Below are 72089 nucleotides of genomic sequence, written 5' to 3'. Positions count from 1 at the left end.
GATTCATATTGTCCTCATGAAAAAGAATCAATACCCCAATTTTTGTCTTCCCAAGTGTTCATTTGTCCAATTTTTTGAGCCGAGTCCAAACCCAGTTTATTACTTTCTGACGTGTTTGCTTGCAGATAAATCCGAGAAGGCAACTTTGACGGTCAATATCTTTTGACCTGGAATTCTTCATGAGACGAGATTCGGCAAGGTAAAAGTATGTAGAGCAGAGAATTAGCGGGTCAATTTTCAAAGTTCAGTTATCAGTTCGAGTTAGTTTTTAAAAGCCAATCAGCGGACCTCTTGGCATTAAATTGGCAATTTGTAGATCAATGGTAAAATGGTTTTCAGTTGATTAATCGGTGATCAAACTTGTTTCTAATAAGTGCCAAATGGGTTCAATGAGTCAATTTTGCAATTCATGTGTCCGAAAATGAAATTTTTTTTAGCCGGACCCACTTTGGGGTCCGACTAATTGCTTCAGACTGATTGGATGCCTCGAGTTTCTAAAGCCACCTTAAGTTTTAAAAGTGAAAAGGGTGGTAACAGTCTTGCTTTTCTTTATCCAAATGTTAATGACCTCAAACATTCTGCTCAAGAAAGGTTACCTAGAGGATCTGTTGTAATGCCTCTAAAGGGTTTTGGCAAACACAATTATAATAACTGGAAAAGTCGGTCTCTTTATATGGTGGGCCTCTGGAGTTCTTGTTTATTGTTGAAAGCATTGATGATCCAAAATATCCTATTGTGTTACAATTGATTTCAAATTTTAAGAATCAGGTCGATGCAAAAGTTGTGGTAGTTGGACTATCAATAACATGCAATTGAAAAATACATAATCAACTGGCAGGAAAGCACATATGAAAAACACCCAAGCCAATAGACAAATGGAGTTTGATGCTATCAGAGTTTCCAAAATTTGCAATAACCCACACGATTTCTAAAGGAAATGCTGAGTAGGAGCCGTTGATTATCAGGTGATAAAGCTTAGTCAACATGTAAGGATGAATAGTCGTTCATAGTGAAGTCAGAGGCATCATATGAAACAAAGAACACCCATGAAAAGCCTCTGTAAGAGTTCCAAAGCAACGAACAAAGAAATCAGAGAATCCCATGTTTAAGAGAGAGCTCTCACGCCAATCTGGAAGCCGTCCATGTTTTAAAAACAAGAGGAGGCCGCACAAAAATAAATAAATAATTTTCCACATATGGTAGTAGACCACTGCCGTGTGACAAAGAATAGGAAGGATGCCATGGGGAGCTTGATGTCCATAGAGAGCAAAGAAAATGTGTAGCCCTCCATGCATCTAGTATAAAAGGCAGCATCAAAAAAAAAAAACCAACGCCTTGCAAACAAAAGTCATAGCCTTCCACTACAAAGAACAACGCTAGAGCATAAGTAATTAAAAGGAACAGATGCAAAGGACGTTCCCACTAGTCGAAGGGAGATTAACACATGAAAAAACAAGAAGATCATCAAATCTAAAGCTGTGATAGGAGCACTTGACATGTCTAAGAGGAAAGACATCCGCAGCCAGCTAAGAGGGAGCTTGTGTATTGTCATAGGCAAGTAAAAGAACCTGCGTATACATAAAAAGAGGTTATGAAACTCACGTTCAACTAATCACAAGCCAAGCCATGCATTCTACGTAGGATATGAATAGCTCCTATGTAAGAAAATGAACTCACACTCAATGCACACCAAGAGATGTCATAGCTAAACAAAGGGAAGTTTTCAAGGGAGCCTCACGCATTGAAATGAAAACTTCCATCTTCTGAAGCTGCAGTCAACATAGAATGAACCAGCTGGGGTATCAAAGTTTCTAACATAACTTGTAGGGAAAATGGAGGAGAGAAACTATAGACTCCCAGGCAGAGTTTCATATGAAAGAGAATTCAGTACATAGCACACAACAGAAGAAAGCGGCAATCAGTGGAGGAAAATGTATAAAAAAGGAGTTTTCAGTGAACTATGGAGTAGTATGAAAAGAAGAGGCATCATTTTTAATCTGGCAAATATAAAAATGATCCCACGCCCAACTTAAAGCCATAAAAATCCATGCGAAATAGAAGCAGAGCAAGCAAAGGACTTAGGGTGTTAATCCCATATTGTCTGTGTAGAAGTAGTTTGTAATCATTAAATACACGAGGGCAGTATGTACAGTAAATGTCTTCAAAGACACGCTTCTTTGTGGAATCCGATAGATGCGTGGAGGGGTCCGAGGTCAACAAGCTTTGACTCGCCCAAGCTTAGAACATGCGTATTATAGAAAAAAAAGTTGCAAAGGCCTCTGATGTTACGCTTACTGCGTGTGGGCTTAAGACAATTTTCAAAGCTCTCCAATCATACGTGAAGACCCCGCAAGCCCGAGCAGTAAATTTTAAACATTTCTGAGGATACGCTCAGGGCATGAGAGCGTAAAGTGTCGTAGGAACGTGAAGGTAAAATTAAAGGCTTACGTTCCTACATGAGTTGAGGATCCCGTATGGATGTAAATCAAATTTTGAGCTTCTTCGAATTTACGTGATTGGTCGTGAGAATGTAAAGGCATTTAAAGCCCGTATGTGCGTAAAAGAAGTTTTAGGTGCTCGCGATGCTACGGGGGTATATGGGATATTAATAAAATATTAATATCTCCATTGAAGACGTATGAATGTAAATTCAAATGAATGGGGCTTTCGGTGCTACCAGAAGGAAATAAGATTAATTAATTAATTAATTATAAATATCTCAAAAGGTCATAGCCAATCAACATTTGCCACATGGCGACAACAGATTGAAGCAGACAGGATATTGAAAGTGAAATGAAATTTCAAGGAGAATCAACACATAAGATGGAAAATTTAAATGTATTTAAATTTTTATATAGTTTAGACTATATACTTTGTAAATTTTTCATTTTAAATGGTTTGATTCAATCATGGGAATCAGATTTTCAAATTGCCATATCAGGGGCATTTTTTATCAGAAACAAGCAGTGCAACATACCGTTGGAACCGAGAGAACGTAAATTTTTTGAATTTAGGATAAAATTTTGCACAGGTCTTCACTGGTTCAGTCTGTAAGCAGTTTTGTGAAATTTGAGGCACTCTCAATGCAGTGAACATATTTGATCATAAAGTATCAAAGGTGGTTGCAGGGCAGTTTTGAAGGCCTAGTAAGGTCTGAATATGAAGGAAATCAGTTCCAATATATTTCGTTGGCTTTTAAAGAGTCATTTTTAAAACTGATTTTCATTTTTACCGTGAGTAAAATATCAAGAATCAAATCAGAAATGTGTTCAATCATAGTTTTAGATATTTGTTGCTTTTAGAGCCATAACTGAAAGGGATTTGATTCATCATTGGAGGGAAAATATCTGAAAGTTGTTTTGAATCTGTTGAGAGGGTTTCTAGGTGGACAGATGTCAGTTGCAGATTCAGATCCGGGAATTAACTCTTTCCTATATCTACTTTTCTTTTCCTCATTGTATTGGTTCCAGTTTCTAGGAAGAAAAAGTTCATTGCTGTGATATCATTAGGGACTCCAGTTTTTGCACTGTGAGACCATTGGTTCCAGTATTTTGACATGTTTCCATGACTGTGACACCATTTTCTTCAGCAATTTTCTTCTTGTATGAACAACAGTAGGAAGATAAATACAGATAGTTCAAATCTGTTAGGTTGTTTTCATGTCTTTCATTTCATGCATATGATTGTATATTTTCAAGGAAATAATGCAAAGAGTAGCAGATGATTTAGTTTCAGTTGAATCTTGTCTCCATTCTCATTGAATTTCAATGTTTCACGATCTTTGAACAAAGAGTTTAGGTCGTAGTTGCAGTCCCCTAAGCCTGTATGTTGTTTCATTGTTGCTGATAGTTCAAAGAATTGTGTAAATGCTTCATAGAAATCAACAGGGTTGCAAATTTATTGAGGAGGATATTAGGTAAGAACGAGATTTTAAACTGAACATAGATGTCTATTTACAAGTTAAATAGATAGATCTATATCTAAAGATACACACATGTCTCAGATATTCATATGTATGTTTGTGATCCATGAATTTGCCCAATGGACTAGGCACTGATCAGCTACAGGGTCATTATTTTCTCACTGCTGCATATCTGAGGGTTGTTGAAATCAACATCAAAAATCAAACGCTTTTCCCCTTTCATGTTGAAGAGCTATCATAGAATGCCCTCACTCAGCTTATGAGATTCATAGATTTGCATCTAGCTATCGTAGGTTTGTGTTATTTCATGAGTTATCAGGAGAAATAAGGGTTTTATCTACTTCATAATAGATTTAGTGTATGCTTTGACAACTGGTACCATATAAGGAATCTATAGGTTCACCCACCTAGGTTTTGCAAAGCCTGAAGTGCAGAAGGAGCATAGCCTTATAGTTGGCCTGGTGTCTAAATGGATGTGTTGATAATGGGAGTTAGCTACCCCTAGATGCATTTTGTTCTCATTAGGGTAATTTGAAATGGGTAACATTTTCAAACACCAACACATCACATGATTCTTTGATATATTTATAGCACTTGTATTATCACAATAAATTATCATAGGTTCAGTGATTTCTTTATTCATACCTTTGAGTAGCTATTTTATCCATACAATGTTTGTACAATTTACTGCAACAACAACATATTCAACTTCAATAGTAGATTGAGAGATGCAGTTTTGTTTCTTGCTAGTCTATGTAACCAACCTTTTGCCTAAGAAAAATGCTCCTCTACTAGTGCTCTTTCTGCCATCAATATTTCTAGCCCAATCAGCATTAGTGTAGGCTCTCAATTCAAATTTCTTATTTTTCTTATAGTATAGACCATATTATTCCATTCCTTTCAAATATCTCATTATTCTCTTAATTACCATCAAATGATTCTCTCTGGGATTAGCAAAGAATCTTGCAACTATACCAACTAATGATGCAATATTAGGTTTTCTTTGTACTACATATTGAAATTTTCCAATCATAGACTTATATAATGTTCGATTCACCTAAGCTAAATCATCATTTTTTGACAATTTATGGCCTATTACCATAGGTGTGCTTACTAGTTTGGAATCCTCCAATCCAAAAGTTTTCAATATCTCCTTAACATACTTTGACTGAGTGATGTATATACCATATTTGATATGATGTACTTGCAAACCCACAAAGAACTTGATCTCTCCAAACATAGACATCTCAAATTCTTCCTTCATTTCATTTGCAAAAGCCTCACATAAAGTATCTTAACCTCCAAATATGATATCATCAAAAAAAATTTAGATAGTAAAATACCTTTTCCTTTCTCTATCTTTTAATATAGATTGTTGTTATCATTAGCCCTCTCAAATCCAATCTTCACAAGATAATTATGAAGCTTCTCATACCATGCTCTTGGTGCTTGCTTCAAACCATATAAATCTTTGTGTAATCTACATACCATGTTCTTGTTGTTAGCATCAACAAATCCTTCTAGTTTTTCTATAAAACCTCTTCCTCTAATATACCATTCAGAAATGCAGACTTAACATCCATTTGGTACACTTTGAAACATTTGTATGTAGAGTAAGCAAGTAGAGTTCTTACTCCTTCCAATCTTGCAATAGGGGAAAATGTTTCTCTATAGTCAATCCCTTCTTCTTGTGCATATCCTTTACAAACTAATCTCACCTTGTAACTTGTGACTTCACCATTTTCATCTAACTTGTTTCTGTATACCCACTTGGTACCAATCACATTTTTGTCTTCTGGTCTAGGAACTAGACTCCAATTTTATTCATCTCAATTTGTTCAATCTCTTCTTTTGTGGCTTTACTCTAGTCCACATCTTCTAAGGCATATTTCATTGTTTTAGGTTCTTGCATGCTTTGCAATCATGTATCATTTCTCAACTTGTTCCTTGTCATTGGTCTAGCATCTTTATCTCCAATGATTTGTGTAGTAGGGTGATGTCCCTTGACATACTTACACAATCTTGCTTCTGATTTGGTTTCTTCTCTTGGTCTCTCAACTTCTGAATCAATATGTACATCTTTATCAGGTAGTGCATCATCTCTTTCATGTACACTAACCTCAGAATTAGAATGTGCCTCAACTTCATTTTATAACTCAGCACCTGAATGCAACTCGACAGTCACTTAAACTTGCTATTGGTTTGTAACTTGATTTACAACATCTTCATCTGTAGGCATACCTTCATAAAAGTATAAAAATGATTTGTACTCTTATGGTTCCTTCATAGGTTCAACCTCATATACTTTTGTATATTCACCAAATTTCACATTTGCACTTTCCACAACTTTGCTAGTGTTAGTATTTAAACACTTATAAGCTTTACTTCTTGTGAAATAACTAAAGAATATACCTTCATTTTTTGCATCTAATTTACCATTGCTGAAATCTTTGAGAATATAACAGTTGCTTCCAAATACCTTAAAATATTACATTGGCTGAGTATCCATACTATAGTTCAAAAGGCATTGAATGAGTACCTTTCTTGACTTGTACATGATTTAAGGTATAGATGGTTGTACTTATAGCTTCTCTCCAATATTTCAAAGAAACATTTTTCTCCATCATGAGTGTCCTAGTATAGTCCATTACAGATCTATTCCTCCTTTCAGCAATTCCATTTTGTGGAGGGGTCTTAGGAGTAGATGTTTGTCTTTTGATTCCTCTGTCAGTACAAAACATCTCAAACTCATTTAATGTAAATTCTCCTCCTCTATTAGATCTCAAACATTTCAAACTTTTACCTATTTCCTTCTCAACTCTTTCTAAGTACCACTTAAACATTTGGAAAGCATCAGATTTCTATTTTAGAAACATAATTTTCATCATTCTAGAATAATCATCACAACATAGCATAATATACTTATCTCCTTTTTAGCTTTGCACTTCAGTTGGTCCACACAAGTTAGTATGAAAAATCTCTAGTATCCCTTTAGAGGTATGAGTCTTACTCTTAAAACTTGACTTTCTCATTTTGTCTAACTGACATTGTTTACAAATTATATTATCAGGCTTCTTCAACTTAGGTAAACCTTTGACTCTTCTCATGTTACTGATACTAACCAAGTTATCAAATTTAACATGACATAACCTCTTGTGCCATAGCCACACATCATCAAATTCTACAATTAAAAAAGTAGCATGCTCTATATCAAGATAGAATAGATTACCTGTAGTTTGATCACCTTTTCCAATTAGTTTTCCATCATTATCATATATCTTAGCAATCTTGTTTCCAAACTCAACCTTACAACCTAAATTATTTAGTTATGACACACTTTGTTCAGTTGTGACACACTCAAAAAATTATAGTTTAGTCCTTCAACATAATAAGCATTTTCACATAAAATATTTTCTATGAGTTTGATAGAACCTTTTCATTTTATCAGACATGGTGCATCATTACCAAACCTTACATTGTTTCTATCATAATAATTCAAGGTAATGAACTTAGTTTTATCTCCAGTCATGTGATGTGAACACTCATTGTCAATGATCCATCTTCCATTCTTGTTTACACAAGACACCAATGTAGTTGCCTCATCTTCATCAGATTTATCCTTCATTGCAACATACACCATTTCATCATCATGATCGTCAGATCCATCTTTAGTTTCCTCTTCAACAATGTAGCAAGATTTCTTGTCTTTGTCTTTTTAATCTTTTTTGTCTTCATCTCTTCTACTTTTTTACTTGTCCCCACCTCTATAATTCTTCTTCTCTGGAAAACTAGCAAAAATATGACCAACCTCATTGCAATTGAAACACATGATAGGTAACTTACCTTTAAACTTGCATTTACCTTTGTGAAATCTCCTTGAAAGTAGTGCTTCAAGTTGACCTACATCTTCCTCATCTATTTTACTATCACTGGACACATATTTTACCCTTTTCTTCTTCTTCTCATTAGGTTCTTTCAATGACATCTTAGCTTTAAAGGTAGATTCTACATTGTCAGGTTTGTAATTATCAAAATAAGATAGCTCAAAATTAGTGAGCCTACCTACCAGACCTTCAAGAGTCAGATCATTACCTGGCATACATCTTAGTTCTTGTATTATAGAAACTCTAATAGCATAGATGGGCAACATTGTTCTCAAAAATTTTCTTAGTATAGTATCATCATCTATTTTACCAGTAGCTCCTCTTATTACATTAACAACATCTTTTATCTTAGAGCAATATTGAGCAATATTCTCACCTTCTTGCATTCTCATTTCATTGAACTTACCTCTAAGACTTTTAGCTTTGGCTCTTAGAACAATTTTTTCACCTCTATAGATAGTGTGTAGAGCATCCCACATTTTATTTGCACTATCACAACCCTTGATATCATCAAACTTAGCATAACTTAGGGCAAAGGAAATCTCCAACATTAAATGGTTGTGATCTTTCTTCTTTTTTAGATCTTTGGTAGTTGGGACTCCAACATGATTAACATGCTCAATAGCAATGGTAGATTGTTTATGATCTCCAAGTCCTCCAAGGTGTAGCTTCATTAGGCTTTTCCATGTAGGAAAGTTATCTCTATTGAGCTTGGGTACCTCTCTTTTTGACATCTTGATCTTTTTGCTTCTAGTACCTTCAAAGTAGTCGTCTTTAAGCAAATGGTTCTGATACCAATTTTTGGAATTCCCTAGAATAACTAAGAGTGGAATTTTTGGATATGGGCTTAGTGAACCCATATCCATAAAAAAATTTCATCATGCATGCATCCATTAGATTATGAAATCACTTAAACTTGTAGGTTACTATCAAATCACTTTTACAAAAATGTAAACATGAAATGTAATAGATTCAATAACACATTTGACACAATGATGCAATGTGGAAACCCAATTTCAGAAAAAGCATCAGTAACATGCTACTCATTCTAACTCTTCTGAAGTGATGCCCTATGAAAGGTCAACCCTATTGAAGGTTACAATGCACACTATTAAATGTGACTCGAATAAAAGATTTCAATCACCCTATTAGGAGTGAGCCTTTTTAGAGGACTTTAGATCATTCACTTTGAATATCACCCAATTAAAAGATTTACAAATGACTGTTAGGTCAACCTTAATCAAAATGATTTATTCTAGAATGATATAATGATTAGAAAGTAGCAATAAGGCTTGATTTGATAACAACTTACAACACACTTGCAAATTACAGATCTCTATTTCAGCCCCCCATTCCACTTGGCTTTCACACACTTCAACTCTAACAACTTGTTCACCCTTCAAGCATATATACCCTTAAGCCTTCTTGCTTTGCTTACTAATGTAGACACTTCTCTTAGGTCACTAAATGAAGCAATACCCTAGACTCCTTTTCTTCCTTAGGTTCTCGCACTTGACCACCTTTGCTTCTAACCAACCATCTCTATAAATAGAGAATTAAGATATTTTTCTATTCATTCTCCTTCATCCATTTTAGGGTTAGGTTAGATTAGGTAGGATTCAATGAATCTATCCTTCTCATCATTTCATCCCCTTCTAGAAACTTCTCCTTTAATCCTCTTGGAATTCACCTCAAAATAGTTTATCTTGAATTATGTGCAACTAGCTCATCAAACTTATCTTCCACATAGTTCACACAATCTAAGAAATCAAAGTTGTTAGCTCAAATTCATCAAATTCTTGATCTTTCTCATAATGCTGACACTTGGCATTAACTAGATTTTGATGCTCAACACATACTATGTTACTCGACATCCTCTATCAAAACACTCGACATGAACTAAAGTTTACAGGTGCTCAACATCACCTAAACTCTACTCAGCTTACATTGTTTCACTCAGGTTGTACTAAAATTGACTTTGCTCTACTCTAACTAATTTTCTACTTGGCTTACACTAACTTTTCTCGACATGTACTATGTAGATTGTTAAGCTTGGTAGACAAAATTTGTTTAACTTATTCTTCTAAACTTAATTAGTGTAACCATCCTTTGCAACCTTAAGTAGGTTATCAATGCATTATGATATCACTATCTTAACTAATCCTTGTACTCCTTTTCCATATCATAACTCAACATTTCCTCTAGGTGTTATTGTTACCTCATTTGATCAAATTCTCTTCATCAATCAAACAAATGATAGTACTTAAATCATGTAAGCAATTATCTTACCAGCAAGTAGCAGGTTTGACATCAGTGACAAAACAATGATTGAAACACATATTCATATTTATATCAATCTATTTTCAATAGGTAATCTAGTGATACTTTAGGTCTACGACATGTCTAGCATTCTTCATCTACTTAGGTTCCTAATCAAAGAGTAGAGAGAAAAGAAAGACAAAATCCAAAGGCAAGCCTACTTGTCATCATTGTGGTAAACTTGTACATACTACTAACATTTTTAGAATCTAGAATGGTATGCAAAATCCTAAACCTAAGTTTATTGGTAATTATTTTAATTGCAAGAAAAAAGGACACCAAACACATGAATGGAGAACAAAGAAAAGTGATCCACGTACTACACCTAGATTCAAAGGACATTGTTACAACTGTCATAAATATGGACATAGAGATCATTAATGTAGATCGAAAGAAAAAACTAATTGGACATCTAAAAAGAAAACACATGCACCTAAGTAAGGTAAATCTTACAATTGGGATTACAACACATGGTATAATAGTCATTATTGTGGAGAGTATGGGTATATTCCATAGAATTGCATTAAGACACATTTCAGAGGTAACTACAAGAAATGGTTGAATGAAAACCCAGTTTCTTTTAGTTGTCCTAAGGTTGGACATGTGAGTACAAAATGCAGGACTCAAGCACCAACACTAAAAAATGAAAGCAATAAAGGAAAAGGGAAAGCTGAGATGAACAAAACATGGAAAGAGATAGTAGAAGCTGGAGGTAGTGGAGAAAGAAAAGTTGAGATCACCCAATCCATTGGATCAGGTGATTACACCATATCCAACTAAGAAAAAAGGTATCTGAGGGACTATATATTTAAATGTAATATCATACATTAGTTCCTAACAAAGAAAATGATTAAAAGTCCATATTAGCATGAACCAAGATGCACTTGGACAAATCTGAGAGAAGTATTAGGAAGTGGAATATGTTTCACTATTAAGTGTCAAGTATCAGTAATATATTTTGTATTGATTGAGTATTGCAATATAGACTGAGAGCTTACATCAATCGAGCTGATTTATTGGCTGAGAAAATTGGTATAGACCAAGCAAGGTGATAGGGACCAAGTATTTAAATGAAAGAAGTGCAAACACAACTTGTGAAGGTTGAGACAACTATTATACACCCACTAGAGTACAAATGTATTTATTGCAGACCTAAATGGATAGATTGAAGGTATACATCAAATTTTGATATTCATTTTCATTTAAGTGACTGAATCATAGTGTACCATTAGTAATTTGAAAGATCATAATAAGTTAAGTTTTCTATCCCAAGTTGAGTTATTTTCAAAGTTATTTGATGCAAATTTGTTTGAACCCTAATTTGGAGATGACATTATTTGCATTTGCGAAGGAAATGCTGAAGGAGAGAAATGCACAAATTATGAGGAATGATCAGTGTCCCCCACCAAATTTCAAAGAACATTCAAATATTGCATTGACTAGTGATGAATTTGATGCCTTGTCATCAATTCCACAAAGTAAATTGATGGTTCATGATGTACAATCATGTTATATGTGTAATGTGGGAGAAATTGGATACTACAAACCTTGCGCAACATATGAAAATTTGTGTGATAATGAAGTGTTGAAGGATGAACATAAGATAGTTTTCAAGAAAGGGCTGACCCATGCCCTAGCCTTTTTGAAGGTTTTCAAAGTTGAATGGATAAAGATCATGTTGAGTCATGTACATGATTTGAAGATATGGTTAGAAGGTGGACCAATTAAGACTAACAAGGCTAGCATACACCAAGTTACTAGTTATCCTACTTTAGATATACCTAAGTCAATTAGGTATATAGCAACATGTATATCAAGAACAAATGAGTGACTTGATAAGTCAATTAGGAGACCATTTTTATTTATTTTATGAATTAGCCTTTCCTATTAAGTAAATATTAAAGATACATATCCACAAAAAAGGGGCCAAGAGATACAAGATTACTCTATGAGTTAACTTGGTACATAGCTAGATAAGACAATTATTCATTAGACAAAATTAACAAAATAAATAAAGCCTTGAGGCTGCAAGAGAAACACTAGCCAAGGGAGGATCTTTATCATTAGAACCCCAAAACTCTTTAGGGTTGGTGGTTGGATCAAGGGGAGCCCAACCATCAACATAGGCAGCAATATCATCAGGGTCTGTTTCTCCCTCAGGCCTGGGTAGAGAGATAGCTAAATCTAGCCAAGGGAAAGCCCATTTGGTGTCTCTATGTGTAGAAGGCTAGCTCGCATAAGGGGTAGTAGGAGGAGCCACTAGGGACCAAACCAAACCCCAACCTTTGTGGAGGTGAGGTTGAGTGGTGGCGACCACCAAAATTACCACTAGGAGAGTAGCGATGAGGCTGCAACTTAGGAGTATGCGAGCAATGCCCTGAACTATTCTGGCCCCTTTGATGATGTGAGGAGGAGTATTCTCACCAGATAAAGTATCCAATGACACCCAAGAAAGCATACAAGGAGCATTTCCCCAATGAGCTAAAAGATCCTACAGGTGAGAAACCTCCAACATGATCATACCTATCTGTACTTGAATCTACACCATGACATTATTACAGATACATGCTTTAGAGTACATAGCAACATGTATATCAAGAAAGATACGAGAGAATAAAACAACATTGTGGTTTTTCCAAATAGTACTTAAAAGGATGCTTGGGAAAATCACCCATCACAACCATATGCCATATAAAGGCCTTTGGGTGGAAAGGCTTAAAAAAATGATGGATCTAGAGCCAATTATTTTGGGCTCACTTGTAGAACAAAAAAATATGCAGGAAACTTTTTGGCTATTGATAAAAATGACATCTTAGGTTTAGGACTCCTAGATTTTAGAGCCAAGGGTCCAATGGAAACCCTTGGAAAAGGATATACTAGGAAAAGTGAGATATTTTTGGCACTGTGATGGTTTTCCAAACAATAGAAAATCTAAGATTCCAAGTCTTGTGAGTGGACTGCAAATGCCAATGTTGGTTGAGAGTATCAACCATCAGAAGGTGGGGAACCAACCATTGACAGCCCAACTTGGGTTTGTAATTGGTCATAGGAGTGATAGGATACCACTTCCAATCTTTCCACCATGGGCAAGATGAGTGAATACCAAGCTTGTGCAATAGATGGGAAGGCACCATAGAAATTTGAAGATCAACTATCTATCAATCTAGATAGATAAGCTTGAATTACACTTTTAGGTCCACCCATGAGCGAAGGCTCATAGTAACCTTGGATAAGAAATATTTGGGTGGCTTGACTCTTGATTCCCCTTTGAAATAAGCATAGTGTGCTAGCTCCTTGAATTTTAGCTAGTGCAAAATCTTGAACAACAAATAAGGGAGACCACCACAGATTTTATTAGTTCATAGAGAGCCCATCTCTGAACCCATTGCCTACCTAGCAAAGTCATGGCTTGATGGATTACCAAGATTTCCAAATGCTTTTAGCAACAAAGGTGCCACAATAGTTTGGTGGTCACGCAAAGGGTTTGAAAGGAAATCCCCTTCGAGGAAGGCTAGTTAACTAGAAATCCTGAAGAAATGCAATGCTGTAACAAGATTTTCTAGGCCTCATTGCTAGTAAGAGCCCAAATGACCCACTTAGCATAGAGGGAAATCCCTTATTTGTGAGTGGAAAGTAGTCCAAGACCACCAGAGTCTTTAGGTAAGCAACAGAAGTCCTAGGAAACTCTATGAAAGCCGTGATGCACATCAATAGAGGCCTAGAGGAAATCCATTAGGAGGCATTCAAGCTTTAGGTATGATGCATTGGAAGGGGCCCAACATGAGGAATAGTAAACATGCATAGTAGCCAACACTTTTGCACAAATCTAAAATTTTTTTGTAAGTGAGAGAGGCTTGCTGATCCAATAGTCCAATTTCTTCTCAATACGTGCTAGGACAAAATTCCACAGTTACATGGAGGAAGCTTGAAAATAAAAGGAATGTCCAAAAACTTAAATATTTCACCATGTTGAACCCATTTCCACCTATAATGCTGTAGCCATTAATGGCTTGGCAAAAAGGATTGTCTATAATAAAGGGTCTTGTGCCATTGAATAGTAGACCTAGAGGAAAGGATAAAAGTATCTAAGCATTTAAGGCATTGGAAATATTATCTTCATCCTCCAGAAGGGTGAGAAAGGAGTCATCAACAAAATGACCATTCACAAGCTATGTAGTGGAATCCAGAAGAGCTATGCCACACACTAGACCCTAAGAGATGATGCTGGCAAGAAGATAGCCAAACCCTTCATCTGCCAACACATAAAGAAAAGGCACTAAAGGAAAACCTTGATGGATAGATCTGTAGAGATCAAAAATTTCAGATTGCCAGTCATTTATGGTAATACAAGAAGAGGCATCACCAAAGAGCATCTGAACTAATTATAGAAAGACTAGGCCAAACCCTAGTGCTTAAAGCATGACTAGAATGAAAGGTAATTCAATCTAGTCATAAGCTTTGGAAAAATTAATATTAAGAAACAAGGCCTATGATTTGGATTGGTGAGCCCACTCCATACCTTCCCAAACAATAATAATATTGTCTAGAATATATCTAGATTTAATGAAACTAGTTTGTTTAGGACTAACAATCTATCGAAGTAGATACTAGATTTTAAGGGAGAGATCCTTGTCAATAATCTTGTAAGAAATATTCAACAATGTGATGGGCCTCTAGTTGTAGATGTCCTCGGGGTTACTGAGTTTAGGTATGAATTTGATATTACCCTTATTAATAATGCTGCCTAGGGAATAAGAATTGCATGCTTCTTGATACACCTAATGCAGACCAGGGCCAATATCATCCCATAGATTTTGTAAAATTCACATGGGAAACCATCACAACCAGGGGCCTTATCATCAACCATTGAGATAAAAGCTTCCTTGAGGTCAATAAGTGTGAGATTTTTCTACAAAAGGCATATTGCTCTTGAGCAAGCCTATTAGAAGTAGCAACAAGGTAGGCTTGTAATGCTTGGTCATGCACTACAGAGGGTCCCTAAGTAGTGAAGACCTTCTCATAATGGCACACAAAAGCCTAAAGGATGTTAGCAAGGTCAGAAAAAACCTATTTGTCTTCCCATATGCATTTGAAGACTATCACAGAACAATGAGCCCCCACAACATTGAAAAATTCCTTGGAAGCCTGATCGCCAACCTCTAGCCAATGGAGATAAGCTTTGATCTAAGCTTTTGTAGCAACATAGCTATCTGTAATTTGTTTTTGGTGTTGAAGATTGGCAAGCTGAACCTAAAGATCCATATCAAATAGATTCATGATGAGGGCTTTTGAGGGTGTACGTAGATATTTAGTAGTGGCTTCATAAGATAATTTTTGGTATATGACCAGCCATCTATCGTAAATGTGAAGAAATCGTGCAGTACAAAGAATGATGTCATTCCACCATTGAATCCACCCAACAGGGGTGTGGGGTCGAGGCTCAAGATTCCAAACTCAAAGAATGTGGGCAACAGTGGGAAAATGGGACAACAAGGAGGTATTGAAATAAAATTGGGGTTTTTTACAAGGATGAGGCTGATCTATATACTAGGTGATAGAAAAGAGGATGGGGTAATGATTTGACAAGGTCACATCTAGTAGAGGAGTGACAAGTAGAGCATGCTTGTGTAAAAAATCAAAAAAGAATTGAGTTGAAAGCATAGCCCTATCCAATCTCTTTAAAACTCTATCCGACCCAACTCAAAATTTGGACCACGTATGCCAAAACTAACCAGATTGGTGGTGGTTAACATTAGATTAAAAAGGCCCAACTTGTTTCACATGTAAAACTAGGCTTCTCTTTCACCAACTGCCCATCAAAAAGGAAGACACCCTTCCTTTAGTATCTAGCTCAACCATATTAAAATCCCCACAAAATTCCCAAGTCACAGGTGGCAAGTGATCTACTAACCAACACCATAGGTGTGAATATTCAACAACATAATTGGGGCCATAAATGTTGATAATGCCAAAAGAATGATTCTGAAAAGACAAAAAAATTCAAACAATCCTCTGCATGGAGTCAGAGCCATGTGAAATAATAGATAAAATTAAATGAGGAGAGAGATGAGTAATAACGCCACCTTGTCCAACCTCATACTAGGAAGAAAATAAGGCATTGTCTGGCCAAATAACATGATACGGGGATTGGTGGATGATTGCATTACAACAATGGAAAATCCCTAATCTTGTGTTCTGCAGACTAAAACTGATAGAAACTATTTGGGAGGTTTAGGTAAATCACCTTCTGAGTGAAGGTGGTACCACCTATCTATATTTCCACTAATTCTTTAAGGTCCTTGGAGAGGTTGACCTTAACACAAACTCTACACTGCGGCCGAGCATTGAAAAACTTGTTTGGCTCAAGGAAAATAACCTTGCTGATAGTTTGCACAACGTCTTGAAGAGAAGACCAGCATGGGATAAGAATCCTAGGGAACTCCACCCATATGGGAACCTTAAGCTCGTGGTCATTGAAAACAACAAAATTGGGTGACCAATGCTAAAAAACCAAAAGAGAGGACCTGATAGTCTAGGAGTCTTGAATAAAAACATGCTCAGCTTAGCTAGGATTGCCAAACCAAAAAAGGAGAAAGCCTTTGGAAAGGCTTTGAACACCATCAAGGTAGACATCTTAAGATGTTTAGACCTTCGAAACCCATTCCTACAACATGCTTTTAGAAGGAGTGTGACCCACAAAATACCCAATTAGGGTTTGTCGTTCTAGCCAAGTGCATGCACTATCAAATTCCTTGACATTCAAAATAATATCAAGAGAGGAATCACCTCATAAAACACCTTGGGTATGAACTTGCACTAGAATTTTTTCGGTAGAGACATTCTCCCCAGTAGCAACAACTCTAGCGACAACATCAACTATTGGTATGGAGAAGGCTGAGACTATTAAAAGAAAAAAATTCTTATAGTAAATGTGGTATGATAGGTATCAAAAAAATGAGGATTTAGATGGAAGCCATACAAACCCTAGTAGAGAAAATTTTCAATCTTTCCACTCAATCGTTAGGAGATAATTTTGAAGTTGTGATGGATAATTATTTTGAGGAATTCAAGAACAAGATGAAGAAACAAATGAGAATACGTAAGTTAGTTTTAGACAATTATTTTGATGATATATGATTCATGGTAGTTACAAATTGTATATATGCATAGGTAGTATTATCGAGGATTACATGGCTAAGGATGATGCAATATGAAGTGAATGTTGATGAAGTGACAACAACAACAATTACACTACTATTTGAAGAAATTGATGCAAATGTCTACCCATTTGACACAACTAAGGGTAGAATGACATTAGAAATAAAAGTACCCAAGACATATAAGAAAATGAAGAAGAATCCTGAGGGTAAATTTGGTGAAGGTCAACTTTAGATCACTAAAAGAAAAGGTGAGGATGAGAAATCCAAAGATGAAAATGAAGTTGAACTTGAGTCATCTAAGGTCAAAGAGCTAGTTGTTACTGAACCCAAGAAAACTAAGCAAAAGAAAGTATTAATTGTTGAATCAAATCTGAAAGAGGATCTAAAGAAGGTTGTAAAAAAGGCTATTACTATTGGAAATACAATAGGGAAAGTAAACTCTAAGGGTGGGGTGTGAATCAACACTTCAAACTTTTAACCATAAAATCATTCACTTCACGTCCATCTCATAATTCAATAAGAAAACTAAAATACCAAATCAAGCATATACAACCATAACATGAAAGTAAAACATTCAACACATGCATGACAAAAGATATTTGGTTACCCAGAAACCCTCCAAGGAGAAGGTAAAACTAGGGTGGGAATGACACCCACAAATGTTCACTACTATAGTAATAAAGTGTATTTAATGAAGGTTACAATGTTTTAATCATGAAACATGATCTACCCTGTGAAAGGTCTGCCCTGTTAAAGGTTTACAAAAACTATTAGGTCTCACCTTGTTAAGGATTTCTACACCCTATTAGAAGTGTGCTTGATTAAAGGACTTCAACTTATAATGAAGTAAGCACCCTAGTAAAGGATTTGCAATAGCTTGCTAAGACTACTTTGTTAAAAGATTTAACTGATTAATCTATTAGAATGTCTCAAAAATGATCCTTCAGTTAGCACTATGTTTCTTGATGACAAATCACCTCTTTATTGAAGTTTACTTAATCCTTTTTGATTAGATTTATCTTTGTTGTTTTCTAATTCCTTTCCTCTATTCTCCTATAACTGATTCTGCAATGTATCTCAATTCACAACTCCTTAGTCACCATGAAAGATTTGTTTGTGCATGCAAACTTTCTCTATTTTCTCCTTCCACACACAAAAAATGTTTAGGGTTTGTCCTCCTTTAGAAGACCTAGGTGACTTAGGGTAAGGTATGAATCAATTATTGTAATTCATCCATCTAGTCGCTTAAACCTTCCATTTTTCTAATTGGATGCATGTATTGCATAGGGATTCACAATATAGATTCGTTCTTATCATCTAAGATCATAAAACAATCCTTAAGTCAGCTCCAAAATGGTTTACATAGAAGCTTGTGCCAATACAAACAAATATGTCAAAACTTTATAACTTGGCATCTGAAGTCCCCAATGCTCGAAATCAACTACAGCTTCAATGCTATAACTTGGCCTCTGAATGATTTGACATCTATTGATCACTCAATATTTGAATAAATCAGCACATACTATTTGCTCGAAACTTAAGTGGCTCGACACTTACTAGTTACTTGACACTTGACTTACTCGGCATATACTATTGCTTGACACTTGAGTGACTTAGCATTCATTGTCTAACATGTTATGCTTGACATGCATTACTTGTTCGATGTGAACTAAATACATAACTTATAGATGACTAAAGTTTATAGACACTCATTTGTCAAAACCAATATGAGATTAACAATCTCCCCCTTTGACATGAGTCACAAAAACACTTGGTCATGCATGAATGATCTTCACTTACGAGCATAACTTAGATATCCAATATCTCTGTTTAGCTTATATAAAAAATTTCAAAATTTTGCAAAAACATGTCTTACCCATCATACCTCAAAATTCAATAACTCCCCCTGAGTTAATTGTGATGTTCTGTATCTAAACCAAAATCATTCCTCTAGTTGAGTAGATGTGCATAAGTTGAACTGTATACTCTATCTCTGTCATTGACTCCCTCAAAAATATTATCTTCTCCATTGTCTCTTATGTCTCCCCTTTCTTATTTCATCCCTTTCCTTATTTCTCCCCCTATTTGAGACTTATGTCAAAGGGTTATACACTTATAGTGTGTTTATCCAAAAATGTTGTATGGATCTCAAGCATAATATTCAAAGTAACATCCCAATTATCACAAGCTACCTCCAATGATTTGATTTGGATGGACAACTCAACAAAAAGGTGTACTAAGCCTTCATGAGTAGAAAGATGCAGATCTTTCTTCATGAGTGTTTCAGCAAAGGCTAGTTCCTTGTGCAATATCTCCATATATGGAGTCAACATAGAGTGGATGTTGATAAGTTTAGCCTTAATGTTTGCTTCATCTACATGTAAAACTGTTAACTAACTTTGGGAGTTCAAGAGATTCCTGAAATGTTTCTCACTTTGGGCTAAGATTTGGTAAAGTTATGCTAGTTGAGTACATATGACTCTCCAAATTTATTATGTGGCTCCTAATTTCCTATGTGAAGAGTGTGGGATTGCACAGTTTGGTGTACAATGAGAAAATGTTCTCTAGTACCTTCTTCAAATGGTTAATTTTGGTTTCTAACTCAACTTGAGATAGTGCAATAGCACTTGATATCTTTTCATTGACATTATTCTAAAACTTTCTTTTAGACCATTCAAGTAACTTCACATTTGAATCTAGGTCTACATCATTTACCTTCTCAACTAGGCTAGTTAACTGCTCTACAATCAGCTTGGTTTCTTTTGGTGTTGGTAGACTAAATGCACCAAGAAAAATTTCCTTGATACCTAACAAAGCTTTCTTTTGCCTGTGCTCCTGTCTAAGTAGTTCTTGGTTTTTCTTCTTTGCAAGAGCATCCTGTAGCATGCTTAGCTATTCAATAGTGATAGCTGCAAAGTAAAACTTTGGCAACACAATCACTTCATCCAAGTTCACATCAACAATTTATGTAACTTTATCTACCTTGGATGTGCTTAGACTTGGCCTTGATGATTTTAGGGGTATATCTTCTATACTTGGCCTATGAAGAGCTTGACTAAGAGGAGTAGCAGTTCCTAGTAAAGTCACCAGCGTTTGTATTACTAGTTGACCCTCAAGATTTGTAGTCAAATCTATCTCTTTAGTCCTATCCTTTTCTTTCTCTATAGTCTTAGTTGCATCTTGATCTTATGCTTTAGGTGTAGGAGTATCTATCTAACCTGTTGGAACTTGTGTTGTATCCTATGAATCTGTAGCAACTTTTGGTACTGGCACATTGTGTACCAATTTTCTGATATGGGTCATGATGACTCTTTCTTTTGATACTATTGGTGTGAATAAGTATTTAATATTTACACTTTACTTAAGTTTACTTAGGTTAATGCATTATTTTATTATTTATTTATGTGAGACACTTAGAAGTTTGTGTATTCTCATAAGTTGTCATGCTGACAACATAGAAGTACACAACTCTAATTCAACACATGGTGTCTACAACACTAGAGTTTGCATCATTCATTGAGTTGTCATGTAGACAACACAGTTATTCACACTCCCATTTTAGGACATGTTGTCTACAACATTAAATTGCGTGCTACACCATTGTAGGCTTATCCTCACATCACTGCCCTTACCCCCGTGCTTAATGGAGGATAACCCATATCTAGTGGACATGTGTTTGGTTGTATGATTTATCATGTTGCTGACTTCTATGCATTCTAGAAGCTCTACAGAGGCCTTTATATACAAGCACTCCTAGTGTACTTTCACATGGAACATTGAATGAATATATCATCATTCTAATCATACTCTCTTTGGTTTACTATTGTGCTTGTGTTTGAGTTCCTTGGTCTTGGGTGAATTCTACCCTAAGGAAAATTCATACATGGTATCAAAGCTCAAGGAGATTCTCTTCACACAACCATTCAAGACCATTCATGCTTCATCACCTCGAATTGAATTGGAGAATCTGAAGAAATTTGGAGCATCTAGAGCCAAATCTGACCTCGCCATTATGTCCATAATGTCAATTTAGTAAAGATCGACTATAAATTAATCTATGTTGGGCTAAAGTTGATTGTGAGGCAAATTTTTTTTGCAAATCGGCACTCGAAGGCACCAATTTGTGAATCGGGTATGGTCAATTTCAGAGCTATTTAATTATATTTTTAGATTTGATAATTCTCTACTTTTTCAAATTTTTTTTCCCAGTTGGGCTAGTAGAGAATTTTTTTTGTAGAATCGGGTAGTGACACCTTGGCCCTGTAATTTGGGAGAATATTCCTTAATTTGATAGGTCTTATATTTTTAGTGGGCATCTACATCTATCTCTAGTGGCATCACCGACCTTTACTAAATCCGATGATCAACATCAAAATTTGACGGGTTCACGAAACATCAACCACTAGACAACACAAGGCACGACAAGCCCCCGACATGATTTCTTATTAGTCTTTCTCATGGCCTTTACCTTATAAAGTTTGGAGGCCTCTTGCTTGATCAACGTGGGACTAAATTTTTAGTCCCACCAGCCCACAAAACAAAATCGGCGATGAAATCAACTTTTTGGCCCTTGTTGATCTCTCAGCGCTAACCACACAGACACTGTGTAGCCCCTCACTATAAACACAATTTTGGTGCACTATAAACTAGTCTGACACCTGAGAAAGACATCGTTGGTGGCATACAATGTTTCCCAACCTGTGTGAAGATAGTGCATTTTTTCAGCCTCCACGTGTACACCATAGTCCATAAAATCCTAAAATAGCTCTACATTGCATACCCACCACGCAGAGTTTTTCACCTAGGCCATGCATCATTTGCAGACACAACCACATGGCTTGACGATATAGTCAACTAGTCACTGTACATCCCTGACAACTCATCTACTCTTGCCCACATCATCAGTGTCCACATCAGCTACACTTAGCCGCCTACATGGACATCCACATAAGCTTGCATAGTCAGCTCTATATGCCATGATAGTTGGACATGTCATCCTAGTCCATATAAGGTGACATCATCATGACATAATGCTGATGTCATCACAAGGTTGACATTTTCTGATGTCATCATTTTCTGAGCTTAAATTTGATTATCGTTTGACCATCATTTAGGGGCAAATTTGAACTATTGTAATAGCTATATGAGCATCAAATTTAACCTTGTCATTTGCTGATGCAACCCCTCTCCAGATTGATTTTTGATTTTGTAGTATGAATTTGGGAGGCCATATCTCAATCATTCAAACTCCAAATCAGGTGCATTTTTTTTGAAATTGGGTAGAATTTCTTAGAATTTTTAGTAATACAACTCTTTTCTGGTTTTGGTGCATGGATTTGTCAAAAATTGCATCTTTTGGTGATTGTACCTATCCAATCCTGCATTTTGCAAATTCAAATGCTCTGTACGGGCTCATTTAAACACAAAAATAGGTTTTGGTTATTTAAAAGTGCATTATTTTTTGTCCACTTTCCAAATCTACAATTAGATTATAGGGTTGTGTGGAAAAAAGTGTCAATTTTAGAATTAGGTCCTTTTCTACATTGTAATCCTTTGATATATCTTCAGAATTGTTGTATATCTGAGATACATTGTAATGTTCTAGTTTTAAACTCCATAAGGAGGTTGTAAAAAGAAAAATTAGGAGTCCACTAAGGCCAGAATTGGCAAGTAGCCATTGTAATCGCACTACATATAAAGTGCCAAAAGCATCTTTTTTTTGAGGGTGTTCTTGGTTTTGTGTTCCTCTTTTTCTATATTTTTCTTTCATTTTATGCATCATGGGACATTTTAATTTTCCAAAATTAACTCCACATAACTATGCTACATGGTCTGTTAAAATGTGGTGTCACTTAATGCATAAAGGAGTTTCTCAATATGTAGAAGGTACCCTTCCTAAACCAATAGGTGATCAAGTATCTGCCAATGTAATCATTGATTGGAAAACTATGGATAAGAAAGCCTTAGGTGATATTTGTTTGGGGGTTGATGAAAAGATCATGTATTAGATTCAAAAGTCTCGTACATCCAAAGAAGCTTGCGATACCCTCCAAAACCTATATGGTAAAGTGTCTGAAGAGGATATTTTCAAAATTGAAGATGAGCTTGTCTCCTTAGATCCAAAGACATTTGATTCCATACAAGATTTTATCATAAAGGTGAATGAATTAAGAACAAAACTAAATTATTGTGGGAGTCCTATTAAAGATAATAGATTGATCTATCTCATTCATAACAAGCTGCCATCTGAGTACTCCACATTTGTTTCTACTTATGACACCTCAATGACTACATTAGGGTCTACCTATCAAAAAGTTTCTTTTGATGATTATGTTGATCTGTTGGATAAAGAAGAAAATAAGTTGAAATTAATGGGGATTCTCAATTCACCTAAGTCTAAGACATTGGTGGCCAATAATGAGGGTTCTCAAAATTCAACTGGTCAATCTTCAAATAAAGGAAAGGGTAAGAATAAGAAGTGGAAGAATAAATCAAAGGATGCATAAAAGACAACAACACAATCAAATCAACAAGGCAAGTCTTCTTTGAATCAAATAAGAAGGGAGACAATAATAAGGACAAGAAAAAGTGTGCTTATTAAAAGAAATTGGGTCATGAAGAACATGAGTGTTATCATAAAAAGATTGATGAGTTGACCTCTATCATGAAGAAACATAATGTTCCATTTCCTAATTCTTACGAGGAGAAAGGATCTTCTTCAGATTCAAAGACCAAAGGACAAACACTCATGGCAAATACAAATTCTTCAACGGAATGGATCCTTGACTCTAATGCCTCATATCCTATGGGTTCTTCAAAAGGATATTTTTCTTCATTGAAGTAGTCAAAAGTATCGCACATCTTTGTGGGAGATACAAAAATGGAAGTTGAAGGAAAGGGAAATGTGGAAATGGAAAATGGAGAGTTCAAAGATGTTCTCTATGTTCCTAACCTAAGTTCAAATATCCTCTCAATTTTCCAAATCACTCACCTTGGAGATGGTCATAAAGTTGAGTTCCTTCCTGACTTAGTAAAGGTGCACAGTCTAAAAGATGATTCCTTGGTTGCAGTGGGAAAGTTAATCATGACAAGAGGTTTTATTCTTTCTCCCACTCTGTGCCCAAGTCTCCTTCACAAGCCTAGTTGACACAATCAAATTCACACATCCAATTATGGCATGAGCAGTTTGGTCATCTTGCCTTCTACTATCGTCAACAACTTTGCTTAGAAAAAATGACCAAAGGTCTACCTTCAATCAACTTTTTCACAGGTGAATGTTCAATAGGTTTAGTGGATATGCATCTAGAGGAGAAGTTACATAAAAGGAAGGCTTCAAGAGCACTAGTTGTTCTTTAGTTGGTTCACATGGTACTAGTAGGTCCTTTTGCAGTGACATCAGCTAGCTAGGGTCACTACATACTTACTTTCATTGATGACTTTGCAAGGTACACTTGGGTCTACTTTCTTCATAACAAGAATGAAGTTTTGGACAAATTTTTAGCCTTCAAGACTCATTTTGAATAGAAATCAAGGAAAGCCATCAAATTTCTAAGGATGGACAATGAAAGTAGATATGTGAACAAAAGACTTAAAGACTTTTGCAAACTTGAGGGTATTGATCTTCAAAATCTACCAGCATTCAGTCCACACAAGAAAGATGTTGCAACATTGAGGATTTGATCTCTTAAGTCCATGGTAAGTTGCATGATACAAGCCAAGTCTCTAGATCCATCACTTGAAGTTGAAGCAATCACCAGTGCCAATCACATACTTAATAGGTCTCCTCATCTTGCCTTAGATAAAAATACTCCTTTTGGGGTATGGTGTGGCAGAAAACTAGTTGTGACACACTTTAGAGTCTTTAGCTGTCCAGCATGGGCAAACATATCTTTCAAGGGATGCAAGGCACAATCACCTTGGCCTTGTAATTTCATCAGATATGAAGATGGTGTGAAGGCATATAGACTTCTAGATCCTGAGACACATGAGATCTTTGTGGAGAAGGATGTACACTTTGAGGAAAGTTCACCTAGCTTATCCTCTAATCCTCTCTACACATCATACATCTTGGAAACTAATAGTGGCACCAACAATAGTGCTTTAATAGATTCAGATATCTGGGGTTCTATTGATATTTGCAACGAGAGGTCATGGAATTAGTATAGTCCACATGCATATATCATCACAGTGATAGATCCAACAAAGTAGGGTACACCCAATCTTCCAACTCCATGATTAGAGGATTCATACATAGTAGATTTGGGGGACATCATTGATGATATACATCTTCTCTTTGATGGAGAAGATCCTTCTGTAGTTGTTGCGAGGGCTCACTTTGATCCTCATGTCCATTCTCTACATGATCAATCTTTATAGGTTGATGTGATTGTGGATACTTATGTACATCAGTTGTAGGTCTCTTTATTAGTCGAGGAGACAATATGTTCTTTGGGACAGGTTCTACATTCTTCCTTTGCAAGGATAGTTGAGTAGGTTTTAGAGACATCAATGATCATTGGGATTCTTTCCACACACAATGAAAGAATCTCATTTGTACCTATGGTATTGTTTCTTCCAAAAGGGAGGAACACTATTCTACAGTCTTGGATCAACTTCTACATCAAGGCTGCTATCACTGATCGACACCCTTCATTTGGGGGTGGGGAGACTAACTTGTCTCTCTTCTTCTTCTCTCTTGTGGGGGGGACCTTTTCCTCTTTTGGGATAGTGTTCTTCTCACATTTCTCTATTGTATATACTTGATGTATGTCATAATGGGGGGGTCTTGATTACTCCATCCATCCATGCATCTAGTTTTTTCATCTCTCTTTTTGGGGGAGGGTTATTCCCATGATGTTTTCCCTCTTTCTCCACTTTATGAGAGATTTCATTTCATTATGTACATGGGTACCTAACATGGCCCAGGAACCATTATGCATTTCATCCTAGTTCTTGTGAACTTAAGTGCATTCCCCTAAGTTGCACTTAAGGGGGGGGGGGGTGTTGGTGTAAATAAGTATTTACTATTTATACTTTACTTAAGTTTACTTAGGTTAATGCATTATTTTATTATTTATTTAGGTGAGACACTTAGGAGTTTGTGTATTCTCATGAGCTATCATGTTGACATTATAGAAGTACACAACTCTAATTCAGCACATGGTGTCTAAAACACTAGAGTTTGCATCATTCACTAAGTTGTCATGTAGACAACATAGTTATTCACACTCCCATTTTAGCACATGTTGTCTACAACATTAAATTTCATGCTACACCATTGTAGGATTATCCTCACATCATTGCACTTACTCCCATACTTAATGGAGGATAACCCATATCTGGTGGACATGTACTTGGTTGTATGCCTTATCATGTTGTTAACTTTTATGCATTCTAGAAGCTCTCCATATGCCTTTATATATAGGAACTCCTAGTGTACTTTCACATGGAATATTGAATGAATATATTGTCATTCTGATCATACTCTCTTTGGTCTACTGTTGTGCTTGTGTTTGATTTCCTTGGTCTTGGGTGAATTCTGCACTAAGGAAAATTCTTATAGATACACTACAAGGGGTAATACAAGTTATATCAAGGTGAATTGAGGAGGGGTGGTAAATTTTTATTGAGTTTGAATTTCCTCCCTTGTAGATGCCTTGTCTACCTTTTCAATCTCATCAACACTTACCAATATAGGATGTTCACATAGTTTTTCCTAGGTAGTGGATTCTACCAATATCTTCTTCAAGTCTTCCTCTATAAGGGGGTTGATGTTATGAGTGATAGTATTAGAAAAATCCTTAATCTTTATAGTATTAGTATCTATAATCAACTCATGTTGAGGACTGACACTTGACATTAGTGTATCTTGTACACTTTGTTATGTTTGCTACTCATCCTCAGCTATAGCTTGTGTATCTTCATGTGTATTAGTGCCTTCCTTTTGTGCAATTGTCTTAGTGTCCACTGTAGTAATCTCATTTACTTGTTGGTGTTCATCTTTGTCCTCACCTACCTCTATTACCTAGGGTGCTATCAAACCATATAATTATTTCCAAATTTATGTGGTCTTCTTTGCAGCATCCTCAATATCATTTTGTAGAATGCTAAATGCTCTATATTTTGGTGCAAATTTCATTGCATGCTTCTTTATTGCCTTTTTCATTGTTACACTATCCAATTTTGGCATCACTTGTGCAAGTGTAGTCTCTTTAATTTGTCTTTTTGTATTGGGACTATATTGCCATTTTTTCTCAACTCTATCATATAGATCTTTTGGTAATGAGTTGGCAATCTTAATTGGAGTCTGTTTGAATGTTTCCATTATGACATATATCAACTCCTCTACTTGGTTCATCTCAAATTTTCCAAGTTTACCAAACTCAATATGTGTGAGACTAGATAAATCAACATTATTCCTTATTTTTTCACACATATTGGCTAAATATAAAGAGGAACTATGACTTACCACTTTGAATTGGCTGTTGTCATCAGATTCAATCCTCTCTTCATCAGATTCAGCTGAAGCAATATACTTTTTCCTTAGTCTCTTCTTAGACTCTGCTTCATTGGTAGTTGATCTAACCCTCTTTTCTTTTGGCTTATCTACTTCTTGAGCCTTCTTGGTAGTAGCTCTTATGTTGGCTCAAGTTAATTGAACTGTAGGCTTAGGTTTTACAACCTTCCTTGGTTTGCTGATTGTTGGGGTTTTTTCTTTCCTCTTCTTTGTCTCAGGTGCTTCACTAGCTTCTTCTTCCTCAACACCTTCTTCAATTTCTACATCTTCTACTTGGTCTTTACCTTGACCTTTAGTTAAGGCCAATGGTTCTTGGGCAGTAACATCTTCTTCTTTGTTTTCTTTTGCCCCTTCACCAAATTTCTCTTTGAGTTTCTTGACAATTTTATTCTTCTTGTGACTAAGGTAGTCTTTAAATCCATTGTTATCTTAGATTTAGACAAATCATAATTCCCAAAGGTAGTAGCCTTGGTATCTACATCTTCTGCAAGTAATGTCATGATTACTACAAAGGCCTCATCCACATTAATCTCATAGCCTAGTGGCCTTAGCCACCTTACCCTTGGAATTGCAGCCTAAACCTATGTAAAATAGTGTCAAATAGAAAAAAAAACATCATTGAAATGTTTCTCTACTAGTGAAACTAGTATCCTTAGTCTTTTCTTCATTGTCTGCTTAAAATCTTCAAAGTAGCTCATTATTAGAGGCTCAAAATTTAGATCAATTTGCATTGCAATGGATCTATTTATCTTCCATCCAACTTTACCAAATGTGGGGAATGCATTTTGTACATAAAAGAACATACATACAAGAATTGAACCAAATTTGCATTGATCACTCTTGGTTTTCCTTATTGTTCCCAAATTTTCTATCAATTGTTGCAACTGCAACTCGACAAGGTCATATGTATGAGCCTTCTTCACTATCTTGTAGCCCATCTTAACAAAAATACATGGTACACTATTGAGCCTGCTAGATTGATAGAATTTTTGTGATATAATCCTTATTGAAAAAGAAATTAGGGGATCTAAGATAGTGTCAATTTTCATCCCTTTTTTATTCCTTATTGCCTTTGTATTCTTCTCAATAACTTCCCTAGCTTCACTCATGGTTTTAGGTCAGTCAAGGGTTGGATAACCTGTCACTTTGTGTAAAATATTCTTGGTGATCTTCACTAGTCCATTTTCCAACCATATCGAAACTATCATGAGTTCTTCTTAGAACTATCTTTATCCATTCAGTTTTGAAAATGTTGGGGAAATCTAGGGCACAGTTTAACCCTTTTGTCTCTACAATTTTGAATTCATCTTTCAATGTTCCATTTTCACATAATTTCCCTTAGTTTTCCTTAATCTCCATGTCACCTATGCTACCCACCTTTAATGTGTAGTAACATCTCACATCTTAAATCATCAAAACTTGAAGTGGTATCATTGATAATGCACCAAATAGATCTTGCTTGTAAGCAATATCAGGAATGGCTCTAAATTTTGGTTGATTTATCTCATTTCTAATCAATTGCACATTCAAAACTTCCTTCCCCTCTTTAACCTTAGTTTCTAAAGAAATAGATGTTGAGCAACTGTTGAATCCTATTTACAAATGCTTGGAATGATCTCTTCAATTCACCTTCAACTCTCTGTGCTCTCCTTCAAATTTGAATGATTTCAAATGAGTAGAAATTGATCATATAGACCTTAAAACCTTGCATTTAATGCTTAATGCTTACATATTTGTAAGCTTGGCTTCAATAGAGATTTTGACTCACTTGGCTTACATGAAGTTCCCTATATGCTGGCAACTACTATGAGCTCAGCCAACACTATCACTAATGATAGCTCGACATGAACTAACATTTCACTTAGCGGCTAAAGTGAAACTCTTCATGCTCGACAATAACATGAAAACTATCACAACTCAAAGATTTATTCTAGGTTATAACCAACACTTTGCATCTTACTTTATGCATATATAATATTTTTAGAACACAATCCTTGGAACTGATGTATAGTATACCTTTTTAAACATCAGTCCTAACATATCTCTTGATTACTTAATTGGAAGTGGTGTGATCACCTAACCCATGAAGTGACCTCATCTAAGCTTGATGTGATGCAATCTTCCTTTCTCTTCCATGTCTTGTTCATCTCTTCTCTGACATTCTCAAGATCTTCCTTTTCCTTTGTTGAACTCCCTGCTCAGTGCCTTTGACCTTGTTGGAAAATACCTACTTATGTGACTTGAAAAATGAGACAAGACTATCCAAGGATTGAGATTGAAAGTACTGAAGACCTCAGTAACAATGGTTTTTGACATGAGTATTGAGCAACAAGGCAAGACAATAATTGTGTTTCCATAATTCACCCATGTCACAGATGTTAAACCAATTGAGAGCAAGGTAGAAGATGAGAAAGAGATGAAAAAGAAAATAAAACCCAAAGAAAAAGAGGCTATCTAAGCTCTTATACAACTGTTGAGTTCCATACCTACAAATATCTTAACTGTTACACCTGTCCAATAGGTTAAATCAACTCAATAGGAGAAGTCACCTACATTGAGTGCAAAGGGAAAACAACTTTAGATATCACTACCTAGTGATAGTGCCTCTCGATCTTAGATAAAGGCACAACAAGATGATACATCAAAGGAAACATTAAGTTTAGATGAGGTAATCACATTACCTATGTATGACCTAAACAACAAGACATTGAAATAGATGGAAGAATTGCAAGCCTTGCTATGTTGCAAGACAAAGCAAGAAACATTCATAAGATAACACAAAAAGAAACAAGTATTGCATAATATAAAATATATTTTTGTTGATGCATTTGAGATTTCTAATGTTAATCATTTTCAACATCCAATTTTGGATTAGTTAGTATATATAGCTGATAAAGTTTAGACAAAGGATATAGAGACCAATGATAAATTGATGACATGGTTTGAGATGAGTTTTGAGCACAAAGTTTTGCAGAAAGTTTTAACAAAACTTCCAATTAGGAAAGTTGAGATTTCTAACCTTACCACTCATTTGGAATGAATTTTGAAGGTAATTCATTCTTTATACATGAAGCTTTATGATGTTGAGTTCTTCCCATTGGAGAATCAATGATCTATTGATATGATATAGGTAGATATGAAGGCATGCCCACTTTCATTTAGTAAGAATACAAGTTCAAGCTCATCTTCATATAATAAGTTGACATTTGATCAACAAGGTTTAGCCAAGTTAATGGCTAGAGACAATGACATGTGAAATAAATTGATTTCTATTCAATTGATGCTACTACCCCACTTAGAGATAATTATGAGGGAATTATCTATAGCTCATAATTTAACAAAGAAATATACAGATCTTTCCACAACAGAGAGGTTAATTGATCTAACTACTTAGATAGAGATTCATATTCAAGTCGTGGAATCAACAAGAGCCAGATGGAACAAAGCATGTGAAGAAATTTTAGCATGTCATCAAACATTTGTGGATAAATACAAGCTAACTTCTAAAAACCCCAAACCATAAGTGACAAAAATAAGGGAGAAATATATTCATGACCTACATTGAATGGGGGAAATATTTAAACAAGGTAGATGACACAAAGGGAGAGATAGAAAATAGATGAATCAACATAAGAGTGTATAGACATGTATACATTATATAGCAGAGATTAAGTTTTGAAGTCAAAGTTATAGTCTCAGGGGGGCATTATTTTTGAATGGAAAGCTAAGTCATGACAAAGTGTTTTTTCCATTAATGTCAAAGGGGGAGATTGTTGATCTCTAAGCCTAAGTTTCCTATTAGTGTCTAACACTTAGTCATTTCCAAGGTAGTGTTGGATAGTCATCACTGGGATCGAGCCATCTCAAGAAGGTCGAGCTATAGAGGACTTGTTTATATTTTAGCTTATGTCAAGCAAATCAAAGGTTGTTGAGCACCCCAATAGAGATCAAGTCAACATACAAGCTGAGTAACATAGAAGAGACTAAGAATTTGTAAATTTAGTTAATGTTAAATGAGTCAGTATATGTCATGCGTATACAAGCCAAGTGACAACATGAATGTTAGTTATGACCAAGCATCAAAAAATTCAAGTGCCAAGTAAACTAGTTTTGACATATGAGTTTGTAATTGCACAAACACTCATGTAAATCATTTTTATCTGATTTATACATGATATTTAAAGATTGTAGAGGCAATTATGAAGAATATTACATGTTTTTTCAAAAGGCATTAATCCCAAGAGAATAAAATCAACCAATTAGAAAATTAGAAGGATAAAATGGCAAAAGGATGAAATGTGGATCATTGATCATAATATAGATATTTCTACGATTACCTATTTAAGAAGGGTTGGACCTAAGATCAAAATGGATTATGATAAAAATGTGTAATGGTGAAGTGTGAAGGAATGAACAAGCTAAGAATAGAGTGAAGGAAGACTAAGTTTTAAAGGAGATCAAATAGAGCAACAAGAGCAGTGAAGGACATAACAAAGATATTAGATAAGGAGATCAGATTGAGATTTTGAAGAGAGGAGATCCATAATTTTTTTTTTGAGAAAACTAAAGAATAAGGTATTGAATCAATTTTAACAGACTGATTTAGGGAAAATCCCTTAACGAAGAAGTTCAAACAAACCTTATTTAAATACCCTAATAGATTCCTTACTTTATTGTAAGTGTAAAATATTTTAATAGGGTATGACCTAATAGTCTTATACGGTGGTATTAGAGAAGAGCCCTCACAGGGTAGATCATTAGATATAATCAAATTATAGACCTAACATGGAAACTTTGTTGTTGCAATAGTAAAGATTTATGGGTTTCATCACCACCCTAGTTTTACTTTCAACTTGAAGTGTTTCTGGGTTACCAAAATCATTGTGTTATGAGTTTATGTTCTCATGGATGTTATGCCTAGATAGATTTCATTTTGACATTAGATTTTTATGATTATATGATATGAAATCTAAGAAATTAGATAGATTAGGTGTGAATACAATAAATTACTTTATCAGTGAAAAGTTTTATAGATCCTGATATACCCCTCTTCTTAGTATTGTGTTTCCCATTAATATCTCTAACAATTGGTATCAGAGCCTAGTTCTCTTGAATGAAGTCTAATAGCTTAAGAGCACAAGATCTTGAAATAGAGGAATAAAAAATGGGAAAAATAATTGAGAACCAGATGATTGAAATCTAGATCATACTATAGCAACTTGAAGGAGCAAAAGATGAGTTAAGGATATCCTTAAAGAAAAGGAAAGATATGGCAATTTAACAGAATGACAAACTTTACAAGGAAGTTGATACACAAGCATTTCTTAACAATGGGATTACTAATGATAGTGATGCAACAATTGTAGATCTACTAGATAAGAATAACATTTTGAACAAAGAAGTCAAAGAACTCAAGAGTTAACAAGATATTCAATCAGTGAGATTATGTGAAGAGACTAAACAAAAGAAGAAAGATGAAGGCAAGATCATGGATGAAGAAGACAAAAGAAAAATTGCTACTAGACTTGAGGACAGATCATTTGATGTGTAGAAGCTAACAAGCAATCAATTGGATATGATGAATTGGTTATTTCTTGCAAATCAGGAGTTGAACAGAAAGGACACGAAGATCAAAAATTTGAGATTACAGAATGATCATTTAAGGAATGAGTTGAGATTGAGAAAGAACTTTTGGAAAGAATGAACAAACCTAGTGAAGCTATTAGATACTTTGAAAAACTAATGAGATCACCAAGTTCGTCCAGTGATACTTTTGGTCTAGGATATGTCAAGCATTCTTCATCTATTGATGAAGGAGAGTCATCAAAGAGTGGAGAGAAAAGAAATGAAAAAATCCAAAGTAAGGCCTAATTTTCATCATTGTGGTAAAATTGGACATACTGCTAACATTTGTAGAAGTAAGAATGGTATGCAAAACCTAAAAGGTAAATTTACTAGCAACTATTTTAATTACAAGAAACAAAAGTGATCCAAGCACATGAATGGAGGACAAAGAAAAGTGATCCACCTACTACACCTAGATTTAGAGGATATTGTTACAACTTTTAGAAATATGGACATAGAGGTCATTAATGTAGATTGAAAGAAAAAGCTAATTGGACATCTAAAAAGAAAAAACATGCACCCAAGAAAGGTAACTCTTACAATTTTGATTATAGCACATGGTATAATTGTCATTACTGTAGAGAGTATGGGCACATTCTAGAGAATTGCATTAAGACACATTTAAGAGGTAATTACAAGAAATGGTTGAATAGAAACCTAGTTTGTTTTAGTTGTCTTAAGGTTGGACATGTGAGTAAAAATTGCAAGACCTGAGAACCAACACAAAATTGTGAAAGCAATATGGGAAAAGGGAAAGTTGAGATGAAAAAAATATGGAAAGAGATAGTAGAAGCTAGATGTAGTAGAGAAAGAAAAGATGAGATCACCCAATCCAATGGATTAGGTGATCATACCACATCTAACTAAGCAAAAAGGTATGTGAGGGATTGTATATTTAAATATAATATTATACACTTGTTCCTAAAAAGAAAATTGATTAAAAGTCCATATCAACATTAATCAAGATGCACTAGGACAAATCTAAGAGAAGTATTGGGCAATGGAATATGTTTCACTATCAAGTGTCAAGCATTAGTAATATAGTCTACATTGACCAAGCATTTCAATATAGACTAAGAGCTTACATCGACTGAGCTGATGTATTGGCTGAGCGAATTGGTATAGACTAAGCAAGGTCATAGTGACTGAGTATTTAAATGAAAGAATCATGAACACAACTTGTGAAGGTCGAGACATCTATTGTACACCCACTAGAGAAAAAATGAATTTATTGTGGATCAAAATGGACATATTGAAGGTATATATCAAATTTTGATATTCATTTTCATTTTACCAAGTGATTTTCAGTGCAAAAGTGATTGAAAAGAGATTTCAACAATATAGCAAGAAAAACACAATGTGTAATTAACAATTTGAAGGATAACTGTAAGTTAATTTTTATATGCCAAGTTAAGTTGTTTTCAAAGTTATTTTAAGTAAATTTGTTTGAACCCTAGTTCAGAGATGACATCATCTACATCTGCAAAGGAAATGCTAAAGGAGAGAAATCTATAGATTGTGAGGAATGATTAGTGTCCCCCACCAAATTTCAAAGAACATTCAAATATTGCATTGACTGGTGATGAATTTGGTTCCCTATCATTAATTACACTGAGGGTATTGATGGTTCATGATGTATGATCATGTTATATGTGTAAAGTGGGAGAAATTGGAGACTACAAACCTTGTGTATCATATGAAAAATTGTGTCAATAATGGACTATTGAAGGATGAACATAAGATAATTGTCAAGAAAGGGATGACATGCGTCCTAGCCTTTCCAAAGGTTTTCAAATTTGAATGGATAGAGATCATGTTTAGCTATGTACATGATATGAAGATATGATTAAAAGGTGGACCAATTAACATTAACAAGGCTAGCATACACTGAGTTACTAGTTATCCTACTTAAGATAGACCTAAGTCAATAAGAAGTGTTGTAAGGGATGTTGTTGAGAGACAAATGAAGGAAAAATTGAATGGTCATGGCATGTCAATCGATGGGATTGATGACCTTGTCATAGATTTTGTACTATGTGTGACTGCATACAAGTTCTATTAGTCAAGCCAACTAAATAGTGTGCCTTACATTGCAGTGGACCTTAGATATAAAATTGAAAAGATGGATCATTGTTATGATCTTGCTAAGATGCAACTAAAAAAATTGTTAGAGAATCTTGGAGCTATAAGGAAAGCCAAGAATACATCATGAAATTTTGGTTACCTACCTGCTCGTATATTTTTCTATATACATAATTCATTCCCTACAGTAGGAACAGTTTCATGGGATAGAAGTAGAACAATTATTGAGTAGATAAGTGACTTGATAAGTCAATTAGGAGAAAATTTTGAAGTTGTGATGGATAATTATTTTGAGGAATTCAAGAACAATATGAAGAACCAAATGATGATACCTAAGTCAATTGTAGACAATTATTTTGATGATATATGCTTCATGGTAGATACAAACTTTATATATGCACAGAAAGTACTACGGAGGGTTGCATGGATAAGGCTCATGCAATATGAAGTGAATGTTGATGAAGACAACAACATTAACTACACTGCTATTTGAAGAAATTAATGTGAATACCAAACCATTCGACACATATGACACAACCAAGGGGAGAATGACATTATAAACAAAAGTACCCAAGACATATAAGAAAAATGAAGAAGAATCTTGAGGGTAAACTTGGTGAAGGTCAACTTCAGATCACTGAAGAAAAAGGTAAGGATGAGGAATTCAAAGATGAAGCTAAATCTGAAGCTGAGTCATATAAGGGAAAAAAGATCGATGTTGTCAAGCCCATGGCAACTAAGAAAAATCAAGTACTAATTATTGATCCAACTATGAAAGAGGATCTAAAGAAGGTTGTTACAATACTTGAGCTAGAGCTGAAAATAAGAGTAATTACAAGGTCAAAGGTAGCTTAGTCCCCAACTTGAAAGGAGAAAGGAAGCCCATCAAAGAGGAAGCCGAACAAGACACTAGAGAGAAACCTACCTAAGAGGCTAAGGAGAAATTTGGTCATGACACATGAGGAGGAAGATGATGAAGAAACAAAGTCTGATGATTTGAGGAAACTTTAGATTGTACCCAGACCATCTCCAACAACTATTGACCAAGTATATGAGACAATGAAAGAGTCAGCTAGTATAGAAGCATTAATGACAATCAATATTGATTCTTTAAATAAAGAATACCAAGAGACGCTTGAAAAGCTATGATTCATATGATGATACAATTCAAATCTACACCTATAGAGTTCGGTCAAGGCATTCAAGGAAATTTGTATAATAAAGTTGATGCTAAGTGGAAGTGGATAGTAGCAACTAAAAGATAGATTAGGGAGACCACTTTAGCACAAAAAAAGGTAGATTTAGGGAAGACACATATGATTATAGTGTAATTTCTACCCCTAGTTGACTTTTCATATTAGATTGCTAGATTCTTTTAGGTAAATTTTATGATTAGCTGTACTTGATTACTGAATTTGATTTAGACATTATTTCATACTCAATTGATATATTTGATGAGCTACTTGATACTCAATTATTTTATGTGTTTATGTTTATCCTTTTAATGATGACATTTTGTATGATGTTTATAGTGATTTTAGTTATTTCATGATGATAGTTAGATGAATGATTTATATGCAGTTTCTATGGATACTTACCCTATACTTGCATGTGTATGGTATACCTATATGTTTTACTTCATGTATGATGTTTTTGATGTGGTTAAGGGAGGCATTCGTAGTCATCTGCTAATCAGGATCTACATAATGCACCACTCCCTGCCATTGCCTATTTAGTTTAGATTATATGTGTTTGTACATGCTCTAATTTTATGCAGATTGCATGTATCAGGCATCGACTTCCCTAAACTACTAGGATGAGCATTTCTTATCATAGTATCTCAATCGTAAAAGAGGGGAGATAATTCTTGAGTCCAAATCCTAACCTAAAGCCAATTTTCCTAGAAAGCATGAATTCATGATTTTGACCCTTGAGTTTGATTTAGTACTCTGTTTCGTAAATTGGATTTTCGTATTTGGTTTTATGGCTTTGTTATGATTTTTAGCTATAATTAAATCAAATCAAAAGAATAATTTAATGAAAATTTTATAAAGAAGAATCTATATTTAATTATATTTAATTAATTGAGAAACTAATTAAATAAAAAAATTAAATTTAAAGATTTAATTAAAGTTCTAATTTTAGGTGTAATTATATTTATTTAATTTAATAATAATTTATTTAGCAGTTAAATTTTTATAATAAACTCTAAATAACATTATTAGTTAAATTAATAAATATTATATTAAAGACGTCTTGTAATTTAATAAGAGAGAAAGGAATTTTTTTAATAAGTTTATTTTAATTAAAATGCAAAAGCTTACACATGAAATTAAAATATAATAAAATAATAAAGGAAAAAGGTTTCACGTGATTGCAAAATCGAAGCCCTAATTTGGGAAAAGCTCTTTATTAGGAAATTAGAGCTCATTTCTCCACACACAAGTTTGGAGGAGCCACTTTTTGAGAAGAGGGTTTCTGAAAGAAAAAAGATTTGCTTGCGAGCTCTGTACATTCAATATTTTAGCATCAGATCCAAGTATGATCTTGTGGGTTTTGTGCAGTAGTTTTTGTTCTTTGATTTCTTTGTCTTCTCCATTTCTAAATGAAATTGTTTTCATAATTTAAATTGGGTTGAAACCCTTGTTTGTGAATCTATTGTTCTTTGTTTTTGAAAATGTTTGTGAATGAATTTCATCTTTTTGAAACCCTTATTTGTTAATTTGAGGTTTCATATTTGGATTGTTAAAAAAATTGGGTTATGGGTTAGAAAAGAAAACCCAGAATTATTAAATTATTTTGGTTGTTTATCATGGGTTTCTATATTAGATCTATATGGGAGATTTAAAAAAATAAATATATAAATATAATTATCACATTAATTACTGTGATAATTATAAATTTATAAACTAAATTAAAATTGAAATTTGGTAGGGATCTAAAATTTGTTTTGATTAAAAAAAGATTTCTTATGTTTTTATTGGGAGGTAGGGACACCACCCCCACTTCCCCCCCCACCTCTTTCTTCCACCTCCTGCACAACTGTGAGAGTGTTGCCAATGGCCTTAAAGGCCTGCCATATGACAAACTTTGCTATTGTAGTAGAAGATACTACCATAGGTAGTACTCTGCTATTGTGTTAGCAGAGCTACCACGACGACAAAACAAACCATGGGCTTCAAAAAAGGTAAGTTTTGTTTAATTTAGATTTTTTAATTAGTATTTTAAAATATATCAAATTTTAAAATATTTTTTTATAATGTTTAATATTAATTATTTAAGTTATTAGAGTATATAATAATTGTTTTTGATTAAGAAAATTAGCAAGATGGTGCTGGCTCATGGTACAAACAACTCACACTAGATACTACTAAATATAATTAATAGCACCTAATGCCAAATCCAGGATCAACAAGGATCTACAATATACTTACCTCTGTCAAAGACAAAGGTCTGAGAATGACACATCTTGGGACAAGTCCCCATACAAGCTAAGAAACATAACCAAAAATAAGAACCAAGGACTTGGATGAGCCCTTTAAAACTTCCAGCGTACATCCAATCACAAGAAGACAAGAACTAGGAAGAATGAGGTCCTTTCATCACCCTAAAAATTGAACAACTAAACAAGGCAACAACCTACCTATCCTTTCTTCTCTGTTAGAACCGAAGATCCATAACCATCTTGGCTCCTTTCTCAGGCAAACACTTTCAAAGATCTTCCACCACACAACAGTCTCCTTTCCCACCTTAATAATGAAAGGGTCTCCCACAGTAGAAATAGGGGGAGAGAAGATCAAAACCTTGAGGTTAGGAAGGTGGAGCCACCAACCCCCCAACCTATCACAAGCAACAACCTTGAAAATGTCCCCCTCCATAGGAGTCTCCAACAACTCACACTAGATCTCCACCTCAACAAGAGATAGCTTCACCTCCATAGAAGCCAGGCAAGAAGGAGTAGCAAAAAAAGTCCAAGTCGACCACCTCTATAACAAAATTTTACTCATAATGAGAGGATAATGGAGAGACCTCCCAACAAGGAACCAAACATCAAGGTTAGGAAGATAGAACCACCAACCCCCCAACCTATCAAAAGTAGCAACCTTGAGAATGTCCCCCACAGTGGGAGTCTCCTCCACAACTAGCAACTCAAACTAGATCTCCACCTCAATAGGAGATAGCTTCACCTCCATAGAAGCCATGCGAGAAGGAATGGAGACAAACATCCAAGCCCACCACCTTTGTAACAACATTTTACTCATAATGAGAAGACAATGAACAACCTTCCCAACAAAGAACCAACCACCCACTAGTAGGGGAACCCAAACTTGATCAACTGGCATAAAGGCACAATAACCTAATGCTTGAAACTAGTAGTACCCAAGATAGACAAGCCGCATGAGCCTCCACAACCCAAGATTGCCCCAAAGGTAGCAACCCATCATACCTTCCAGCATAGGGAGGGGGTGAGGAACCATCCCAACCCAGTCTTTACCAGCATAAAAGTGAGGAGTACTATGCAGATAGCTAAACTCCCCACCAGAGCTTGGGAAGACACAGGATCCAAAAGACTTGATCCAAAAAATATTGTTCCAAGGTAAGATGAACCAGGGAGAATGAGATTCTTGGAACAAGCTTTGAAATCTAATACCCCCACCCTTGCCCATGTTACCATCACAACCAGCTATGAATCTGGGGGAAAACCTCTCTCCCCATAGCCGTAGAAGAGCAGAACCAACCTTGACAAAAATCAGACAACAACCCTCAAAATAAGGCTACCCCCAACCAAGAGTGACACCCTGGAGGAACCCATCAACACTATCACCAGCAGGAATGGTACCAAAGACCAAACCCTAATCTCTACACATCCTTCTCAAACAATGAAGGCCACAACCAACACGAGTTCTAACCCAATGGAAAAAAATCCCAGCTGAATTGTACCACACAAGATCAAGATGATATGTCTAAAAAACCCCTGCCTTCAAACCAACAAATGGAGAGCACTGGGACAAAAAGATAGCTGGATCCAATAGGGAAAAGTCCACCAAAAGCTTGTAAAAACAAACACCCTCACTGCCAAGCACATCATCATCCTCATCATTATCATTATCTTCCCCCTCACCAATCTCAGACACCCCTGTAACACTCCTCCATCTACAGAAAACCCTCAGTTTAAAATCTCCAGACCTGCTCCCTCTCCCACTCATTGCGTGCCCTATATTGGGACTAATGTTAATATTTGTAATTTTTGTCTGAGTCTAAACCTAAGGTATAGTATATAATAATTGTTATTGATAATAAATAAATGAATATTATTTATTAGAGATTATTAATAATTATTAATAATAATTTAATAATTAGTATTAGATTTTAATAAATTTTTAATTGAAGATTTTCATAAATTGAATTACATTTAACATATATATATATTACTTTTAATAAAAAATAGATTTTTCTTAGATGAGTCAGTTATAAATGAAAATGATTTTTAATACTAGGGAATATTTATTACATCATTTGATAATTTGAAAACTTTAGTAGTTCTAATACTTTGGTAATGAACATTGAAATTCTAGTTGTATATCAAATCTTTGTGTTTGGAAAACCTAACGAACTATGAAAACATTTGTTAAAGTTATGATGTGATCTATGTTGTATTTCATGTTGGGGTTTAGGTTTGACAATTCAGGTTGTTTACCAGAGGCTTGGGAGGTTTAGCTCTATGATGATGTTATGGTTAGTTTTTGGTCATGATTTTTAATACCCAACCATGGTGATGTGTCACGTGTTTTCTATGATGAGATTTGATCTATTGTTTGTTAATGTTTTCCAGTTTCTTGTATAGAACTGAGGCAAATGGTGTTTTTTTTTTTAATGTAACCCTTGAGTTTTCGATCAGTTATTTTTTGGATGCTTTTAAGTTGCTTGTATAAGACTGAGGTGATTATTGTGATTTGTCTTCTGATGCTTTCTAGTTGCTTGCATAGGACTAAGGTGAATGTTATGATTTGTCTTTAGGTGCTTTCTAGTTGCTTGAAAAGGACTGGGTGATTACTATGTTTTATCTATAGGTTCTTTCCAACCACTTATAAAGGGCCGAGGTGAAAATTGTGATTCTTTGATTTATACTTTTATGAGCCTAGGGTAGATAATCTATGTGTACATTGGGAAGTGGCTTGCAGTGGAGGCCGAAGCCCTAAGTGGTTTCCTGGGTAACCCATTGGAAATTTTTTTAATAAGTGATAAAATTTCATTAAGAGGTTTAAAATGAACTAATAAGAATCAATATTTTTCCTTGCCCATGCCTTGAGTGCTAGTATAGGCTAGGATAGGAGTAGAGAGGATGCTTGGTTGCAACTTTGCTTCATTAGTATGCCTTGTCTGTATGAGAGAATACTGGTGCCACATAGAGACACTAGGGAGTTGGAGTCTAGAGAGGTTGCTAGGGTAACCTTAGAGTTAGCTTATGTGATGACACTTGCCCATTTACATAGTTGATTTCCTGCATGTCTTTGTTGCCTCTGGGATTAGATGATACTTGTGTCTTGGTACCTTTTGGGATAGATTGCTATTAGGATTTCCTTGACCTAGATGTTGGTTATGACTTGTTATTTATTATTTTTTTGGGACTTGAGACTATCTCCTCAGCATGGTGGGAGTGGACTATTTAGGTTTCATGAGGTCAGGTGGTAGTACATTTTTCTTATACCATTGAGATCTGACAACTAGATGTGCTTGTGCAATTGTACCTTTCTTTCTGATCTTGTATTTCTATTGGTTGATTATACTCTGTTGTATGCATTTGATTATCAGAGATCTTATGAGATGATGTATTATATCCATGATGTTTATTCTTTGAGCTTTTCATACCTTGTGACTTGTACAATGGAGAATTAAACATCTTGATTCTTGCCAAGTGGCATCTTATATAATTGTATATTTTTTAGGTGGATATATACTTGTAGTTTTCTTTGATGGTGGATTTGTTATATATTGGATTTAGCATTTAATTAAACTTAAATGTGATTCAATGTCATGGAACCTTGAAGAGATGTAATCTATTTTATGATGGTTTTTATATATGTGAGTTAATGCTTCTGCTATATTTTATCTCTTGTTGTTATTATCTTTCAAAAAAAAAATGCTTGACAAACTTAGTGAAACTTTAGGTTAATTTATTTTGGGTTCCTTGGTGGGGTGTTACATATAGCCCTAAAATATCTCATGAAGAGATTTATGTCTAAGGAGATGGTTTATAAAATTTTGATGAATAAAGCTCATGAAGTTGAGAAAGAGATCATAAGTATATGTTAGGAAGCATTTGGACTGCTTATTCATTGGCTGACAAAGAGGATGAAGAAGAAGAAGAGAGGGGAGAAGAAGTCAAGGAAGATGAGGATGATACAACAGAAGTTGCTAAACTTGTAGAAGAAATAAGAAAATTAGTAGAAGGTGTGAATAACATGATGTTATCACAATTAAGGGAATTCATAATTCATCCACATTGAATTAGAATTTGTTGACTGAGGAAGATCTAAAAAATGTTGAATCATATACATCTCTACCATGCACCAATCTAGTTTTATTACAAATACAAGACTATCCAAGGATTGAGAGTGCAAGTATTGAAGGTTTTAATGTTACATCAGTAATAATGGTTTCTAACATGAGTGTTAAGAAATAGGGCAAGACAATAATTGTGTTTCCAAAACTCACCCATGTCACAGATGTTAAACTAGATGAGAGAAAGGTAGCAGATGAGAAAGAGACAACAAAGGCAACAAAACCCAAAGAACAAGAGGCTATCCAGTCTCTTATACAACTGTTGAGTTCCATACCTACATAGAACTTAACTATTACACCTATCTAATAGGTTAAAATAACTCAATAGGAGAACTCACATGGCTTGAGTGCAAAGGGAAAACAACTGCAGATATCACTACCTAGTGATAGAACCTCTCAATCTCAGATAAAGAAACAACAAGATAATACATCAGAGGAAAAAACGAGTTTAGATAATTGAATCACATTACCTATGCATGACCTTAACAACAAGACATTGGAACAAATGGAAGAATTGAAAACCTTTCTACATTTCAAGACAAAGAAAGAACAATTGAGAAAAGAACACAAAAAGAAAAGAGTATTGTATAATATCAAATATATTTTTGTTGATGCATTTGAGATTTTTCATGTTAATGTGCAACATCCAATTTTGGATTAGTTAGTATATATAGATAATAAAGTTTAGATAGATGATATAGAGACCAATAATAAATTGATGAGATGGTCTAAGTAGAATTTTGAGCACAAAGTTTTGTAGAAATTTTCAACAAAACCTGCAATTAGGCAAGTCGAGATTTCTAACCTTACCACTCATTTGGAAGGAATTTTGAAGGTAATTCATTCTTTATACATGAATCTTTGTGATGTTGAGTTCTTCACATTGGATAATCAACAATCTATTGATATGATACATGTAGATATGAAGGCATGTACACTTTCATTGAGTAAGAATGTAAGTTCGAGCTCACCTTCATATAATCAGTTGATATATGATCAACAAAGATTAGCCAAGTTAATGGCTAGAGATAGTGGCATACAAAATAAATCAATTTCTATTCAATTGATGCTACTACCCCACACTAAGATAATTATGAGGGAATTATCTATAGCTCAAGATTTAACAAAAAAATATACACATCTTTCCACAACAAAGAGCTTAATTGATCTAGCTGCTCAGATAGAGATTCATATTCAAGTCATTGAATCAATCAGAGCTAGATGTAATAAAGGGAGAGACAGAAATAAGATGAATCAACATCAAAGTTTACATACATGTATATATTTTATAGTAGAGATTAAGTGTCAAAGTTTGAGTTATAGTCTCAGGGGGAGCATTATTTTTGCATGGAAAGATAAGTCATGACAAAGTATTTTTCCACTAATGTCAAAGGGGGAGATTGTTGATCTCTAAGCCTAATTTTCTATTAGTGTTTAACACTTAGTCATTTCCAAGGTAGTATTGGATGGTCATCACTGAGACTAAGCCATCTAGAGAAGGCCGAGCTACAAAGGGCTTGTTTATATTTTAGTTTTGCCGAGAAAGTCAAAGGTTGTCAAGCACCCCAGTAGAGACTGAGTCAACATACAAGTCGAGTAACATAGAAGAGACCAATAATTTTTAAAGTTAGTTAATGCCAAGTGAGTCTATATATGCTAATCATAAAGAAGCTAAGTGACAACATAAATGTTAGTTATGACTGAGCGTCAAAACATTCAAGTGCTGAGTAAACTAGTTTTGACATATGAGTTTGTAATTGCACAAACACTTATGTCAATAATTTTTAGCCAACTTCTACATGATATCTAGAAATTGGAGAGGTAATTACAGAGAAGATTACACATTTTTTCAAAAGGCATTAGTCCAAAGAAAAGAAGATCAACGAATAAGAAAATTAGAAGGATAAAATGAAAAAGGGATGAAATGTGGATCACTAATCCTAATCTAGAACTTTCTACGATTACCTATTTAAGAAGGGTTAGACCTAAGATCATAATGGATTGTGATAAAGCTGATGAATGATGAAGTGTGAAGGAGAAAATATGCTAAGTATAGAGTGAAGGAAAGCTAATTCTAAAAGGAGATTAGACAAAGAAACTAGAGCAATGAATGAAAGAATAGAGATATCAAATAAGGAGATTAGATTGATATTTTAAAGAAAGGAGATCCATAAACAACTTTCAGAGAAAAATGAAGGATCATATATTGAATCAGGAAAAATCTCTTAATAGAGTGGTTCTAATAGACCTTATGTAGTGCCTCTCCCATTTGACTTCTATAAGTCATCTTGATGGATGGAACCTTGTTGATCTTTTGTTGAGATGGGATCATGATTTTGACCATGAGTGGTGTACATCATTGAAGCAATTGGATTTATGTTGTGTATCAACTGATTTGATTATGCTTATGGCTAATTTATGAGATTATGATATGATTTATAGTTCACTAAGGTTTGTGCCAATGGTTATCAGGATCGATGTGGTATCATGATGTTGTTCTGTGATTACCCTGAGATATGTGCAGAGATTGCACCATGTACTACTACCATGCTACACTAGACTAGGTTCTTATAGCAGTGGTTAGTCAAGTTTATGACTGTGGTTTCTTATGTGTTTTAAGTTCCTCCTTATTGTTGTTTAAAAAACCATTATTAATGCTTAAATAATTAGGAATGGATTGTCCTTGTTGGATTCATTGGTTATGTGTTGTGGATATTTACCTTGTTATATTTTGATCTGAGAGATATTTGTTACCTGTGTTATGTTTTACATGTGAGATGACCTAAGGGTTAGATGTTATACTTGGATTTTAGTATCATAGATGTTAGACTACTATGCTATGCAGTTGATCATATTTGCATGATGATGCCATTTTGAGATGACAGCATGTTTTATGACAATATATAGTTATTCAATATTTGGACATATCTATGATTATGTTAGGTGATGGATTTAATGCTATGGTTATTTACTTCATTCCTACGTTGTTATGCTTTATGCAAATGTGAGTGATGTAAATAGATTATTTTAATATAATTAAATAAATGGTTAAATTAGGCGATTTAATGCATTTATTGCTTGAACTATGTTATTATATGCAATTGCACTTGATCATGTTGTTTAGTGTGCAAGATTTATATCCCTAGTTGTGGCACATGGAGTTAGTGATTTAGCTATTCATATTTTACCAATGTCATCCCTATATGGTCAACATGTCCTTATTTTAATTGTTTGATTAAACCTTTTGGTGATTATTAAATTTGAATTCATTTGCATTATGTGATTAGACTAGTGAGCATGTCTGTACATTTAGAGTTTCGCATTATCGTGAAAGTTGTTAAGGAAATTTCTATGTTTTTGGGTTTTTGAGCTTTTTAATTGATTTATTATAATGTCTGGTAGCTTTGCCATAAATGAATTCCTATTTCTAGGAATAGCCTTTTTTCATTTGGGTCAATTTGGGGTTTAACTAGTTTGGCTGGTGATTTGCCCTAATCAATTATTCACTCAAAAAGTGAATAAATATCCAAAAAGAAATTTAATTCATCACTTCTCACTTTTGAATTAGAAAGTTTGAGAGTAAAACCCAAAATCCTCTTCATGAGGATTTACTATTTTGTTCGTTGCAGGAGCTACAGGCTTGGGATTGTCGCGAGTTTGGTCTCGTTGGATCCAGCTCGAGGAGACCTTGGATTGCCACAATTTCCAGCTACTTTTGTGAGATTTTTATTTTCTGGTTCAGGTTTGCATTTTGCCCTTTTGGCTATGAGTTAAGGCTCTCCTGTTTTATTGTTTATGCTCTATTTTAGCTTCTATTTTTGGTAGCCATTTGTTAAGAGGTTGAGAACTAATTTTCCCCTCTATTTCTATTTGTTGGTTCTACCCGGTTGGTCAGGTACGAGCATTTCCCTATTTTTTGGGATGAGGGTTTGGGGTTTTGTGCTGTTATGCTGGCCATTTTTGCATAGAGTGTTTGAACTTGATTATTTTTGGATTTTTGTGATTTTTGTACCCAAAGGCCAAATGGGTTTTAACCTTGAAGTTTTTCCAAAATTTGGGGTTTTTACCTCATTTTGTATGTCACCCTATTTTCTTAGGTTTTCTTGGCACGAGTTGGGTCATGGACCTGGATTATCCATTTGGATATTGATCAAATGTTTAATTGCACTTTTATGTTTGCATTGGGATGCATGTCACATCCGTACTCTTGAATTGAGGCCAGTTGAGTGATTTCATGATGTATGGTTTTATTGTCTTTGGGATTTGTGTAGAATCTGTCCTCTCGAGTCTATTTTTTGTTGAGTGACTTTTTGCATTATGTTCTCTTCTAGTCCTTGTGTTATGATCTTTGTGATGGTGGTGTGCCACACACGAGTACATGCATGTACATTTCTTAGGTGACTTGTGAGGCTCGATCTTCTGTGGTACTTTTGGAAGTTATGATCATTGGGGTTGGGTTGGGAATATGCATGCCCATGGGAACTTGTCATAAGATGAGCATGGGTAGGGTAGGGTAGCATATGGAGGGGGCTTATATCTCGCAGCTTGACGATCATGGCACCAAAGGTTGGCAGAGGAAGCTTTATATAAGTGATAACTAAATAAAACACTTGATGGTAATAAAACTTAAGATAATGAAAAATGTTCTGTGCTAGAGCCTTTCCGTTGAGGGAGTTGAATCTACACGATCTGAGCTTGGGCTTGTTGATGCCAAACAACTCTCCATGATGTCAGCCCCTACTTAGTAGCCTTTTGAGTGTTTGACCAGGACCTATACTACTTGTATTGTCTTAGGTTCTTGGTTACAACCATCATACTACCTGGTGTGAGTGTTAGCCATGGATGTTGTGTCTTTTTGTGTGTTTGTGCTTGGATCATTTTCTCCATTAGCATGGTAGGAGTGGGCCTATGAGTTCTACATGGTTGGGAGGCATAGCTATCTTTACCGTGCTAAGGACTGGTGTACAGAGATGCTCTTTTATCCTAGTGTGACCATTGCTGGATGTTTTCACTAGATACTTCGGGTTCTAGGGTATGCTTTCATGTGATTTATGCTTTCATTGGAATGCTTTGATATTATGTTTAGATACTATTAGTTTATTTGATGCATTCTCATATTATGATGTTTAGTATATGATAGGTGATGTTATCTACTTTGTAGGATTATCTTATGCTTGGCTTCTAGCATGTTAGATTTCCTTATGCTTGTATTGTAGCATGTTTTAATAGTGAAATCCCTATTATGATAGTACTGACAATCTGATCGGTGGCTTGGGATGTTATGCGTGGGGGATAGTTAGAGCCCATGATGGTCTTATGATGCTATTGATGGTTGGGAGGAACTGCGTACTTAGTTTGGTTGTTCAATTATTGAGATGGTGTTTATGTACATTGTAATGTTGCTTCTGTTCACTGTGATGTTGCTTTTAGTACATTAATTTACTACTTTGGTTTAGATGGATAGATGGTCCTATATCTTGTTTCATGGAATCTTGTTGTTATTGCACTCACGTGTTTTTTCCTTGATCTACATGGATTCAATACTCCTCAATGTCGAGGAAATCTATTTGTTAACTTTTTACCTTTATGTTTTCTAGTTTTTTGATTGGTATCTTCACGCGAAATTGTGCTTTCTTGCCTAAGAAGGAAATTGTTCATGTGGTGTGCTAGGATTCTTCATGTAGCTTGGTGAATCTTCATGTGGAACCCCATACCAATTTGGGTGTTTCAATTGTATAGCCAAACACTTCATTGTGCCATTGTGCACATCTTTGCGTGGAAAGGTATCTCTTTGTGCAACATGCAGTACTTCTTCACGCAAAAAATAGGGGGCGTCTCCATTGGTTTTTGAGGATCAATTTTTTCTGATTCTAGTACCCATTGGGTTTACTTAATTTTCCATGTCTTGATAGATCTTAGATTTTTCGTATTGTTGACATTTTGGATTTCTATTTCCTATTGTGAGTGTGTCAATTTGGGTAGTGGCACTCAAAGATTCGTTGGTTGTTGGGGTGGTGGTTAAGTATTCTATTGCAATCTTTTTGATCCATGTATGATTTTGACATGTGCATTCATACTTGTAAAAAAAAAATCTTGGTTTGAAATGAATCCTTGTTCCAAGGATCTCCGGGCAAGGCATTATGCCTTATTTAAATCTCCTAATAGAGTCTTTAATTTATTTTAAGTATAAAATCCTTTAATAGGGTAAGACCTAACAATGTTATAACATTTTAATAGAGTAGACCCCTTATAGGGTAGATCATCAGATATGATCAAATTGTAGCCCTAGTAGGAGAACTTTGTTGTTGCAGTGGTAGAGATTTCATCCCCAACCCAGTTTTACCTTCAACTTGAAGTGTTTTTGGGTTACAAAAATCATTGTGTTGTGAGTTTATGTTTTCATGGATGTTATGCTTAGATACATTTCATTTTAGAATTACATGATTATGATTATATGGTATCAGATTTGAGATATGGGATGGATTAGCTGTGAATAGAGTAAACTGTTTTATTAGTGAAAATTTTGATAAATCCTGATTCAACCCCCTCTCAGTATCTTGTTTCCCATTAAGATTTCCAAAAAATACAACCTCATTCTTCTTTTCCATGAGGATAAGTTCTCCTTGTTCAACTTCACTATCTCTCTCTTATACATCTTCAGATCTTTAGCTTTAGTCCCTTCAAATGTTTCCTTCAAGCACTCAAATCTAATACCAAATGTTAGCTAACTTGGGTGGGGGGGGGGGGGGGGGGGGTGGGAATTAGTTATAAATAATTATTCTATAGGCCTTTAAAACACTTTTCACCAACTTAAACACTTTAAATTTTTAGTAGATCAGTAACTTGATAACTAGTTATAACATCAAAGTATAAATTGATATAAACTTTGCAATAAACTATCAACTTAATATACCAAGTATCAAAGTTATCTTTCATCTTATATTGAGTTGTAGTAATGTAATAAATAATAAAAATGAAACAAATTTGCAACATCATAAGCATTCACACAAATTGACACAAGTATTTAACATGGAAACCCTATAAAGAGAAAAACCACTTGAGAGCTGGCAACCCAAAATTTTCACTATTCAAAAGTGAGATTTTTTAGGAGCCAACCTTGTTAAAGGATACATACACATTGTTAATGTGACCTTGTTAGAGGATCTTCACCAAAGATCATCTAGACCTTGTCCATTATTTGAAACTTCTAAAGAGTGGCCTACAGGACTTACAAGACACTCAAAAAAATGTTACCATATAGGATTTCAAAATACTATTAGCTCCACTTAGTTAAGAGATTTTCTTGCTAAAATGACAATAGAGTAAAAATCAAATTATCTATCAGGTTGAGCACTAGCTTTCTTGTTTAGACCTTTGTGTCACTTAATCTCTATCTTCTACTAATTCACACTTTTCATACACCGACTTGGCACTTGCTATGCCTTATCTTAACAAAAATGTTATGCTTGGTTGTCCTTAATTATTCAACTTCTTCAAAATTAACTTAATCAATATAATCAATAACAATAAATATTTTGTTCATCCTTTAAATAGAATTTTTTTCCCATTCCTATAGAATCTTCAAGATTTTTTCTCTTAATCATAATTGTTAGACCTTCATTAGGTTTATGTACATTGAATCTAGACACTTATGAAATAAACTTACACCTTGAACTTTGTGCTCTATTTCCAATTGTTAAATCTCCTTCATTAGATCTTCTTTGAATTTCTCTAGTTGTTGATCTCATAAAAAACTTCATCCTTATCTTTGAAACTTCTTGAACAATATTTATTTTCATCAAATGTCAGCCTCAAATTAAATCTTTTTTTTTTTTTTTTTTTCCTTTTTTACTTGTTAACATTACATCTTGCTTGGTCAATGCTAGATTTGGTTAACACTAAAATTTCTTAGTTGACACTACACTTTCTTTAATTCTCCTTCAGGTCCTCAATGAAAATTGTAGTAGCTTGGTTAATACTGTGTTCCTTCATCCACCAACCAAACTATCTTTCTTATACATGATTCCAATATTTAATAAAATTATATGAAATAATCAAACCAACATTATATTTTAAGAGTCTAACTCATTCAAATGCCCATTGAATACCATACACTTATCAACACTTACATCATCATACTCTCTTCAAATCCTCTTCATCAATCAAATGATATGAAAATCTACTAAATTATCACATTGTCTAGCCAATTAAGGCTTGATATTAATGACAACATAGTTATTGATATAAATCTTACACATGCATTAACAATATTATTAGTTGGAGCTAAAAAAGCACACCAATGTGCAAATCTAATTCACAAGGGTGATTAGAGAAGAGAAGATGTGTAAGCCTAATAGAGGCAATGAAAAAGGTGATACACTTAGACAATGTATGCTAAGTGAAGTCTGCATAAGAAGGATACAAGTGAATGAGAAAGTACATTGACTAGTGAGTTGGATTGGCCAAATCATCATGATGAGCATGGAGCAAAGAACTCATGAGTGCCTAGTCATGTAGAGGGCAATTGTGCACTCAATATAACATTTAATGGTGATGGGTGAATAGATCAAGGAACATAAAAAATAATTTGAATTTGAATTATTTACAACAAGATAAAGTCATCAAAGACACATGACACCCATGAATTTTATAGGAACATACTACATCTAAAGACACTGTTGCAATGGGTATCCCAGCTAGTAATAGGGTGAGAATCCAAATTTTGAATTAATAGATCAAGACTTCCAAGTGAAGCAAGAGAAAATTATAAGAAAAAATCAAGTTGAAAGAGTAAAGGATAGATTTCCAAATGAATATCCAGAGTTCCAAAAGAGATGAGCTAAAGTGGAATCTTAAAGTGGGAAGGAGATTGATAAAAGAAAGGCCATCTTTAAAGATTTATCATGATGGGGAGAGGTGAGAAATCCAAACAAAATAAGGTATATCATGTGCTTAAGCAAGGAGAACCAAGCACATAAGTGATTAGAGTATGAAGTTGTAGAGCTAAGGGAAGACATAGCTTAGTTTTAGACTTGTCAAGAGAGCTAAAGAAGGATCTATTTCAAGCTAAGTGTAGTAGCTAAATTGTTATATCACTTCCTATGGTTTACTAACATTTACAATAACAAATCCCATCAAGGGTAGTCCCTAACAAGTTCTTTGTATAAAACCCCTAATAGGGTGACACATTAACTTGTGTTCCAAAGTCCTTTAACCAGGCTACTCCTAATAGGGCAAGACTTTAATAGGTCTATCAAAATCTCCTAATAGGGTGACACCTAATAGTGTCATTGTAATATTCTAGAAGGGATAATCTCTTGACCAAGTGCACTTCAAAAGAGTGCATGCTTTGTCAGGATCAATTTAGAGACCATGGTTTTTACCCTAGTCAAGTTTCCACGAGATAAATAATGTGTTATGTGTTGCTATTTTCATGTTCTATGTTTTTTTGTAATCTTGATTGCTTGGTCATTTAATTGGTTTGGAAACTAGAGATCGCACTCATTGATTATGGATTTGACATCCTTAAGTAGTGTCAAAATAACCCATTGAACTCTGTTAATTTATCAACCAAGGATGTATACTTAAAAAGGTATCTACAAGGTATATGATCTAAACCATCCTAGTTTCCATTACTAATCTATGAAAAAGGAAATACTAAACTAATGGAAATGAAGATGTTTAACTTAAGTATAGAATTGGAAATCTAATCTATTGCATGGGAATCAAAATACAAACAAGATTCTACTTTGTCTTCCTATGTTGTAGGAACAACCAATAGTTTTGTTACCAATGGTAATAGGAGAAAAAAAGTTCTATCTATTCTAAGAGAAATGAAAAACTACTTCTACTAACTAGATTCACTCACCAAGTGAGCCCCCTAGGATGAGTGAATGAATAAGTACTCAAGACAAAGTACTAAAGGATAATAATATCATTTTATTGATATTTGAATCATCAAAACTTACAAATGTAACATCAAAACTATATTAATCACTATTACTAGATTACAATCGACTTTACAATTCTCTTATTAAAGTAAAATAAACAACTTATTTATATCTTCTGTAAGAAAAATAACTTTCTATATCAAAATTCCTTTAATAACGAGGACTTAACATAGACTTAATGAGGTACATTAATTCAAGGACAGGTTCATTGAGCAAGTCATCCAAAAATATAACATGCCATGATTTTGGATTTATGCATGGATAGTTTATAGTTGCATTGACTTGATCTTTTGATAAATTTTTTGGACATGGTTGTTGCATCATGAATATGTCATAACTCTTTGATCATGCTTCCTTAGTTCCTTGTTGACTTATTCCTACAAGAGATTGGTGCATATACCACATTTCAAAACATATATCCATCTCAATAACTTCATGGAAAGAATTACACGTAGATACAACTAATCTTTTCTCATGACATATGGCTATAGGAACCTACCCTATAAAAGCTTTCAAAGGAAGAAAGAAACATTTTCATCATTATACAGACACAATTTCATTTGTCAAGCATTAGTTCTAACTATAGTGTTATAATTATAAAACCATAATGCATCTTCAAAAACCATAGCAAAGACTATCACTTATAGTTTTATATAGATATGATAAAAATTCTTTAAACATAAGGGTGAAAACCCTCCAAATAACCATAAAACATACCAAAACTAGATACTAACATATGGTCCCATCATTGATCAATTAAGTTATAGCTAGCACTAACCCAGTGATAAGTGTAAAGTGTAATTGTTACTAAAATTTTGCACATGTGTAAAATTTTACACATATGTGCAATGAAAGTACAAAAGTGCTATTCATTTCATTCAAACAATAGAAATGTCCTTGTATTATTTACTTTCAAATATACATTGATGTTTTGGTTAACAATGAAATGAATTAATATGCTGGAAAGGAAAAAATCTCACATAAGCTGTGAGTGTAGCTACTAAGTTTCTTTCATAAGAAAATACACAAATAGATACATATGAATGAAATAAATAAGAGTAGAGATAACCAATCATTGCTTGTTGCTTTGACTGGTTATGAACTCTTTCCCTGGTGCACTCATCCAGCTTCAAGCTCCACACTCTCCAGCAGCTACAAAAAGAGGGGAAAACTGATGTTAGATCCCAAGGGATCTAAGAAATGACCGTATATCTCTATTCCTATACATACTTTATCTATCAATGCATTTCATCATGAAAGAAAAGTAAGTAGTGATATTGGCATTTAGTCCTGAAAGAAATAAAATCATTTGTGAGTGTCATGAGCTCATGCTCGAACCTCATAAGATATGTCACATGATATAAAAGATTATGGCAAAGAAGAAATGATTGATATCATGATGAAATATCAAAAAATCCAAAATAATAAGCATGCATATTAGAGGACAAAACAATGATATAATACAAGAATGACTATTTTGTCAGCATAAATGGACACTAAGAGAATATACAATCATTATCTATATCAAAGCAACAATATTTGGCATATAAAATAGGGAAAGAAAAGATGATGGCAACAAAACAAATAAATGGTGCAATGTCTTCAAGATAAAATACAAGGGCATGCCGAGAGATTACCATTATATGCCAATTATGAAAAAGTGAAATGCATATGTTTTTATCACATCAATGTTGATTCCGTAAATTAACTCTGAATATGATAGATTAAAGTTAACATTGAAATATGTGGCAGTCTGAATATTCCCAATTGGCTACTCCCTGAAATAATTACTCTTGGCAAACCGTCACCTTTTTCAAATAAATGAATTGATCATGCATTGTCAAAGATTCTTTTGGTTATGGAAATGTTGTAAAGCTTATGATGGCTTCTCAAATATAAAGTCATGCATTTTAGTTTTCCATTTCTTGATCATTAATGTTGCTAAGGTTAATCTTGATGAGGAGCCCTTTCTCGAGAGCTACAACAATTGGGATTGCCAAAAGAACATGTTGATTCCTTATGTAGATCCTTCAAGAACATAGGAACATGATGCAAGAAAAGTTTCTTGAGCAAAGCATACAATTGCTTGCATCAAGCATTGATAGATCGTAAACATATATTGGGAAACAAAAGGTCTGTTCTTGTACATTTCAAGAAATAATGAAGTCATGAAAAGAGACAAAAATTCCTTCAATGGGACAAATTTCAAATATTGCTAAAAGAGAATAAAGATTGCAAGTATAGAGATGATGGTTGCTATGAACAAAGTTGTCTCGTATCAAGAAGAAAGCATTCTTTTCCTTTCATTTTGATATCTTTTCATGATAGTTTTTCTTTTGCAAGACCAACCTGTAAGAGCCACAGAATGTGAAGATGGAGCCATGAGAAGCATAATGCCTACGACTGTTATATCAAGAGTATGGGTTGTGAGGGGAATTGATTATTTGTAAGAGAGCTTCTGATTTAGCTAGCCATATAACTCATAGCTACAAGGTGTCATAGTTGCAAGGTATTTCATATGCTCATTAATACAAACTCTACATAGAAACAAGCTACTATTGAAGATTCCTAAAACACAAAAAAAAAAAAAAAAAAAAACATGGCTGAAACTCATCAATGGATCAGTCACAATTTTGTCAATTTGGAGGGAAATCATAGTTTAGATGAGACTATAGTTGATTGCATTCACTATCTACTCTAGAGGATAAAATAAACCAATTCATGAGGAAAGTATCATGGATCAAGGGCGATGTAGGTCAGCTGAAGTAGATACCTGTAAGCAATAGTGTAAGGTTTACAGTTGAAGGCTATGAGAGATTATGTGCTTGGGTTAAGTAAAGCACCCACAACAAATACTGGTTCAAAGAATATCTAAAAGCCATGTTTCCTTATTTTGGAAATACAATGACAAAATTTTAACAGAGAACACATCAATGCCAAAGAGAAAGTAAACACAGTTTCCTAATCTGCAATTCTGTGGACAAGAAGCAAAATCCAATGGCATCAATTTTGAACCATTTAAGGTCAATTTGATTCAACCGACCCATTAATGCAAGCCAAAGATTGAATGTATGGTGTAGTTCCTGAGAAACCCGACCTAGGTTTTTTGTCACAATGCAGGATCACATTTAGAATGCACTAATAAAAAGATCAAACTCGTATGCAGTAGTGAGCACAATACAACAAAATATAACTGGAGTATACACAGTGAATACCCATGCTGGTTCAAGCATAAGTAACCCATTCGAGTTTGTTAAAGGAAATGACTTGTGAATTTTTACATGAGAAAAACTTGTTGTTTCAAACTTCAAAAAACATCAAATGTATCAAAGAGATAGTAGTAAGCAAGTTCAACCATAAAATAAAAAGTAGATCAAAAGTATTCCTTTCAGTGGAACCATAGAAAAATAGGAAAAGTAAAGTGTTGTTGTAATGTACAGAAACCCATCTGGGTATTTGCAAAAATGACAATTGCAATACCTCCTCATGGTACTATCTTCATGGTAGCATCAAACATGGAGCCCAAACAACAAATTCAAAATGAACAAGTAAGAAAACCTGTGTGCAGTAGCTAATCCATTAAAAAATGCAACTAGAATGATTGAAATGTTATGCATAGCAATACAGTAAATAGAGCTTTACCTCAAGCATATAAGAATGGCAACCATCAATTTACCCATAAGATCTCCTTCACCATTAAGATCATGCAAAGAACCAACAAAGTCTTAACAAAACTTCCACAGACCCTCATGTGTGCTAGAAAATATGACCTGTTAGGAACATGGGTTAACAAAAAAACATTAGCTAAAAACCTTGAAATTGCATCGAAGATTCATCAAAATGAAAGGAACAAACACTAACTAATGCTTGCTTGGGTTTTGCAACCCTAAGCAACTAACAATCTTCCAACCACCTCTACAGCTGAACAAAGGCACCCATAAGAGGCCTTGTTGGTGTGTTAAGATGGGGGTATGTTTGATGTGCTCTCCCAAACACAACAATAAATGAATCTCTTGAGTGTATTAGTGCAAGTGTGAATGAAAATGTGAATGAAAATGCACCAAGATCCTAAGCTATGTGGGATGAAGAACACTTCAAGAAATGGCTATGGAGAAAGCCATTCTTGAAAGCAATCAAGAATGAAGATGATATGCAATAAATGAAACTAATTAAGAATGTAAGCTATGGAATGGAAATGCAAATGCATGAAGAAAACTAAATGAACAATGTAAGATGCAAACTAAATCAGCTACCAAATGATTAGCATGAACCTATAAAATCACTATAAGAACTCTACTAATGCAAGCTCAAACTACCTTGAAGGCTCAAACTATGAATGAAAACTCAAATCTCAAACCAACATGATAACAATGCAATAAAAATGAGATGTAAATGCTTGAGACAAGCCCTCTATTTATAGGCTTGAGGGAGGGCATGGTGAGCTGGCATCCAAGTAGGTGCCACATAAGGTGACATGCAAGCTATGCAAATGGTCAAGAATTCAAAGTTTGCTCACACATGTGTGAGCAAACTTGAGAATAAGAGTGAGAGACAAGAGTGTGTAGTCACACATGTGTGAGCACACTCTTAGGCTAATGAGGGGGATTAAGAATGATTAAGTGGGATTAGAGAAGAAATAGGCTTATAGGCAGATCAACGGCTCCGTAGATCATCGTCTACATGGATCAACGGCTCCGCAGAATGTCGTCTATGAGGATCAATATTTTTGTTGATTGGCACCTGCGCCGAATAGCGATCATGCAAAATAAGGTAGACTAGGGGGAGGCAAGGGAAGATGCCCATTGTAGGGACATCACAGGCTAGAAAAATTGACACTCTGCATGTCTATGCTGCAGGAGGACACGGTAGTGTTTAGGTCAAGGGAGTACTATCCTTCGACCATGATGATATATGAGAGGCTGACAGACGCAGATTGGGGGCACGTGTGGCTATGCAGGCTAGAGCATGTTCATGAGTGGCCGGATTTGAGGGGCCATTTAGTGCAGCTATCAGCTCTCATAAAGCGATGGCACACGCCTACTGGGAGTTTCCATCTACCGACGGGGGAGACTATAGTCACACTCCTAGATGTGTGGCAGATCCTGCGAGTACCAATCAGAGGTGCCTACCTAGAGTATGTATTGGAGGGCTTAGATCCATTCCTAAGGGAGTGTTTTGGTAGAAGATGACAGTGATTACCCATCCGGTGATCATGGTTGTCATGGAGGGGTGCACTAGAGCAGAGGCTACCAAGGCTAGTAGTATACCTAGCCTCATTGATATGGCAGATGTTGCTACATCATGCAGGACACAGGTGGCCGATTAGGTGGGTGCGAGTGCTGAGCACTCTGCTACAGGAGGATGGAGTAGTCTACTGCTGGGGACAGACTATCCTAGCCAAGCTATATCACGATCTAGACATGTGTGCATATTAGACCCAGCACACGACAGGACCAAGACTAACGTTACTGATGATCTGGTCATGGGAGCATATCAGAGTCACATGACCGATCACTCAGCGAGAGACCAGGTAGCCTGGGGAGCCATATGCTTATAGATACCAACCTCCTATTGAGTATACATTGATGAAGTCTGTAGGGTTCTAGCATCGATGCATAGATGAGATCATTATGTTTGAGTGGACTCCCTATGACGGGGTAGAGCGGTGGGGGCAGACACTAACAGCAGGTGATGAGGATGACACGGAGGATCAGATGTACCTCCCATACACACAAACTAACTACTGGATCATTAGCCGATCTATGCATGTGATTATGAGCTATATGCCCTCTCAGGTGTGATGGCAGTTTGGCAGGGTACGTGATACAGTACCAAACAGATACTTATATCTAATGGTGTCGTGAGAGTATGGTCATCTATGGGGACATGGGACCACTGTACAATTGGCTTGAGCTTCTTAGATGGGGATGGCAACAGTGCCATGGGTGCATGGCCAGGATAGGGGAGATGCAGGTATGACACCGGTGTACACACAGTGGTGGGCAGCCCACCAGCGGGTCAGCCTTACAGTGCCAGCGGCACCTCCACCAGCAAAGCAAGCATAGGGGGAGGGAGATGGAGCAGGGGATGGTGGACAGGCAGCTATGATGCCACCACCAGCATAAGGGGTACAAGAGGGACTGCACGAGTGCAGAGTTTGAGCGAAGAGAGGGCCAAGGCCAACACCAGCATAGGGGCCACCACAGAGAGAACCCTAGGCACAAGCACAGGCACAGGCACAGGTATAGGCACCACCATAGGAACCTTCGTAGGAACCACCATAGGCACCGCTACAGGGACAGGTACAGGGAGAGGACCTAGACACGATCAGGGTCGAGAGGGACAACCTGCAGATAGAGGTAGCTCGACTACAGGGGGTAGCACAGGTGCAGTAGGCATGAGCAGACAGCTTAGAGCAAGCCATGGGGGCCATACAGACAGAGCTACAGGTGCAGAGGGCCAGAGGGGACAGTGCACAAGAGGCCTTAGCGACCCTACAAGCACGGGTGGATGCAGAGGAGTTTGCAGGGATGGGTACCCATACAAGGGTGGGGAATCAAGTAGAGGCAAAGAGGCTTCGAGCAGAAGTAGTTGCCTTACACGCCGAGAAGGCCACCTATCAAGCGCAGCTGGACAAATATCGCAAGCAACAGGACATAGCCATACAGATGGTACAGCCTGGGGCAACAATCTTAGTGATGCAGGAGGCCCTCACAACTAGCCGAGTAGAGACATGGGCCATATGAGAGGCAACCTATTATAGGTTTCTTTATAGGGAGGTCGTGCCTGCTGAGCGACGATAGCCAAATTTTGAGAGGGGAGCCAGCTCATGGGTCTTAGGTAGTAGAGTTAGATCAGAGTAGTCTGTAGGACAACAGAGACCTCATCGAGGGGGGCATATAGGGGGGGCAGGGCCTCACATCCAACGACTTGATTTTATATAGTGATCAATGTTTTGACAAATATGTGCAGATGCAATGATTTTTGATGATGCATTTGTACTACATGATTCTACATGATGTGTATATGGATTGTACAAACACTATTTTTTGAGATATATACATGACATGATTTGATGACTCTATATGTGTATGGATGTATATGATACATATGTATGGATTTATGATGTGGATACTAACGTTTGTGATGTAGGATGTGATGCTATGTGATGTTTCCTATGATGTATGCATATATACATGATGTCTAACATGTGTGTGATGCAGATTAGTGGGCGATTATGATATGTATGCATTGTTTTATTTTACATGGATGCACTATATATATGTGAGATGATGTATATGCCCTTAGATGTGATGACTAAAATGAATGTATGTAACTAATGAACTAATGCAATCTAATAAAATGAACTAAAAATGCCTAATGAACACTAAATGAGATGAATCAAATGAACACTAATGCAATGGAAAATGAATGAATGCAATAATGGGAAGTTAATGCAATCTAATAGAAATGAACTAATAAATGAATATCGGTCAAAACTGTCACTCATAGAAACCCAGTAGCATACCGTAGGAGGGGGGAAATAAATAGAACCTTGTCTCAAACATGACTTGAATGAAACCATATACTACATGCATCCTAACTACATGATATCAAGAGATTCCATTGTGTTCATATGGAGAGCACATCTTAAGTTGATTTTGCAAAATGAGTTTATGCAGTATATGCTATAGAAGCATAAATGACATGACTCTTTTGTGTAGACTAGACATACAAAACCATAGAGACTTTAGGAAAATAGGTGTAGTTTGCATAGTCATGATGGATCAAATGTCATATACGCAATAGAGAGGTCTAGGCACATCCAAAGTCTTTTAGGAATCTTTGGTGGGACATGTGCTAACCCATTGCCCCCATTACGCAACACATTAACATAACCTGAAACTGACACACATGAAATAAAGCCTCAAAAATAGATCATACCACAAAAACATGTGTTAATGACATCCATTCCGGTACAACCAAAATATGAAAGATCAAGGTGCACCATAAAAGGATTTCACTAACACACAAATAAAATCAACCAAAAAGAGACCTCATGAACAATCAGTCATTCAGTCCACAGTTCCTGCCAAGAACCTTAGGTCTAGAAGTGAATGTCATAATTTTGCTTATAGGAAGGATTCATCCTATGAAAGTGTGTCACGTTGAAATGTCAAATGATCATAAAATTGTGCTTTTTCGGCAAGGGCTGTGAAGAAAACAAGTTTCTTGAAGCATTAAGTCTCAAATGGTGATTTTGTGTAAGTCCAAGTGTGGTCACTGTTGTAAAAAAAACTCAGCGTAATGGGAATGACAATCACTCGACAAAAAATGCCTCGCGGACTAGAGGTCTTTCAAAAGATGGAAGTGAAATGAAGCCTCGCAGACAAGAGGTCTTTTATTGGATGTATGAAACACATAAGGCTAGATAAGACTTTGCACAAGAGAAGTGGAATGGTGGAATGGAATGGAACGAAACAAGCCTTATAGACAATGATCGAACCATACTTTTTTTAGGAACATTTTATGAATTTTTTTTTTTGGATTTTTGGATTTTTTAATTTTTTTGAAATTTTTGCGAGACTATAAACACTATACAGGAACTACAAAGGCTCAAACATAGAACCGCTTGAGATGCTGGATATTTACAGGCTCAGGGAGTGGATCTCCCTCTGGAGTAGCAATCTAATATGCCCCAGAACAATATTTGGCTATAATAATGAATGGACCTAGCCAATTTGCCTCAAATTTTCCTTTATTTTCACGGTTCTGTAGGTTCTTCATATTATGCTGCAAAACTAAGTCACCCACTTCAAATTCCTATGGCTTGACTTTCTTATGATGTTGAAGCTAAAGGCAATTTTGATACACGTAGAGGTGGTTTAGGGCATTCAGTCGTCTCTCATCAACGAGTGCCAGCTCTTGCAAGCGAGCAACTCGGTAGTCTTCTTTGGATATCAAATTCTTAAGAGAGATTCTTATGGAAGGGAGCTCAATTTTGATGGGCAAAATGGCTTTGGAACCATAAACAAGGGAAAATGGGGTGGCTCCTATGGGGGTGCAGATGGAGGTATGGTAGGCCCAAAGGGCAGGAGCAATTTGGATGTGCCAATCACGACCAACTGCATCAATGATTTTCTTTAGGATTTTCAAAATAGTTTTATTGGTAGCTTCAACTTGGCCATTGCCTCGGGGGTAGTATCTGGTGAAAAAATGCTGGGTGATTTCGAATTTCCTACATAGTGTGGTAACCTCTTGATTTTTGAAAGGGGTTCCATTATCAGTCATGATATCTTGAGGTATACTAAAATGACAAATAATGTAGTTCATGATGACCTTTGAATCTATTTTCCAGTGATGTAGGTTAATGGAATAGCCTCAACCCAATTTGTGAAGTACTCAGTGGCGATAATAATGTACTTGTGGCCATTTGAGGAATTTGGGTATACTTGACCAACAAGATCGAATCCTCAGTGAGAAAAGGGCCATGGAGTGATGGTGGGCTAAATGTCTTGGGTGGGAGCGTGTATCAAATCACCATGCTGTTGACATGGAACACATCTTTTCACAAACTGATATGCATCTGCTTCCATAGTGGGCCAATAGTAACCTGTCCTAAGAAGCTTTTTCGCTAATGTAAGGCCACTAGAGTGGGCACCACAAATCCCTTGGTGAACCTCTTCTAAAACTTTTCAAGCTTTATCTGAACTGAAACATCGGAGGAGGGTTCCATCAAAGTGTTTTTGAAAAAGTGTGTCACCTAGGATGGTATAGCGGGCGGTTCAGCGGACGAAGGTTTTTCTTTGATTTGGGGCGAGGGCTATGGGAATGGTTTTGTGATGTAAATAGGTAAAGATGTTAGTGTACCATGGAGACTCAGGACCAACAATCTCACACACCAACTCTGAATCAGTTTTCTCATAAGAAGGAGTAAAAAGATTCTCAACGAGAAACTCACATTTAAGACTATATTCTGGAATGTCAATCATAGAGGCAATAGTAGCCATGGCATCTGCTACTTTATTATTAGCCCTTGGAATCTGCTGAAAAAAAATCTCTGTAAAATGCTGCTTAAGATCCTCAACTATTCTGCGATAGGGCAACAATTTCTCATCCTTGGTGTGGTATTCATGTGTGACTTGTTTAATGACCAATTGTGAGTCTCCAAAGACAAGAAGGTTTTTGATATTCCATCTGATAGCTTGATTAGTCCTAAGACTAAACCTTTATACTCAACTATATCGTTTGTGCAAGGGAATGAGATTTTATAAGACTTTGGAATGAGGTCCCCTTGTGGTGTCACAAACAAAATTCCTGCCCCTGATCCCTTTTTTGTAAAGGATCCATCAAAAAATAATTTTCATGGTGTAGTAGGGGCTAGGGTCATAATTGTGTCATCTGGAAAATTGGCTACAATGGGATGGTCTCCTTGAAGAGGAGCTTCAACAAGGTGATATGCAATTACTTGTCCTTTAATGGTCTTACAATCCTTATAAACAATGTCAAACTCACTCAAAATTAAGACCCATTTTGCTGCTTGGCCAGTGAGGGCGGCTTTTGATAACAAATACTTGAGTGGATCTATCTTAGCAATGAGATATGTAGTATGATTAATCATATAATGACGTAGTTTTTGTGTACAAAAGACTACAGCCAAACATGCTCTCTCAATAGCAGTGTAGTTTAACTCATAGCCAACTAGTGTTTGACTGAGGTAATATATGGCTTGCTCATTCCCCTTATAATCTAATTGTGCCAAAAGTGCTCCTAAGGCAACTGAAGTAGCTAAAATGTATAGAATTAATGGTCATCCTGCAATGAGAGGTACTAAAACTGGAGGATTAGCCAAATATGTCTTAATTTGTTCAAATGCTTTTTGGCATAGGTAATCCCATTGAAACTTGTTTCCCTTGCAAAGCAAATGCTGAAGTGGATGGACGTTATATGCTAGTTGTGACACAAATCTCCTAATAGATTGTAACTTTTCTTGAACACTGCGGAGTTGTTTCAATGTGGTAGGTGGAGGCATATCCATGATGGTCTTTACTTTTTCTGGATCTACCTCAATACCTCTTCTTAACACAATGTAGCCTAACAGTTTGCCTGATTTGACCCCAAATACATATTTCTTAGGATTAAGGCGCACTTTATATTTCTCCAACCTATCAAAAATAGTGGTAAGGACATCAATGTGGGATTCTCTTATCTTGAATTTTCCTAGAATATCATCAACATAGTCCTCCATTATGACATGTAGAAGATCATGGAATATGGTAGTCATTGCGCATTGATAAGTGGCACTAGCATTTTTCAAGCCAAAAGGCATGACTTGATAACAAAAGGTTCCCCATGGGTTGGTGAATGCCGTTTTATGTTGATCCTCTTCTGCAATTCTGATTTGGTTATAACCAAAAAATCCATCCATCAAAGACAACATCTCATGTCCAACAATCAAATCCACTATGATGTTTATGTTAAGAAGTGGAAAATCATCCTTAGGACATGCGAGATTTAAATCTCAAAAATTTGAACAAACACAGATGCCCCTAGATGCTTTCCCTATAGGAACAATGTTGGAGACCCACTCAGGATAGTCAATAGGATAGATGAACTTTGCCTCTAACATTTTCTACAATTCTGCTTTGACTAGGAGTGCTACCTTAGGGTGCATTTTGCGCAACTTTTGCTTCACTGGTTTAATCTTGGGATCAACTATCAAGTGATGCACAACCAAATTTGTGTCTAGGCTAGGCATGTCTTTGTACGTCCATGTGAAATTAATTTTTCCCCTTTTTAAGAATTCATTCATGACTTTTTGTTCCTCAAGACTTAAGGTAGCAGCAATGTAGGTGATTCTTGGATTATCCTCTGTTCCCAAATTCATTGGAATTGTGTCTTCATTCAAAATAGGTGACTTTTCTGGTGGCAAGGATTTGAATGGCAAGTCAATCTCTCCCTCTTCTGGTGCCTCTAAGAGGTTTTCACTAGAAGATGCGTCCTTTATTTTATTTTTTTTTTCATCCAAAAGTGCCCTAGAAGAGTTTTCACTAGAGGACGTTTCTTTATTTTTTCCATTTTTATTTTCTTTTTCACTTTTGTGACTAAGAGAGTTGACTTGGCTACCAAAGTAGGCTTCTTCATTGTATTAGATCTCATGTTTGTAATCTCGGAGACTCTTAAGGCCAAAAAGTGCCATCACTACTTCATCAGTCTTACAAATGTCAAGAGCTGGTGTTGTATCTTGAAGGTCCCAGTCTATCATGTCGAGATTGGTGAGAGGTAGGTTAATAGATGAAAGGTCATCTATGGTAATGGCATGGACATAGTTATCTAGGTCATCTTCAATGTATTGGAAAGGTACTTCGAAGAATTCCTCCTCTTCAGCCTCAGAATTAGGTTCAACCGTACAATAGTTGTTAGCAAAGGATACCTTAGGTTTAATGGAGCCCAATCCACATCCTTTAGGATAGCTATTAGCTTCTAACGGTTGTCTAATTCCATCTTCTTTTGGTCTAAGGCCGGTACCATGATATCCCATGTTTTCAATATGGGAGGTGCCTTAACATATTTATCCTTAGGAAACTCAACAGGTTCATCTTTTCCATCATAATATAGCCAATCTAGAATATTATCTTCCATGTGTTCATCACTAAGTGAACCCCAATGCTCAAATGTTGTCTTGCTAACTTGCATGGTTTCCTTATCAGTAGAAGGTGATAATTGAGAAGGTTTTCCAAAGGAACGAAGGGAGAGTGGTAGTTGTCCAACACACAAGGCATTTTCAAACTTATACTCTCTCATTCCTAAATCAGCAAAAGTAACCTTCTTCCCTGTGGTGTTAATTTTAGTATCTTCAACCTTCTCTTTTCCCTTGCGGGCATTTGAATCCTCATTAGCTAATTATGGTACTGTTGTGGAAGGTGGTTATGTTATGGTGAGAGATTTAGGTACAACTTTGGAAAACTCACTTATTGGACAAAAATTCATTGGTGCACCTTCCAATCTTTTACAAAATTCAAAAGGAGTGGGATCCCCTAAGATTGTGATCTCTCTTCCTTGGTGGGGGAATTTCAAGCATTGATGATAGGTAGATGGGACCACCTTTAGTGTATGTATCCACGGTCTACCAAGCAAGATGTTATATGGAAAATCCAAGTCTAAGACATGGCATTCAATATTTATGATGGCTGGTCCAACTTTTAGAGGCAACATGATGACTCCTTTTGATTCTCTTTCATTTTCATCATATGCTTTTATTGTGATCCTCTTATTGACATCTAGGAGGTCTTCTGGAAGTCCCAAGAAATGAATCATTTTCAATGTACAAAGGTTCAAACCGGATCCATTGTCTATAAGGACTCTTTTAATCTTATGTCACTATATAAGGACTTCAATGTGGAGCGAAAAATTATGGTGGGGATCAGGACCTTGGAAATCTTTATTTGTGAAGACAAGGTTTTGTTGAGCGGCAAGGTTTCCAATTATAGCCGTGAATTGGGAAGCATTAATATTTTCAGGAACACAAAACTCTAAAAGAGCCTTCTCTAAGATCTCTTTATGGATGGGTGACGTGGTTAGAAGCTCAAGAATAGATATTTGTGCAGGAGTCTTACCTAGCTGGGACAACACATCATAGCGAGAAGCAGGCCTTTGTGAGGTGGATGGCGCAATAGGCGCATGTGGCATTGGGGGACTAGTATTATTGGGAGTGGCAGCTTGCAAAGTGAGTCTTCCTTGTCAAGTGGTGGCATCACAATCAGCTGCTTGTAAGACAAGGGTATTCAAACGAGCATCTACTTCTTTAGTGTGACCACACAAGGAGTCAAACCTTGATATGTGGTTAGTAGAATAATCATAAAGTAATGCATTTGATGTGGATGCTTGAATTGCATTGTTGGTATTGTTATTATCATTGTTGTGATTGGGAAATGGTTTTTGAAATATCTTCAATTTAGCATTTTTAGAGGTTGAACCTCCCTCTACTTCAATTTCCCCATCGTCAACAAGATTTTGGATAAAAAATTTGAGCTTGATACATTTGTTGGTGTCATGTCCTTTGATATGGTGGTATTTACAATATTCATTTTCCCTATACCACTTTGGCTTTGGTTGATTTTCATCAAAAGGATGTGTGTTAGGAAATACCATCAAGTTGTGATCCACTAATTTTTGAAAGATGGCCTCCAAAGGTTCACAAAAGTTAGTGAACTTTCTATTGCAATCATAGTCACGATTGTAGTTTTTGTTGCGTGGAAAGAATTGTGTTTGATTTCTAGATTGTTCATTGCTTTGATTGTCATGATTTGAGTTGTTGTTGTTTCGATTGCATTAGTTGTTGTTGTTCCCTCCTTGAAGGTTTTTTACATTAGTAACACCATCATGTGTAACACCCTTATTCTTGGACTAGAATTTGGGTTTGCTATTGTTGTTTGACTCATTGTTTAACCCATTTGAGTTTGTTAAAGGAAATGACTTGTGAATTTTTACATGAGAAAAACTTGTTGTTTCAAACTTCAAAAAATATCAAATGTATCAAAGAGATAGCAGTCAGATAGTTCAACCATACAATAAAAACCAAATCAAAAGTATTCCTTTCAGTGGAACCATAAAAAAAAGGAAAAGTAAAGTGTTGTTGTAATCTACAGAAACCCATTTGGGCATTTGCAAAAATGACAACTTCAATACCTCCTCATGGTACTATCTTCATGGCAGCATCAAACATGGAGCCCAAACAATAGATTCAAAATGAACAAGAGAGAAAACCTGTGTGTAGTAGCTAATCCATTAAAAAATGCAACTAGAATGACTGAAATGTTATGCACAACAATACAGTAAATAGAGCTTTACCTCAAGCATATAAGAATGGCGGCCATCAATTTACCCAGAAGATCTCCTTCACCATTAAGATCATGAGAAGAACCAGCAAAGTCTTAACAAAACTTCCACAGACCCTCATGTGTGCTAGAAAATATGACCCGTTAGGAGCATGGGTTAACAAACAAACATTAGCTAAAAATCTTGAAATTGCATCAAAGATTCATCAAAATGAAAGAAACAAACACTAACTAATGCTTTCTTGGGTTTTGCAACCCTAAGTAGCTAACATACCCAATATTTCAGCCACCTCTACATCTCAACAAAAGAACCCATAAGAGGCCTTGTTGGTGTGTTAAGATGGGGGTATGTTTGATGTGCTCTCCCAAACACAACAATAAATGAATCTCTTGAGTGTATGAGTGCAAGTGTGAATGCAATTGTGAATGAAAATACACCAAGATCCTAAGCTATGTGGGATGAAGAACACTTCAAGAAATGGCTATGGAGAAAGCCATTCCTGAAAGCATTCAAAAATGAAGATGATATGCAATAAAGGAAACTAACTAAGAATGTAAGCTATGGAGTGGAAATGCAAATGCATGAAGAAAACTAAATGAACAATGTAAGATGCAAACTAAATCAACTACCAAATGATTAGCACGAACCTATAAAATCACCATGAGAACTCTACTAATGCAAGCTCAAACTACCTTGAAGGCTCAAACTATGAATGCAAACTCAAATCTCAAACCAACATGATAACAATGCAATAAAAATGAGATGCAAATGCTTGAGACAAGCCCTCTATTTATAGGCTTGAGGGAGGGCTTGGTGAGGTGGCATCCAATTAGGTGTCACATAAGGTGACATGTAAGCTATGCAAATGGTCAAGAATTCAAATTTTGCTCACACATGTGTGAGCAAACTTGAGAAGAAGAGTGGGAGACAAGAGTGTGTAGGCATGCCATCTCACACATGTGTGAGCACACTCTTAGGCTAATGAGGGGGATTAAGAATGATTAAGTGTGATTAGAGAAGAAATAGGCTTATAGGCTAGGCTCTAGGTTAGACTTAAGATTAAACTAAATGAAATTTGATTTAATCATGGGTTTAGAAGAATTAATAGGATGTGAGGATTTAAATAAATAAAATTTATTTAAAAATGGAAAAACATGGAGGATCATGTGTTAAATTAATTTAACACATTAGAGCTAGGAGTACAATTTAAATACTTAGGAGAATGAACTTATTTAATTAATTAATTTAATTAAATAAGTAGAAGAATGTGAGAAATGTAATTAATTAATCAATAATTAATTACAATGTCACGGGAAATATTAATAAATTAATATAGTCTTTAGGGACAATTTTAAGCGTCTACACCTCATTGTTCCTCTCCACTATTCGAAGCCTCTAGAAAGCAAATGAAAATGAAAATGACAACATTTAGGGTATTCTAACTATTCATGCCTTTTTCATATTTTATGTCTCTTTGAAGTTCGTGGACAAAGTCATGGGATTTTTTTGATCCCTTTCTTATTTCACAATGAAATAAATGTGGGAAGGTTATATGAATATCTTATATTTTGCATAAAATTCATTTTTGTAAAGAAATAATATTATAATGATGTGTTATCATTTAATATTATTTCTTAGTAAAAATGCAAAAAATATAAGAGGCTCATTGTTTTTGTTTGCATAGTCATTTTTTTTTAATGTAAAGAGGAAAATATTCAATGATGTAATTATAAATCATTAATATTTTTCCTTTATATTATTAATGCAAAACATGAGTCATTATATTCCTATGTAATGGTCTTTAAGTTAGAAGTCAATTGGGAAACATATGGAGAGAATATAGCGGGTTGAATTTGACTTTGCCAAGTCAATTTGGAGGTCTTTATGACCAGTTTGAGCATTTTATTGATAATTTTTTATGAGATAATGAAGTTTTCCAAGGGGTAGGACTTCATTCTGTGAGTTATTAAGTCCTCTTTTTGGGGCTTTTATTCTACATATGACCCAAGGAGTTGGGCATTGTACTTATTTGAGTTTGTTAACTCATTTTAGAGGAGTTCTAATTTTATGATAGAGTTTTTGAGACTTCTTCTCTGAGTCCTAAGCTTTGTTATAAAGTCTGTAATTCATCATTTTGGAGACATAATACAAGTGACAACAGTGTGATGATGCTTTGTGGAGTTCATTGTTAAGCCTTTTTCCTATCTACAAATTCTGTGTGCATCTTTTGAATGATTTGATGGATTAACTTGAGAATGTTTCATTATTCCTTGTCTTTCTGTCTCATTCCAGCACCTTTTTGTAGAAAAGTAAGTTTTCTTGCAAGTTATGATTGTAGACACCTAAATTTGATTACACCGCTTTGGTAATCCTATTTAGTTATCTCTAAAGGCATCATTAATTAAATTCCTATTTAATTAATCATTTGCCATCCCCTAGCTGATTAATTTAATTAATCATCTATAGTCCTAATTGATAAATCAAATAACTTATTATTTATCAATTAAATCCTATTCTTCTATCTAATTCCAAAATCTCCATTTATTAAATAAATCTATTTGATAAATAAAACCCTCAAATCTAATAAGCCCCTAACTTATCCCTAAACCCTCTTTTTAGCCTAATCCACCCCATCCACCCATACTAACCAAGCTTGGCCACTAACTCACCCACCCTCATGAATGCCATCCACTTTCAAATCTCTAACATCCCTAATCTAATCCTAAACCCAAGCCTAATCCACCCCCTAATGTTGTCACATTCCCTAAGTAAGCTTAAGACTTTCCTAAGCCAAGGAAAGTCAACAATCTCAACTCCCTCCAAAATATCCCAACCACCCAACAATGAATGCTCTTAAAAAAGCCATAAAGACTCTTACAAGCTCTTACAACCCATAATGAAGGGTCTTTATGAAGATATTATCCCTTGAGCCTCCTTTGTTGACTCATCCATCCCCTTTCCTCCATCCACTCACCCTGTGACATGTGTCACTCCCTGATTGGTGCTAAACAAGCACAATCCATGTGCTCCCCTTTGAGTGCATCCTAGCCCTCCTTAAGCTTTCATCTTTCCTTCCATATTAACCCTCCATCCCTCAAACCCTTGCCTATAAATTGAATCCCCTCCCAAGCCATTTCATCATAATCTTGGAGCTAAAGTTATAATGCCCTTTTGAGAGCCAAAAGCCATCAACCATACCCTTATGATGCCAAATTGAGAGCTCACAAAGCTACCAATTTGCCATTTTCTATCTCCATTGAAGCTAGTTTTTGAGAACCTTGAGCATACATCCCAATACTTAGACTCATCTACCAAGCAAGGAGCTAAATCCTATTGGGAGAGTCCATTCATGTGGCTCACATTTCCAATTGGGGTTTCCTCTTTAGTCTCTCATTTATGTTATAGTTTATATGCTAGTTAATGCTTTGTTCTTTTAATAGATTAGTATTTACTTGCTAACATATTTCTCATATACATTTTGGCACGCCCAGTGGCACCCCACTATGGGTCATTTAATCATCTATTTCTATCTATATTTTTTTTTTTCTAATAATCTAATGTTTCTTATCGTTTGAGTGAGTTGTAGGGTTTAATCTTGTTCTTGCAGGTTAAAGGAAGCATTAGGGAGAAAAAAAAAAGCTTCAAAAATCAAATTAAAATTGTTTTTTGAAGAAAATCTGTGTGTTTTAAACCAAATTCTGCGTAGTGTCGTCTCCGCAGATCGACCTCTCCGACTGGTCGACTGTCGTCTTCGAATTCAAAACTGTCGTCTCCGAAGTGAATTCTGTCATCTGTGTAGATCAACGTCTCTACGTTTCAGCATCTCCGCCTGGATTTTATCGTCATCTCCACCTCTAACCATCATTTCCACCTAGCCATTTTCTTATTCAAAACACACTCTGTCATCTCTGCTGCCGCCGTCAGTCAAATTGTTGTCTCTGTTGTCGCCAGCAATCAAACTATCATCTCTGCAACCTAGACTGTCATCTCTATCATCGCCAACTTAATCTGTCATCTCTACCTCTTCCTCTGTCGTCTTCACAGATTAGCGTCTCTACAGATCAGCGTCTCCATAGTTTGGCATTTGCGCCTAATGAACTATTGTCTTCGCCTGTCTCTATTGCACTTCTGAAATCTTTATTTCTGCACTTTGTAGTTTTAAAAAAAAAATTAGAAAAAAAAAAGAGTATAAATCAAAATTTGACTTTTAGTGGTTCCGTTGGATTTAGA

General features: G+C 35.5%; 1 pseudogene; it reads left to right on the top strand.

Moving 5' to 3' along the window:
* Positions 1 to 36096: 36096 nt before the first annotated feature.
* Positions 36097 to 55240, top strand: LOC149543495 (uncharacterized; annotated as a pseudogene).
* Positions 55241 to 72089: the final 16849 nt, after the last annotated feature.

Source organism: Cupressus sempervirens, chromosome 8 (genome assembly GCF_028749045.1).
Source record: "Cupressus sempervirens isolate cs-2001-9-10 chromosome 8, ASM2874904v1, whole genome shotgun sequence".
In the NCBI taxonomy this organism is placed as follows: domain Eukaryota; kingdom Viridiplantae; phylum Streptophyta; class Pinopsida; order Cupressales; family Cupressaceae; genus Cupressus; species Cupressus sempervirens.
This window is presented reverse-complemented; position numbering and strand designations above follow the sequence as displayed.